The sequence below is a fragment of the Pistacia vera genome, unplaced genomic scaffold (assembly GCF_008641045.1).
Source record: "Pistacia vera cultivar Batoury unplaced genomic scaffold, PisVer_v2 Contig333, whole genome shotgun sequence".
NCBI classification, from domain to species: Eukaryota; Viridiplantae; Streptophyta; class Magnoliopsida; order Sapindales; family Anacardiaceae; genus Pistacia; species Pistacia vera.
In genome coordinates this window covers 118,838-189,642 of record NW_022196150.1, presented here as the reverse complement: position 1 = coordinate 189,642, position 70,805 = coordinate 118,838, and the positions used below count along the sequence as shown (strand labels likewise).

At 36.9% G+C, this 70,805-nt stretch overlaps 6 protein-coding genes and 1 pseudogene across 6 annotated transcripts in view; 4 read left to right on the top strand and 3 right to left on the bottom strand.

Moving 5' to 3' along the window:
• Window positions 1-1,913, top strand: part of LOC116137801 (histone acetyltransferase HAC12-like) — a 7,688-nt gene extending 5,775 nt beyond the window's left edge. Inside the window, exons 10-13 of the mRNA XM_031423505.1 lie at window positions 423-501; window positions 615-1,004; window positions 1,215-1,450; window positions 1,560-1,913. Of these exons, the coding sequence (XP_031279365.1) occupies window positions 423-501; window positions 615-1,004; window positions 1,215-1,450; window positions 1,560-1,671 (817 nt within the window). The 3' untranslated portion in view covers window positions 1,672-1,913. The remainder of the gene's footprint in view (window positions 1-422; window positions 502-614; window positions 1,005-1,214; window positions 1,451-1,559) is intronic.
• Window positions 1,914-2,683: 770 nt separating this feature from the next.
• On the bottom strand, window positions 2,684-10,550 carry LOC116137719 (protein CROWDED NUCLEI 1). Its single transcript, XM_031423404.1, has 8 exons — window positions 9,978-10,550; window positions 9,190-9,399; window positions 7,680-7,933; window positions 7,283-7,553; window positions 7,106-7,189; window positions 3,903-6,001; window positions 3,468-3,639; window positions 2,684-3,298 (listed from the first exon to the last, which is right to left on the bottom strand). The coding sequence occupies exons 1-8, from the start codon at window positions 10,209-10,211 to the stop codon at window positions 3,065-3,067; spliced, it is 3,558 nt and encodes a 1,185-aa protein (XP_031279264.1). The 5' UTR covers window positions 10,212-10,550; the 3' UTR covers window positions 2,684-3,064.
• Window positions 10,551-16,667: 6,117 nt separating this feature from the next.
• On the top strand, window positions 16,668-23,550 carry LOC116137798 (protein decapping 5-like). The gene is made up of 8 exons (XM_031423502.1): window positions 16,668-17,022; window positions 18,662-18,762; window positions 19,794-19,865; window positions 20,104-21,018; window positions 22,012-22,086; window positions 22,496-22,666; window positions 22,790-22,906; window positions 23,142-23,550. The coding sequence occupies exons 1-8, from the start codon at window positions 16,863-16,865 to the stop codon at window positions 23,295-23,297; spliced, it is 1,767 nt and encodes a 588-aa protein (XP_031279362.1). The 5' UTR covers window positions 16,668-16,862; the 3' UTR covers window positions 23,298-23,550.
• A 7,731-nt stretch (window positions 23,551-31,281) lies between these two features.
• Window positions 31,282-33,404, top strand: LOC116137799 (probable transmembrane ascorbate ferrireductase 2). The gene is made up of 4 exons (XM_031423503.1): window positions 31,282-31,594; window positions 31,716-31,764; window positions 32,678-32,877; window positions 32,994-33,404. Exons 1-4 carry the CDS (start codon window positions 31,451-31,453, stop codon window positions 33,294-33,296), a joined length of 696 nt encoding a protein of 231 aa, XP_031279363.1. The 5' UTR covers window positions 31,282-31,450; the 3' UTR covers window positions 33,297-33,404.
• Window positions 33,405-34,829: 1,425 nt separating this feature from the next.
• Window positions 34,830-52,174, top strand: LOC116137740 (annotated as a pseudogene).
• Window positions 52,175-59,927: 7,753 nt separating this feature from the next.
• LOC116137780 (translation initiation factor eIF-2B subunit delta) lies at window positions 59,928-63,535 on the bottom strand. The gene is made up of 7 exons (XM_031423478.1): window positions 63,026-63,535; window positions 62,811-62,945; window positions 61,960-62,315; window positions 61,114-61,858; window positions 60,909-61,005; window positions 60,764-60,818; window positions 59,928-60,382 (listed from the first exon to the last, which is right to left on the bottom strand). Exons 1-7 carry the CDS (start codon window positions 63,498-63,500, stop codon window positions 60,320-60,322), a joined length of 1,926 nt encoding a protein of 641 aa, XP_031279338.1. The 5' UTR covers window positions 63,501-63,535; the 3' UTR covers window positions 59,928-60,319.
• Window positions 63,536-63,851: 316 nt separating this feature from the next.
• On the bottom strand, window positions 63,852-67,730 carry LOC116137783 (cyclin-B1-2-like). Its single transcript, XM_031423485.1, has 4 exons — window positions 67,509-67,730; window positions 67,079-67,179; window positions 66,063-66,160; window positions 63,852-64,163 (listed from the first exon to the last, which is right to left on the bottom strand). The coding sequence occupies exons 1-4, from the start codon at window positions 67,632-67,634 to the stop codon at window positions 64,063-64,065; spliced, it is 426 nt and encodes a 141-aa protein (XP_031279345.1). The 5' UTR covers window positions 67,635-67,730; the 3' UTR covers window positions 63,852-64,062.
• Window positions 67,731-70,805: the final 3,075 nt, after the last annotated feature.

Genomic DNA, 70,805 nt, shown 5'->3' with positions numbered 1-70,805 from the left:
GCATGAAGTCATTTTTATGAGACATGATTCACACAGACTTGCAAACAATGCTATCACTATTTACAGAATGACTTTATGATTGGCTCTGACTTGAAAGAATAAAACATAGGTCCAAATAATTACGAGTTACAAACCTCTAAAACAGCAACTTCACTGCAATCTGAACTAACCTCAGTAAGAGAACACTGAAGATTAACTATGTCTTGTATAAACTATGCTATCTCTATTTACATAATGGCTGTTCATACATTCGAATTCAGCGACATTATATCACTTTTTCTGTTGATTTTTTTTTTTTTTTTTTTAATCTTTCTATGATATATTTTTGCAGTAGTGCTGCTTGCTTTTGGCTATTGACAAAATACTGGATATAAGTTGTTCCAGGAGGATTCATTTTTATTTTTTCTTCTTTCATATTGCAGATGCCATGATGTTGAGCGAAACCTGAATGGGCAAGATGTTCACGTTTTAAATAGCAGGGAAACGCATTTACTTTCTAAGGTGAATTTAAGTCCCAAATCTCAGTTATGCTTCTTTATAATTGTGAATTTGGCATTTCTAATACATATTCCATTTAAGTTATTCCCATTCTTATAACTGTTTTCTCTTTTCAGGTTATCGTTGATAATGTGCCACCTGATACCAATGACAGAGATGTTATTCTAGATAATAGCTTATTTGATAATAGAAGTGATTTCTTGAGCTTCTGTCAAAGAAACTCTTATCAATTTGACTCACTTCGCCGGGCGAAGCATTCTTCAATGATGATCTTATATCATCTCCACAATCCAAATATGCATATTCCTGAGGGCTTCTGCAGCTTTTGCGACAAGGACACTTATATGGACCACTGCTGGTTTTGTGAGATCTGTCCACAGTTTGAAGTTTGTGCTGCATGCTATCAGGAAAAGGGTGCTTCTTTGCATATTCATAAATTGAGGCAGCGTTCTTGTGCAGCTAATTCTGGGACACTGAGTAAAGAGATTTCACAAGGAAAAGAGCCGGTATGGAGAAACTCTTCTCAAATGTTGCATCTTTTAACGTTATCAGCTTAAGTAATTTAATTTATGCTTAAATTTAAACTTCTCTCATGTGTCCGTATCAATCACTTTACATGCCCATGGATTTGGACTTTACCTGCTACCTCTGCTCCTTGCATTTCATGTATAATATTGGATATATGAAGTTACTTACATGTCAATTTATCTCTGCAGACAATACAGTCAACACGACTACTAGATGTTCTCCGGCATGCATCTATATGTAATGCAACCAAAAGCCAGCCTTGCTCTTTCCCAAACTGCCTTGAAATAAAAATGTTGTTCATTCATGCATGTAAGTGTAGAGTTCGAGCCACAGGGGGGTGCTGGTACTGTAAAAAGGCTTGGTTGACACTGAAGCTGCATTCAAGTAATTGTAAAGAATCTAATTGCAGCGTACCACGATGCAAGTGCGTAAATACTTTGATTTTCAAGCTACAAAATGTTGAATCTTATATTAGTTGAAATAGTTGTGAAAACATCAACTTAATATGCTTTTATTCATCTTAAATTTTGCAGGGATCTGAAGAAGCATGTCGAACGGCTCACTCAACAAAATCTTAGATTCTTAACGTCATCAGGAGCTGAAGTTTCAGAACCACTCAAACAGAAAGCAGGTTTAGGTTGCTGAGAACATTTTGACAAATCACAAATGTATAGACAGTCAACAGCAGTAGCAGCATTCAAGTATATAAAATATTCCATAATTACATTATAGAATATTGAGAAATTCATCAAGGGAAGTCATTTACATAATAAGGTTTTGTTTCCTTTGGCAGAGTTGATAATAATATGGTCTGAAGCTTGCTTATTTTAAAGCGTCAGCCTTTGATATTTACCTTTTACCATCAAATATCAATGTTATTGTAAACGAGAAATGTTCTTTAATTTTATTATCATATGGATTCATTCCACTTTTCTGTTGAATGTAATTTCATGGTTTTAGGTTGAAACGCAGGGAGATGCCCATTTAACAAGTTTTCACCAAAGCATAAATTCTTGATTATTTGAATTTAGAAGAAAGAGGAAATAAACTACGATGGTGAAGGTGTATAGAAGAAAAGGTAAGGGAGTTGGCAGCAGATAAAAACGGAGGTGATAGGAAGATTCTTATTGTAGAAAGATGTTAATTGGGCCGGGACAGATGGCATATACTGGTTGGTCAGGACGGGAAATTCGGTTATTGAGAGAGAACAAGATGAGAACAAAAGAAAGGAGAAAGAGAGAACTGTTTTATTGAAGAAGAAGTTGGGATGGGGAGGAACTAGCACTCAGAGTCTAGTATTTAGGGAGGAACTGGCCAAGTCCAGCACTGTCTGTGTTTCTTTTATTTGAGTTTTGGGCGTTATTTGATTGTGTAGTTGGCTGGTTTTTTTGCCGGTTAGTTGTCTATGTATTTTGTTTGCTGGAATATCAATACAAAAGTCTCCTAGTTCCTGGGTTTTGGTTACTGTTACTGCTATTTTCTGGGCTTTTGCTGCTTGTTCTTAATGCGGCTGGTTGAGTTGGGAAAGGTATCTATCAAAGGCTAATAATTGAGTGTCAATAGCATCACTCTTAATTTAATTCATTTATTTTCTTCTTTTGAGTTCTGAGTTTTGAGCAGATGTAGCAGAAATGGCTTCAAGGAAAGAAAAAATAAATAAATTAAAGAGCAAAGCAATCAAACAATCATTCCGGCATCCTTAAAAATACAATTTGGTACAGACAATTTGCTTAGAAAAAGCTGAGTCCAGTGATAAATAAGGCACTGGTCATTGCTACATCCAAACTATCTACGATCGATTCTTAGAAAAAAAAAAAAAAAATACTAAAAACATCCCGAATCCTAACAAAATAAAAATAGAAACAGAGGGCTACTAAATCCCAACCCCTATCTTCAATTAAAGACCTCCGTGGTCATAACTACAGTTTCAATTGTTAATACACACTACTACACATCAAATAACTCCCTAACACCAAACCTAACAAAGTTTTATGCCATCACCAATGAGGTACAGCACAGAAGGTCAGCAACTGCAACATTATGTTGTGAAGAATGTCCAAAGTTTCTTTCCTATCGAGGCTTCGCCCGGATGTTCATATTCCTCGCCATCCTCCTCCTCGCTGTCCAACCCAACTCCTCCACCTTCTCTCTGAGATTCACTCTTGCACTCAATTACATTGCCATACTCCCCCACTTCCTCTGGTGTCCCACTCACCTCTTCACTTAATGCCATATTCTCAACTAAATTTTTTGATGCATCCCCCTCACCACACTGTCACATCAAGTCAGGTTCACATACAATCAAACACACCGTTAACAACTTACTTCAGATGCCATACAAAGATACTTACAATTAATTAATAAGATATCCAAGTCATTCACACCAATCTAACAAACCTTATATAACCACATTTACTAGACAATGATTATAGTGCCCTTACCCGCTCTAAATGCATGCTTTTGCCATATTCACTAACAACTTCCACTGAACGTGCAGGAACAACTCTGCAGCACGAAATCTCATCCTCCTGTGCGCCTCCAACAGCTTCAGACCCTTCCTCCCTTCCTTTCTTTGGCTCAGACGTGGTTCTAGCCGCTGCACCAGTGACTCCACTGAAAATTATTCAACAAAATCCATGTGTCAGAAGCCTGGAGATGAATATTTAAAAAAAAAAAAAAAAAAATTGAATTTGAATTGTACAGAGACAATACAATAGAGCATTTTAAAAATCAATAAAGTTATGCTCACTTGAAAAAGTATGGTAACAAAGTTTTAGTTTTTATGCATTGGAAGGTGCTAGGAAGGATAATGCCCAAAAAAGATTACTCTGGGTAAGTTATTCTACCACATAAGAAACAAAAAATTGAGAACCTACGTTTTGGGACGCCGGAGGTTATATCGAGTCCCAACTGGAGTCTGCACAGCTGAAGAAACTTTTTGGCGCCTCTTCTTGTGCTGGCCAGCCACAACACTTCCAGATTGTCCTTCACTATCACCACCATCATGCTCACTCAACGTAGTTTGAGATGTCTTAGCACGGTTCCGCTTCCGTGCATTTCTTGATGTTCCTTTATCAGCATGAATAGATTCACCCCGGCTTTCAGTAATCTCATGGCCAGAATCCTCAGTATTCCCATTTGGATGCTCAATCTCATCTGAGTTAAAGCCTTCCCCAAGTATAGCCTTAGCATCTTGTACAACTGCCTTTACAGAGCGTGTTCTACTAACTCTGGGCCTGCCTCTCCTCCGAGGCTGTCGACCATGATCAATAGGCTGGGAATCTTCCTCAACTTCTGTTACCTTACCATTGATGTTGCTCTGGTCATCAACCATCTTATCCTGGCCAACCTCACCCCCTCTGGTGCTTGTCTCAGATTGGACCCTAGGAACATCATAAGAATCATTTACAATTGCAAAAGATAGCTCTGGCTCATTTGAAGTGCAACCTAACATATTTGATGGTTCTTCTACACAAAACTGCCCACCAGAAGGAGTTGCATCCTCTGTCAACTCTTGAACAGCAGTATGGTCAATCATCTTAGTTGGAGAAAACTTGAATATCTTTGAAGTGCATTTACGAAGCCAAGACATAGTTCCAGCAGAAACAGGAGATCCTGAACCAACATTCGGACTATTCTCATTATTTTTACTCTCTGTAGCAATTCCATGAACACCTTCATTGACATAATCATTAGCCAAACTTGGAAGAGGAGGGACATCTGCACTCACAATTTCCTGGACTAAATCAGAAAACTTGTACTCGGAAGTTATTTCAGCACAGTTCTTGCAACTCTTGTGTTTCTCAACAAAGGTAAGGAAGTGGTCTCGCTCCTGCACAAGTTGTTCCCGTTGCCCCTTCAATGTTTCCGTTAGGTCAACAAGCATGTCAATGTCTTTACGAATTCCAACTTTTTCCTCATCAAAATGCTTTCTGTGTGCCTCATTTTCTTGCTTTTCTTTTTCTAATTTAACTCTTTCTAGTTTCATTTCTTCCATCTCTTTTCTAGCTACATCCCTCAAATAATTAATATTGCTTAGTTCCCGCTCTTTTTCCTCCTCAAACAATTTCTCCTTCTCTTGCAAATCTTTTTCCAACTCCTCTTGCCTATTCTGCATATTAGTTTCAAGTTCTCTTTTCCGCAGCTCAAAATCACGAAGTAGTTGCCTTCTGTCACTTTCAGCTTTCTCCATTATGACTGACCGCTCATGCTCCATGGAGGCCTTAAATGATTCCTTCGACACTTCAAGAGCTTCCAACTCCCTTTTGATATAATCCTCAGCCACCTGCTTTTCTTTTCTTAACCTTTCTTCTTCAGAATGTCTCTCTTTATCTAGTTTTTCCTTCTGTCCATTAATTTTCTTCAATTCTTCCTCAACCGCAGCTCTTTTCTCATCCAGCTCTTCCCACTCTCTCTCAAAACTCTCCTTCTGCTGCTTTAAATCCTCAGTTTCCTTCAAAAGAAGTTCTTGCCGAAGCCTGCAATTCTCTATTTCCTCTTTTAGTTCTGATTGCAATTGAAGACATTCAGCCCTCTCTTCTTCACTTACCTTGAGTTGATCCCTTGCTTCATGTATCTTTAACAGTTCTTGTTCATTTTCAACTTTTAACCTTTCAAGTTCAGCCTTAAGACTCAGAAAACCCTCTTTATCAGCAAGCAGTTGTTTCTTCTCAGTCTCCAAGTTCTTCTCCTCAGATCGAATAGTCTTCTCCCTATCCTTCAAAGCTTTCACCTTTGATTCAAAGTCCTTCTCTTTCTCCTTAAACTTCTCCAATTTCTTATCCAATGCCAGCTCTCTTTTAGCAATTTTCTCCTCCTTGTGATTGATTTCATTTTCCTTCTTTTCCACTTCAATCACCTTGCTTTTCAAATCATCATCCACAGATTTCCTCTTTTGTTCAATTTCTAAATCAAATTCCCTTTGCTTTGCATCTAAACTGGCTTGGTGTTCTTCAAGCAGTTTCTCAGTTTCAAGCTGCAAAAATTTCACCAAAAAATAAAAGAGTCAAATTCATGATCTTTTATGACAGACTGATCCCAGAGAAAAGAGAAATGAAAAATAAATAAACTAATGACAACTCAATCTTATAATGCTCTGTGCTTTAATTTTAGTGGTTGGTACAGGATTTCTCATTTTAGCATGCAAATGTTTACATACATGAACAGTAACACTTACTTCTAGAAAGAGGCAAAGAAAAGAATATTTACTAGGAATATAATTATGATTCTGAAAGCAAGAAAATCAGGAAACTTTTCACAAAAAAAAAAAAAAGAAAAAAGAAAAAAGAAAAGCTGACACTATCCCTCTGCACAATCGTCCACCACTCTAGTCAGCCCATACCCATAAAAGAAGAGAAAAAATATCTAGAGTTGCTGCCCACCTAGATTTGGAGAACTCTTATTGTTAAATAGACCATTACACTCTCACACTGGCTGCTTTTATTAATCAAAGCCCAGCCGTATGCCAAATTAAGGTCGTATGTGTTGTTACATTTGACTGACCACATTACACCCATAACAAGACTAGTTTCCTTTTAAATTTCTGATAAAATCAAAACATTATCAGTTGACAAAGTGCATTTTTTCCCATCACCATTTCTTATATCACAAAAAAAACCAATTGAAAGCACTGACCATTTCTCTAGCTTTCAGCTTTTCTTCCAGTTTAAGTAGCTCATCCTCTTTCACCTCCAAGTTCTTTCTCGTAGCATCATATTCCTGCATCAATATGAAAAAAGCATATTAAAATAAATTAAATNTCGTCCACCACTCTAGTCAGCCCATACCCATAAAAGAAGAGAAAAAATATCTAGAGTTGCTGCCCACCTAGATTTGGAGAACTCTTATTGTTAAATAGACCATTACACTCTCACACTGGCTGCTTTTATTAATCAAAGCCCAGCCGTATGCCAAATTAAGGTCGTATGTGTTGTTACATTTGACTGACCACATTACACCCATAACAAGACTAGTTTCCTTTTAAATTTCTGATAAAATCAAAACATTATCAGTTGACAAAGTGCATTTTTTCCCATCACCATTTCTTATATCACAAAAAAAACCAATTGAAAGCACTGACCATTTCTCTAGCTTTCAGCTTTTCTTCCAGTTTAAGTAGCTCATCCTCTTTCACCTCCAAGTTCTTTCTCGTAGCATCATATTCCTGCATCAATATGAAAAAAGCATATTAAAATAAATTAAATTTTATTGAGAAATTAACAATAGTAAGCATATGACAGCACAGAAAAGAACTTGCCTTCTCTTTCAAACTAAGATTTGCTAGCCTGCTATTAATATCATCTTCTTTTCTCTTCAAAGCTAAGTTCATTGCATCAATGTTCTTTTGTGCCTCTTCAAGGTCCTTCTCTTTCTGCTTAAATATCGCATCCTTCTCATTTGCCCTTTCTTCTCTTTGGTTAACAATTGTTTGACCTTTGGCAACCCTCTCTTCTCCCTCTTGTAATTTTCTTTCCCATTCTCGTAAGTCCTCCCTCTGCTGGGAAAAAGTAGTCTCATGTGCTTCTCGCCTGATTAATGGAACCAACATGCAATTAGAAAGCAAAATGACATCTGAACTATGTATTCTAGTCGAAATGTGAGAGACAATATATTCAAAATACAAAGTTAGTAATGGTCAAATGACTTGAGCATACTCAGCAATGAAGGATAAACGCTCCATGCGAAGAGCACTTTCCCGAGATTCCACCTCTTTTGACTTCCTTTCAATCTCTGAACTCTTTCTGCTCACCTCAGCAAGCTTGGCATCAGCAGCACGCAACTTTACATCCACCTCCAAAGATTTCTCTTCGATGCTGGTTACCAAAGCGTTTGCTTCAGCCAACTTTGAGTCAGCTGTAAACTTGATTTCTGCAATTTCTGAACGCATATCACGCAAAGCCTTCTCCAGCTGCAGAAACCAACAATCACCAAAAATTAAAAAAGACCAATTGTTACACTCTCTTCAAATAGTATTTTTTTTATTTTTTTTATTTTTGGGTAGGATACAGGAAATATGTATTAAGTAAAAGAAATGACAAAAGTGGGCCAGTTGGCCACAAAAGCAAGAGCAGAACGACCAAAGCAGAGGCAATAGCTATACAAATAAGCACATGTAATCATACAGACAAAGAGCATTATGAACTGGTGAGATTAGTTCATTTTTTTGAGGTCAAAGTGTAATGTTCAATAATGAAGGGTTAGAAATGGTCTCTAAGGGGACTAAAATTAATAGTTCAGTTACATGAATGGATCAAAAAATAAAAAGTTGAAAATTTAAGGATGAAATTATACTTTTATATAAAATTTTCTAAAGCTTTTTGTGGGGCTTGAGTGAATCACCCTACCCCCAGCGTAAGAGGCCCAGAACCAGAGCAGAGCCACCCCATGCAAGTCAACATCAACTAGTGGTTCATTGGTAAATTGATATGGTTATAACAAATTACAGTCCACGCTATACAAAAAGATAAACTAGTTCTCACTAATGCACCCCAAGAAGCAACTACCCACCCCTTGCAGTTGAGCTGTTAAAAAGAAAAGCGAAGAATGATGAAATTTCTCAGAAACCGAGGCTCATGGAGAAGCTAGAAAAAGAATATTGTCCCATAAATTATTGACTTCTTCCCCTCCTTTCCTTCAAAGATGCATGCATTAGTTGTATTAACAACTAATCCCTGAGCTTTAAACTTACAATACAATTAGCTCATAAACAACTCAAGGTCAAGAGATTCAGTGTGGATAATTTTATAGCAGAAAATTCCCACTTACAACTAATCCTTGAGCTTTAAACTTACAATACAATTAACTCATAAACAACTCAAGGTTGATAGATTCAGGGTGGCTAATGTTAGCAGAAAATTCCCACTTACAGACTGCTCCCACTATATCTTAGGTGGATGCATAGTCATGATAAGGACAAGACAACTTGACAAACATCATCCTTGAGACATTCAACTCTTATTTTCAGCAAAAGAGAAGGGACTTTAATAAGAGTTTTTATTTTTTGTTTATGTTTTCCTTTTATTCCACCCATAATATCCCAATTCTTATTCAAAAAATTCATCCAGTTCCGTTATAAAATGAGAAAAAGAATAATAAAATCAAGAAAGAATTCAATAACCTGTTAAAAGAAAAAAAAGATATTAGCACAAGGAAAAGGAATCTTACATCGACCACACACTGCTTCTCAACACCCAAAGCCTTCCTCAAGTTTTCTTCCCGCTTCTCAACATCAGTTATTGCAATTAAATGGGCTGCTTGTTCTCGTTTGAGTGCATCCCTTGCATCTTCAAATACCTGCCTGAGTTCTTCATACTTAGAAGACCACTCCTTTTTCTCAATCAAGAGAAGCCCCATATTGTATTGATATTCAAAGAGCTGGAAAATAGATGAACCACATGAGAGTAAAATACTAAATTTCACATAATTAAATATTAGAAAGTAAACCCAAGATATAGATACTGAATCTACTACATAAAACATTTTCCAGCACCCAGACAACTCTTTTCACAGACATGATACAACATGATATATCAAGAAATGGGAAAGGCAACAAAGAGCAAAAATGTGCTTAGAACCTCCACAATTCAAATAGACAGCAATATAATTACAAGACAAAGGCAAAATTGCCAAGTGTTATGCCAGTAGCTATAAGCATACAAGATAACCTTCAGAAAATTGCAAAATCTAAAGTTTGAATGTGAAAGCACAACTCTTAACATCACTGGGCTTTCATAATTTTATCCTTATCCTTCAGTTAGACAAGTTAAATCACCTCTGTGCTCGATTCACTTCTACAGAAAGTTATTTTTCTTAATAACCTTCTAATAAGCATATAACTATTTCACGTTCCTCCTTAGCAAACTTCAAGTAACCTTTATACTCACTAAAACATGTGGCCAAAAATGTAAAGTATATATATATATATATATAACGGAAATAACAGATTTTTTTACCTCATTTTCGAGCCTTGAAATCTTCTCGGCCAAAGATTCCATTTCTTGGCCTGGCCCGACTCCATTCTGTGGAGTCACTGGTTCTACAAAAGCCACACCCTTTCCCTTCCCAACTGTCCCATCAACTGAACTGGGATTCAGATTCTGACCGTTGGAACCCGACCCAGTGCCGTTCTTCTCGGTCCTGGGAGTGAGCGACCAACCAGACCACACCTTCCTCTGCGGAGTAAACATTATCTGACTAGGCACAATTGCCCCTCAACACACCCGAAAATTACAGATCGTGAACTCATAAGAAACTCTAAAACCTACAGTTTGGAATCCCGTTCACGGACTTGAACGGGAATTCCGAAATTATTGGGGGAATTCAAAGGTGGTTTTCAAATCCGAGAACTTTGTTTTGAAACAAAAAGACTCTGGTTTGTTTCTCTCTCCTGTTTGGTAAGAAATTTGAAAACCCTAAGCACGGACGTGAACGGAACTATTAAATTCCGGCGAGAAAGTGATTTGAAATCCGATAACGTCTCTAAACAGCTTTCTCTCTCTAACTTTCTCTCTCTTTTTCAGCCCACACTTTTGTATGCTTTGCGCGGATCATTCTTGTTCCTTCCTTTTTTATTTCTGGGCCCCCGACAGGACAGCCATCGATTTCTTAAATTACCCTTCTACCCCTCCATTTTTTTATCTTTTAGGAATAACTTTAAAACTTTTTTTCTATTTTGCGGATAATTTTTTAATATTTAAAAGATTATATTGAAAAAAAACATACAATCTTATCAATTAATATAGAATCAAAAAAATTTATAGTTTTTATATTATTTAAATTGAAATTATTCAAAAATTTGAATAATATTTTCAAACATTCAAAATTTTTGATTTATTAACGTGAAAATAGGCATGAATTTAGATGGTGTGATTTGATATTTTTATTTTTATTTTTTTATTGATGGCTTCCTGATTTGTGCAGTCAAAGTAAAGTCTTCAGATGTTGTCCACTGAAGGGTAGTTTGGGAAGATAGTTGGCGGCTTTGAAGTTGAGAACGTGGGTGTTTTGGCTGTACTTTTAGACAAGGACGGAAGTAACCTTGGTTGGTAAAGGAAGTTTGGAGAAGGGCGAAAAGTAAATAAGGAAGAAAGATGAGGGGTTTAATAATAAAGAAAGAAAGTATGAGTTGGGCGTAAATATAAGAAAAGAATATTTTCAGGTATCCACGGTGTTAAGGAGCTGTTTGGGAGATTTAAACTAAAAAGATAAGCTTATTTTTTTTTGTAGGCATGTGGATTACATGGCCATCATCATACCTTGCTTTTCTCTATTATTATTTAAGTATATAATATTCTTAGATGGATGTGATGGCGTGTAACACTTTTACACTCTTTCTACTACATCACGATAAATAATTTTTGTAAGTATCATTTTTTATATTACATAATAATATTTTTAAATTTATGAGCATAGTGGTGACTATTAATAAAGAAAATTATTATATACATGTTTCGAAAAACAATCCAAGGAGTGATCTAGTCTAGCGATCCTGGGTCGAATGGCTTATTCGCCCTGATCAACTGGTCAATTCGTGACGTTATCATGTTGATGTAAACATGCAAAAAAAAAAAAAAAAAAAAAAAAGTCTAGAATGCTTATAAACTATGTGTTGGGCTAAGACAGTTGGGTGAGGCAAATTATCGAGGAGGGTGAGTGTGGGGGAGAAGGAGAACTGGAGGTGGAGGATCTCCAGTGGCCAAAAAACACACAACAAGCAGAAGCAACACACTACTAACACAACAACATAGCCAGAGGTGAAGGAGGGTGAGATTTTTGCGGTGGATTAGGTCGTTGAGGGCAACTGTCATACAGTGTCAAGTGCGGCTCAAGGATGGCAAATGGCGACTAGGGACAGTTGGTGGAAGGGTGGGTTTAGAAGAGGGGAGGATGGGGGCTTGTGTGGTGGTGGGTGGGTGGATTATCAGTGAGATAATCAATCAAAAACAGGCCAAAAAGATGGGGAAAACATGCCAAAGAGTAACTAGTCTTTCGACTAAATTCAATGGCCCAATCTGGGCCCTAAGCCGGTCTGACTAGCGGTTCACTACTATTCTGTGTCTGACCGCGTGTCACTTTGGGTTAAACTGCTCATGTTAAGTCTATCATGGGTCTAGACCAATAGAGTCTTTGGTTCCTGGTCTGACGATTGAATCGGTCGGTCCGAGCCAACTTTCAAAACACTAATTATATGTGTGACATGTTCACTATGATATGATTGTTCGTCTACAATTTTTATGGCAATGAGTAAAGGTTTAAAGTCACCACGTTGGAAGTAATTAAGAATTTGATATTTTTATGAAGAATTCATTGTTATTTTATAAGGGGATTCTTTATATACCACAAAAGTTTCCCACTTTAAACAAACTTTAAATCAACTCCACCACAATTGGTCATTGATAAATCATGATTGAATTATGATTTTACGTGTGGGAAGTAAATTAAATGTTTATGTTTCATTAATAAAAGAAGTTATATATAATTAGAAAGAATTAGCCTTAAGAGAAATTAGATTGGAACAAGGGCAAGTTATGAATAAGGTAAAAGACGAAGACATTTAATACTGGATAGGTGAATCATAAGTTGGCACATGGAATTATGTGTCAAAGGGACCACCTTTGTGAAGTGTACTTTGATAATTGAGATGATGAATTTTAAGTTTTTAACCACGAAAACAATGAGTAAATGCCTTTAGACAATTTCAACCCAAAAAGTTTTAAAATATCATTTTCTCACCCAAAGTTAATATTCTATTACTACCCAAAGTCAATTCTAGCAACAAAATTATATATATTACCACCATTTGAACATCCGGTCTCCTCTATAAAAAACTCCTCTCATTCCGACTCTTGATTTTTTGTTGATTGTCGACCATCATAAAGTTAGGATTTCATATTTTTAGCTAATTTTTGGCTAATTCCGATGACGAATATTCAATCGGTCATCACTATCCGATCCACCAGCCTCCACTCTACAAAAACCCTTTTGACTTGGCTCCTCATAACTCGCTGAACGCTAGTTGAGAAAGTGAAATGTATTTTTGTATTAGGGAATATAAACGTTGGGTGGAAAAGTGGTAATATAAACGTTTGATAATGTTATTTTAAAAAATGAGTTTATTATTGTTAATGCTTGATTTTGATACTAACAACCTTGCACGTGCAAAGTACTAAGAGGGTGCTAGAAATTACATGTAACTGATTATGAGATATGATTAAAGGTCACAATAACATGCAAAGACAAAATAAAAGAGACAATGAGAATTTCAGATACTTAAAATGATTCCTAACTACATCTGTTGTTATCTTTTATAATATAAGTGTTCTTGGTGATTAGTCAAGTTTACAAGAGGTCGCGAACAGCAAACAGAATTATAAGAATTTGGTATTCAGAGAGAATATTAAGCAAATCTCTTTCCCGTAAGTTGTCTTTGATATTTGTTTTTGTGAATTCAGAGAGTCTGATCCCTATTTTGTGAAGGGGAGTATTCTATTTATAGTCGTTGAGTTCAAGGTAATGATTACAAGTTTGCATGTGGGTAAGTGTCATGCAAGTCATTCCTTACGTCCCATTGGTTAATAACTTAGGAAATGTTCTTAACTTATACAGGGCTTAGGTAGGTGAGTAAACCAAATTCATTCACAGACAAAACTTGAATCAATTGGGTTGGTGATAACTATATTTTTTCTGTCTTTGAGCAACGTGGTAGATTTTAAGTGGCACAAAACCTTTCTAAATTCTGATTGGTGCTTACTGATGTAAATTTACGTTAGTCCTGATTGTTTAGGCATAACAATTATATACATATATAATTACAGTTATAATTCTCCTTAATAATTTTGGATCTTAAAACCATGACATATTAAAAGATATAATAAATAAGTTGCCTTATCTGTACATGTCATGAAGATGATGTTATAAACAATATTAACTCATTTATTCTATGTTTAAAACCTAATTAACTGTTAATTAATGACTACTCTTTGAACTGATTTCAAGTTTAATTATTTAAATCCAGCAAGTCTCTATTAAATTAAGATCATGTGAAAGATGGATAAAGATGGGACAAGTTTTTAATTATTCTTGTGTTCATGTTAACATCATCAAAAAATTTCGAATTTATGGAAAAATATCACTAAGACGCTAGAAATATTATAAATAATCAACGAGATCCCTTTACATTTATTGAAATGATTATTTAATTCCCACGCTGGCACGCTCGCACTCTCGAGTAACAATGAAAGTATAAGGAGTAAACAACTTTTCCCCAACCCAAGGTTTGCCTTAATGACACTTTCCCACCCAAAAAGTTTCAAAATACCACTTTCCCACCCAAAGTTAATATTTCATTACTGCCTAAACCCGACTCCAGCAGCGAAAATTCTCTCTGTCCCCACCATTTGAACATTTGGTCTCTTTTATACAAAACTCTCCTCATTTCAACACTTGATTTCTCGATTTCGATCACTGCAAAGCTAGAGTTTCTTGTTCTTAGCTGATTTTCAATAGGAAATATTCAATCGGTCATCACCATTCGATCCACTGGTCTCTATTTTACAAAACTCCTCTAACCTTGGCTCTTACTAACTCGTCAAATGTTGATTGAGAAAGTAAAGTGTATTTTGAGTATTAATGGAATATAAACTTTGGGTGAGAAAATGGTATTTTGAAATTTTTTTAGTAGAAAAATGTCATTAAAGCAAAACTTGGGTGGGAAAAAGTTGTTTAGTCAAGTATAAGTCATAAAAAAATGAAAAAAGAATTATGCACGAAATTGTAAGGGAGTTAAGTTTCTTCAATGACAACTTTGCTTTAGGGCATATTATTGATGAAATAAGGTTGTGTATCCTAGAGGTCCAGAGGATATTAAGAAAAGTCTTGAGGGCAAATGAAATTGTCAGAATCACACCCTTCGATCTGATTAATTTACATGAACTTACAACCGATAAAAAAATTATCAAAAGAGAGTGGAAGAAATAAATGACATAACGATGGTGGCTCAATCGAAGACTCACCAAGAAATGATCAGAATCAATGTGTGATTTTAGTAAATGTGAAGGAAGCTTAATCACTTATAAAAGGTAAGGGTCTTCCTAATCTTTTCAATTTACATTGGATGAATTATATATATATATATATATATTGGTGATTAGAGGTGTTCAAGTCAGCTTGCACGTACCTTGACTAATCTCCCAGAGATCTGAAGTTAAGGATCGGGTATACCCTCTAGTGGCTATCCCTATTAGCAACCGAGGTGATTCAAACTCAGAATCTCTTGAGTAATATACCCAAAAATCTTTATCCAACCACTCGATCACACTAGATTGGAGAAAGGTGAAGTTTACTAATATTTCCTTTTATGTCATATTGACATAGGCATAGTCTTTTATTTACTTGCCATTGAAGTAAAACATTATTGTAAAACAAAAAAAATGGAAAACTTTGTGCTAAAACGATAAGGATGAAGCACCCAATCTATGGGCTAAATATTTATGTAAAGTATCGGAAATTAGAAAAGTTGCCACCTCATTAGTGGGTCCAATATATGCTTTTTTTTTTTATAATAAATTAAAAATGGAATTAACAGTTTTCTTAATATAGTATTCTTTCATCTTCAAAAACTTTAAAATGGAAGGTTGAGATTAGGCATATAAATTTAGTAAAGTTGGATTGGCAGATTAACTTAGCAATAATATTAGCCTCACAAACATCTCTCATTAGCTCACGTGGCAGCTCACAATTGGTTTGGTTAAGTGAGAATCAATGTTGGACAGACGAGACTCATGCAAACTGACAAATTACGAGCTAACACGTCGCATTTGTGAAAGAAAGTTAGTAAGAAGTGTTTGTCAGCATAGTATTACTCATTAAGTTAGAATATAATTCAATTGCAAATTACGTCCAAGACATGATCTTGACCTAACATGATTAAGTGGATTGGCCCATAAAATTGAGCCCACTTTTCAATTTATCCCCCCCAGGGTTTTGGTCTAGTACCCAAATCTTACAGTTTGACTATTTGATAGATTTTTTTATTCTAATAGATGCTAATTCGTGCTTGGATAGAATAGGTAATTCACTCGTGTATACGTAAGGGCAAAACAAATAATTTATTAGCAGTATTTGAAAGGTCAAGGCCTTGAATATTATACTAAAACACCAGGGTGGATTAAGTCTTTGAAAAATACTATGCTTACTCACGAGTTGTATTAACCACCTTATTACATTTGTTAAAATTGCACATGGTACCCGTACTATACTTAGAGTACCCGTACTATACGTTATATTTATAAAAGATAGTAAGATAGTGAGTAAGTATAATATTACTCTAAGTCTTTCACCCTGGTTTGTTTTAGGGATAATTATATAAATAGGAGAGAATGTTATTATCCTAAACCTAAAACACGATATTTATAATATATGTACCATTAAATTTGAATTGTAATTTTATTTAATCAGAACATCTGGATATTAATTTCGTGAAGACAATGCTTGAATACCATTTGATTAATCGTTATATGTATCTAATCGTAATTTAGAAATAATTGAGAATTTGAGAAATTTTTTTTATTTTCTTCTGTTTTTTTATTTTCTTCTATACCTGAATCTGCTTATTGTATAAGAGGGCGTTTGGTTACAAGGAAATATCAAATACTACTGTTCAACAAATCCGGGTTACCAAAACTGGAAAAAAAAGAAAAAGACAAAGGGGTTCAGTTAATCTCGCTAGTCGCTACTCTTGTAAACCCACCTAAATAATCAAATCTTTCTTGCATGCATCGACCTTCATTGTCACTCTACTCTCACTTTTAGCGGAAATTACACATAACCCACATCCCCAAATGGCAGCCGCTGCCACTGAAGCTACCAGATCTTCTTCTACTGGCTCCGCTGATTCTTACATCGGTAGCTTGATCAGCTTGACTTCTAAGTCCGAGATTCGTTACGAGGGTGTTCTTTTCAACATCAACACCGAAGAATCTAGCATCGGTTTGAGAAACGGTGATGGGTTTTTCTTTTTTCTTTTTTGTTTCTTTTTTTCTTTTTCTTTTTGTTCATTTTGGTTGTTATTTTGGCTTATTCTGGGGTTTTGACTTCTGGGTTTGGCTGGAAATTTTGATTCTTGGAAAATTTAATGTGGGTTTTTGTTTTGGCGTTATTTTGATGCAGATTTTGTGATTTTGAAATTTGGGATGTGTATTGTATGACGAATGTGCACTGTTTAAGCATTCTCTTGTTGCTCAACAAGAAAGAAAGCGTTGATGCCTGTTTTATGAATATTTGTTTGTATTTAATGAAAAGATTTAGAAAATATGCAAGTTCGATGGGGTGCGTTGAAGATTAACTTGATATATTGCATTGATAAATAGTGTGACCAGTGAATTATATAATTAGAAGATAATAAAATTGTAAACTAAAATGTACTACTGAAACATTAGCGGTAGATGAGAAATATTTCATGTTAGTTATATGACAGATGAGGCTTCGTTGTTTGAAGGTGGGTGGAGTAAGGCTGTCAAGATTGCGAACTTTGCTGTGACTTTATTGGAGCAGTTAAAAGCTTCGAATGTTAGGAAATCACTGAATGACACATTTATGGAATATGGGTAGTTGTGTATGTTGTTGTCTTTAGCGAAAAGTGAGCTTACGCCAATCTTTTCTGACGATTGTAAGTCATATCGTAAAAGGAAAGCGTCTTACCGCATTCTTGGAGAATGAGCTGTGTATTGGTCCTAATGTTGTGTGACATTTTGCGATATTAGGTTGGTTTGGTCGGTATGGAATGATGTTGATGGATTATAATAAATGATCCGAATATAGAACACTTCCACTAACACAAGTGCAAGCAAAAGTATTTTGAGTGCCTTCCAAGAATTTGTTCAGGTGCATGATTTGCAACTCTGAAGGTTACGGTTGGTTGACCTCTTACTTGAAAATGAAAGGTTACGCTTTTACCATTCCTTGGCTGCTGGGGGTATGGGACAATTGGGTTATAAATATAGACTTAGTAAATAACGATTCAAACAACTACCATTTAATTTGTTTTTGGATCAAACAGGCTTCTTTATTGTTGTGGGTCCATGATTTTTATCTTTTCCATAGATTTTGCTGTCTTTTTCTTTTAGTTTGACAACCTAGAAATCTCCCAACTCCGCTTAGTAATCTTGTGTTTGATACTGGAGCCTCCAGCCACAGAGAGGTAAAATTTTTCTCTGACAAAGCTGCCAAAGCGTTTCTGTTTCTCTCTCTTGTTTCCTGGGGAATTTAGTTTTGATTTGTCTTCCTTGGAAGGCTATTTTTCTATCTATGTTTTTCTTAGTTTTATGATCAATGGAAAATTTTCTGTACAGACCACAATATGCTGTTATAGGGAGGCCAACTCTCTTATAGCTGGTACTAGTATGCTGCTTCTATTATACCAGACCCTGAAAAGTAAACATTTATCATAAGAGAACCTTAGCTAGAATGCAGTGAATTTTTCCCGCATAAGGTGTCCTGTTGCTTGCGGCAGTGAACTGTTCGTCTTTGAAAAATGAAATTTTCTTCTCTTTTTGTAGCTTTTTATTTCTTTTCCCATTTGTTTAAATGGTGTTATAAAGATGTAGATGTTGTTTGCTAAGTTATTTTTTTGACTTTGCAGTGAGATCATTTGGAACTGAAGGACGAAGAAAGGATGGTCCCCATGTTCCGCCAAGCGATAAAATTTATGAGTACATACTCTTCCGAGGGAGTGACATCAAGGTATACCAAACATTCATTATGAGGTTTTCATGCTTTTCAATTGGGTAACAGAATGCTATCTTGTTATAATTTACTAGCTTAGACTTTATTCCAGTAATTATGACTATTAGCTTAAAGTGTGAATTTTAGGTCTTGTAGCGCATAAACTGTATTGGTTGTTAACGAGTGTTATCTCATTGTTTGGCATAGACATAGTTCTGTTATCATCGTTTGTGGTGCTTTTAGTGGTGCACTCCTTTGTCAGCCTTGGGGGCTCAAGACCTTAAGGCTAGCAACTAAAAAACATAATGATGTACAGTTGCAGCTACCCTTTTGCTACCTAATTAGAAGATTTTTTTAATAAGTTTTAGCTTGTATCAGACACTCATCCTGCTTCTTCTATTGTATTACATCTTTGTTCAGAACATTTACTTGTTGATGTTCTTGTATGAGGTTCAATATTTATTATATATATGCTAGCTATTAACTTAATGGATATATAAACAGTTTGGTAATTGTATCATGGTAGTCATTGGTATTTGAAATGCCATCTGTTTGTATGCTGATTCATTAATTTTTGGCTTTACTCTGGCCAATGTGTTAAGCCAAAATGTATGTTTGGTTCAGATTGCTGTACTCAAGCATGACTTGTTTTTATCATGACTTGTTTTTATCAGGATTTATGGTGATATTTCCTTAAATGGCTGGCTGCTCTGCATAGACAGATTTTGCACCACAATGGAATAATCTTCAGTTCTTTTTATTAAATTAATGACTGTTTGTGGGAAGACTAATGATTAAGATGACTGTTTGACGCTTATGCTCAGGATATTAGTAATACTGCTGTTTCTACAAAGTTAAGATAGTAACAGTAGAATCACACTCAACTGATACCTGCAGGCATTATAAATTGAATATTTCTTCTGCTCGTTGTGTTTGTCCTTTAGGGATTAAAAGTCTAATTTATTTTGTCTCTTTTATGATTTGTTATTTAAGCTAATTATGATTGTCGTAACGCTTTAAAAACATTTTCTATTTGCATTTGGTTGCAGGATTTGCAGGTCAAATCTTCCCCACCTGTTCAGACTACAACTTCTATACACAATGATCCAGCTATTATACAGGTAAAGGGAGTCAATGAATCTTGTGTGAATGAATTATTAAATGTGCTGGATATCCACCCAATTTGAATTTGGATTTCTTTTGAACTTTACCTTAGATTTTTAATGATTTGACTATTGTACCCATTCAGCTTGTTTTCTGGTTTGGTTCAACTGGGATTTGATCATCTTTCTTGCTGAAGTGTACCTGGATTAAGAGTCGGGCCAGATTCACTAATATTTACTTCAATTCCTTGTGCAGTCTCACTATCCTCAAGCAGCAATTACATCTACAAACTTGCCTTCTGGTTGTGGATCTGTACCTGATCTGACTTCCCAAACTTCACAGCTAGGACTTACCAGACCAACATTTCAAGGAAGTCCTTCCTTATATCAGCCAGGTGGGAGTTTAGGGGCATGGGGTTCATCACCTCTACCGACAACAAATGGTAGTGGACTTGCCATGCCAATGTATTGGCAAGGATTCTATGGGTCCTCAAATGGGCTTCAGGCCCAGCAGCAACCTTTGCTTCAACCACCTCCTGGATTGTCAATGCTGCCTTCGATGCAGCAATCTATGCAATATCCAGCCATGAATGCATCACTCCCTACAGGAGCTTCCAACTTATCAGCTTCTCAGTTGTCAGAACAACGCCCTCCATTGCTGCCACCTTTTAGCACAGGCACCTTGAATTTGCTCTCTCCAATGCTTCCTGCACAATCTTCTGTCACAGTTTCTGATTCATCAATGAATCTGATTCCTGATAAGGCTTCTACTCAGACTCTTCCTACTGCAGCTCCAAGTAATAGCTTGCCTTTGGTACCTCCATTAATTGCTGGCTTAGATAACACTGCAATTGCACCACCACCAGTTTCTGAACCTAAACCAGTCCCTGGTCCCATTATGCCATTTCAAAGCATGTCGGAATCTGCCTCTTCCATTGTGGGGACATCGAGTTCTATCTTGAATGATGGGATAATGCCTTCTTTGGTAACCCCTGACCAGCTTTTGCAGCCTGGACTGCCCACAGTATCTTCATCCCAGTCTTCCCAAACAGCTCAGAAGGATGTTGAGGTAGTGCATCTATCATCATCAGAAACACCGCCACCAGTGGTAACATCAGTAGCAGAATCTCAGGAACCAATATTGCCTCTACCTTCACCACCTGATCGTAAGGTATTCCACTAGCATCTCACCCTGTTTTTTTCTTTTTCCTAATAATATGGAATTAAGTCTTATGAATTCATTTCTGAAAATGGAAACAAAAAAATATTATTGAATGGGCCCTTATTGTTTCAACATTCTTTCTCCTGTTTCCTTTTCCACTCAGTTGCATAGTCTACGGAGGAGAGTGGGCTGGGTCTTTATTGATGAAATTCTTTTTGGTATTTTTTCCTTCATATGAAATCACTGGTGTCTGATTTGTTTCTGGAAATTGCTACTTGTACTTTGAGAATTTTGGCTGCTGGTTTTGAGATGGGGGGATAGAATTTGGAATAATAAATAATGAACAATCTGCACAGATTACATTACCATGTCATAATATATGAAATCAAACTTCTCTATTGTAACCACTCATGAAACTATTGCTTTCTTTAATCAACTATTTCAACTCCCAAGTATATGGTTAGATGATCATTATTGACTCTATATTGGTGATCATCATTGACTATGTCTTGCATTTATTGGCTATCATGTATTAATCAGGCAGCACAAATGAGAAAAATTATGTATAGATAGCAAATTCTCTGTAATTGAGGGAGAGATGGAAGTTTTCCTACAAGCTAGGATTTATTGTCCTATAATTATACATACGAATGTTGGACATGGGTAGACCTGAGTGCCATGTCCTCACTTTTCTGATGCACCAAATTGTTAATAGAACTGCCAAAAAATGTATGTCTGACTGAATTTTGGGAGGCTGTCAAACAATGTAAAATTGTTGTGGATTGACCTAATTTTGTTACATGTTTCATTTACAAGTCATCGCTTATATTTGGAAGTTTCACTTTCTGACGAAGTGACAAGATTGGGCATTAGTTTGTTTCTTTTTTCCTTCCTGACACTTTGATTGTGCTCTTTAGTTTGGCTAGACTGATAGTGGAGTGAAAATGACTTTTATGCTGACTTAGTTTCTATTGTTGTTGTTGTGTTCATTTTCCAATTTAGCCATGCGGAGCTCCGATGTACCATCAACATGGTTATGGTTATAGGGGAGGACGTGGAAGAGGAAGAGGAAATGAGGTATCTGTTGCTTTTGTGTTGCTGTATTTTGTCAGTGATGCTTACATTAGCCAGTTTAATATTCTGCATCTTACATGAGCTGATTTGTTTTCCCATAATGAAAAACATGCATAATAGGAAGTTTACAAAAGTGCCCTGCAGTTGCACTAGCGTCTGGTATGTTGTCTGTAAGACTGTAGCCTTCTACTATTGCTCTATTATACTCAAAACCTAATTTATCAATATAGAATTTAATGAGGATTTACTCTTTCATAAAACAAATCCATCTTTCTCTAACAAATTAGTTCTGTTTTGTTTTATAGGATCTTCATTATTGTCAGTCAATCTGCTTCTTGATTTTGCATTATTTATGCATCTCATAGGTTACAGTGAACTTGGCATTTGACATTTTGAACATCTGGTATTGCAGATTTCACGCTCTGCAACCAGATTCACCGAGGATTTTGATTTTACAGCAATGAATGAGAAATTTAATAAGGATGAAGTATGGGGCCATCTCGGTAAAAGTAACAAAACTCAAGAAGATGAGGATGATTTACCAGATGAAGACAATATCGGATCTTCAAAATACGAGAACAAGGTAATTGCTCTCCTTATTTCTCTTTCTCTTTCACATACACATAATTTTGTCAAACAAAAAAATAAGAGTAGTTTGTTGTTTGGTTAATGGCTGTTTTTCACTCCTGCTTGTTCTGTTATGCAGCCTGGTTATGTTAAGGATGACTTTTTTGATTCCTTATCATGTGATGCTCTTGATGGTGGGTCGCGTAATGGGAGGCCTAGGCCTAGGTTCTCCGAACAAGTTAGAAGAGATACTGAGGTATTGTCTTCTATTTCCCATATTAATGTTACTGGACTTGTGTAATCTCAGTATGTAACTTTAATATTAGCAAATTTTTGTTCCATGATTTTATGACTAAAATTCCCTAAATCCAATGGTAAACAAATTAAAAAGATTTTTTTTATGCAGTTTCTAGTTTGTTCGTTAGTTCTCATATTGTTTGAATCACTGAATTTCTAATACACATCACGCAAAATCTGTTGCTTTTTGTTAGACATTTGGCGATTTCCATCGGTATCATGGTGGGCGAGGTGGCCATGGACCCTATCGAGGTGGTGGGCGATCACGCGGTTCTTATCACGGAAGGGGCTATGGCTATGCTTCCCGAGGTCGGGGGTATGGGTATGGCATGTCGAACCGCCCCTCCTAGTTAGTTAGCTCTCAGGCGTTTCCAGTCCAATAATAGGGTTTTAATTTGAGATGTGTTAAGTTTGCCCACCAAGATCTGAGATACTTGTGGTAATGGGGCTTGCTATGTTTGTATTTCGTGTTGAGGTTTCCTGGTTTTGGGATTGAGCTCATAATAAACAAAATTCCCCCAAGACAAAGGGATATATGAACATATTATCAATCTTATGATTGAATTGAATAAATATGTTTGTGGATTATTTTAAGACCATTTAGCCCCTGATTGTTTCATTCTTTTGAATCTTTTTTCTGTTATCCCATTTAGATAACAAAAAAAAAGAATATGTATTTGTTTATTTTATTGGGTTATTATCTGAAAATTATTTGAATCAAATAGATTTTTTCTATTAACAATCAAATAAGATTCTTACCTGGAACTACTAATTGAGGAAGGACTCTGTAGATGCAAAAATCTACCGTCATGAAAATAGGGTGTGATCCCGTGAGGTTGAGGTTACTGACAATCCGTTAGACCTGCACACATGAAAGGGCAAGCGTGAAGCTTCCGGAAAACACTGAGGTGGTGTTTGTCGTAGGCACTCCGACCTCAAGTCAGCAAGACTGAAAGAGATTTAATAAAATTAAGGGAAAAATTACCAGGAGTCTTGTCGGAGGCTAGGACTACGGCGGAGCGTCGGGTTCTTGGGAGCAAGAACTTATGAGCAAATAGATGGTTTTGAGTGGTGTAGATTGACTGTGAGAGATTGCCTGCTTAATGAGAGCAGCTCTGTTTTTATAGTGAACCTAAGGGGTTGGAATCCTAGTAGGACATTGAGTCCTCTTTTGGGAGATAATCCCTATCATAAAAGAGATATGATTTCTTAACCTTATCAGATTAAGTTTAATAGTTTAAAAGAGTTGGAATCTTAGTAGGACACTAAGTCATATTTTGGGATATACCCTATCATGAAGAGATATGATTTCTTGACCTTATCATGAATTAAAATAGTTTAAATAAGAGTTGGAATCTTAGTAGGACACTAAGTCCTATTTTGGGAGATATCCCTATCATGAAAGATATGATTTCTTGACCTTATCAGATTAAGTTTAATAGTTAAATAAGATTGGAATCTTAGTAGGACCCTAAGTCCTATTTTGGGAGATAATCCCTATCATGAAAGAGAATGATTTCTTGACCTTATCAGATCAAGTTTAATGTTTGAGTGAGATTTGAATCTTAGTAGAAAAGGAAATAGAATAGATTCTGATTCCTATTTTACTACTGTTGCAGGCTAATGGGCTGAAACCCAGTTTAGCTTAACTTATAGGATAGCCCAACTCATAGAGTGGATGGTCGTAAGGTATTTTAACGTGGGCCCAATCGGGATTGGGTTGAGGCCTTGGTTTGTGACATGTTTATTTCGTTATTGGCCCGGTCAAGCCCAGATGTTTTGGCCCTAACAGTTAGCCACCCACTCTCTAAGTTAAGAGTATTTAGCTAGAGAGGTAGATTAAATCGAATGGTGCAACTGAGCGGATTAGTGATAGCAGCTCGTTAGGTCGATGGATCGTTGTGTGGATTGGGTCAATGACTTGTCGTTTGAGGTGCAAGAACCCTTCAACTAGTCTGGCTGACTGAATGTGTGCTTTATGGACCAGGCAGGGCCATCGAAGGTGCAAATCCGTGGATCGGCAGGGTCGATCCGAAGGTGTAAATCTGTGGATCGAGCAGGTCAATCCGAAGGTGTAAATCCGTTGATCGAGTAGGGTCGATCCGAAGGTTAAATCCGTGGATCGAGCAGGGTCGATCTGAAAGTGTAAATTTGTGGATCGGGCAGGCCGATCTGAAGGTGTACGTACGTTTATCAGGCAGGCTGATTTGAAGGTGTCCGTACGTTTATCGGTGCGCTGATTTGAAGGTGTCCGTACGTTTATCGGGTAGGCCGATTTGAAGGTCCATACTTTTATCGGGCAGGTCGATTTGAAGGTGTCCGTACGTTTATCAGCGTGGCCGATTGAAGGTGTCCGTATGTTTATCGGGCAGGCCGATTTGAAGGTGTCTGTACGTTTATCGGACAGGTCGATTTGAAGGTGTCCGTACGTTTATGGCGTGCCGATTTGAAGGTGTCCGTACGTTTATCGGGCAGCCGATTTGAAGGTGTCCGTACGTTTATCGGCCAGGCCGATTTGAAGGTGTCCGTACGTTTATCGGGTCGGCCGATTTGAAGGTGTCCGTACGTTTATCGAGTCGGCCGATTTGAAGTGGTCCGTACATTTATCGGGCAAGCCATTTGAAGGTGTATGTACTGTTATCGGGCAGGCCGATTTGAAGGTGTCCGTACGTTTATCGGGCAGACCGTTTGAAGGTGTCCATACGTTTATCGGCCCGATTTGAAGTTCCGTACGTTATCGGGCAGGCCGTTTGAAAGTGTATTTACGTTTATCGGCAGGCCGTTTTGAAGGTGTCCGTATGTTTATCAGGCAACCGTTTGAAGGTCCCTACGTTTATGGGCAGACCGATTTAAAGGTGTATGCCAAGTAGAGCTTGTATGGAGCTTGCGGTCAAGTCCGCGTGACCGACTTGTAGTTGAAACCTTTTGATTGAAGCTGGAGCAGTGACTTGCATGGCATGCATGTTTTAACAAAGAGCCAAATTGAGAGTCAATATGCATGATGTGCACGTGTTTGGATTGAATGAAGATTGGCTAAATGGAAAACTAGGCTGCATGTATTTAAGTAATGGGCTGAATAAAGAATATTAACCAAATAGAGTGGTAGTTAAAAGGAGATAATGACACATACCTTTCCCCTTCAAGGGTTGCCACCCATGCTTTCTGAACCGAGTGATATTTTGATTTGACTTTTGAGGAGGTACGAAGTACCATAGTCTATAGGTAGTGGCTCTTTAATGCTCGAATCGTCGTACTCGAGCAAGAGTTGATGAGGGTGAGCTTGGACAGCCCCACTTGCAAAGCTCACACAGCAAGAATGAAGAAATAACCCCAACCCTGAATGAAGATGTTCCAGAGAGAGTAAGTCGTAGTCCCAGCCGAGTCGAGTGACGACTTTTTAATTGTTACTTGGCGTACTTTTGCCACATGGGGTGATTGAGTATGTGTCGAATGAGTTATCTGGACTTGTATAATAATTTGAGGATTATATCCTTGTTCTGAGGTAGCTTAGAATCTACTCGGCTCGGCCCACTATATCGTGTGGGGAAGGCGTGCTGACTGTTGAGTCAAATGAAGTTGACTAGGGGATCACTTTCGATTTTTAATTTCTCCCACTCGTGGTTGAGCCAGTGAGAGAGTTCTTGTTGTAGTGTGATCAAAGTCGCATGGAGACAGAACTGAGTGGGAGTTGCGGGCCAATTGAGACGAATATTAACGTGTTGCCCGCCGGCGGACCGATCTGAGTGAAGCCATTGTGCATTCTGCCAAGCGAATTAGATTTCCAAGAATTCCAAATAAAACTCTGATCAAGCATGTGAGCACAAATATGGAATATGGGCTCATTGTGCAGGCGGCTAAAAATAATGAGAAAGATCACCTTTCCAAAATTTCGCCGCATGCGTTTTTAACCAAGGTGCATTAAATGCCATAATGCTTTGACAATGACATTCATTCAAACCTGTAACTTCTTTTTATTTATTTATTATCTCTTTTTAGTTTTACTCTTTCTAGCTGAAGGTGTGGGCGATTTCTCCAAGATTCCACAATGATTTCTCCTGATTTTGTTTTTCTTTATTCTCTTTGTGTTCTTAAAACCCTCTAGGCTACTCTTGATGAATTTGAGGTGATTTTTGTCGACTTTTGAAGAAGAAAATTTTGGGTTTGTCTTAAAATGGGTTTTGAGTTTGCTGAAGATGGCTTTGACATGCTTTTGAGTAGTTTTTTTTTACGAATGCTGGATAGACACAGGATGAGCAATTTTTGAAGAACCGTAGTATTTGGAGTGTTTGGCTTTTGTGGTTTCGAAGAGGATTTGGAAAGGGAATGGGATTTGGTGATTCTGAAGGGGAGTCAGTATAGTTGGGCATTTCATTCTCGGTTTGACTTTGCTCGAACGAGCTGAGTGGTATCTTGGCATTGACGACAAGAAGTCAAAACTATCAGTGTATATTCTTACCACTGCCATGGACTAAGGGAGTTTGATTCAAGGTTTGTGGGATTTAGTAATTTGACACGAAGGCGACGTTAACTTTCTGAACCATTTTTTTGGTTGAGAATTTGCGAGTCTAGTGAAGGAGAGGAAGATGGGTTTTTAAATGCACAAAACATGCCCATGATGTAAGGGTTTTTAGACCACGGAATACCCTCCAAAAGAAATTAAACACATACGAGAAGTGAGAATATTCCAACTGATGCTGGAACAAATTATGAATATGGGGGATTTTTTTTGATGCTCAAGGTATCATATCACATGCTGAATAGATAAAACAAATGGAGAAAAGTAAAGAAAAATTTTCTTATCGTGATAAAATTTTCTGATTAGCGCTGGCAGTCGAAGGGAGTTACATGCTCCTCTGATGTTGCAAGTTATCGTTAGCAGATGATTATCAGGTCCCCACGTGGGCGCCAAACTGTAGATGCAAAAAATCTACCGTCATGAAAATAGGGTGTGATCCCGTGAGGTTGAGGTCACTGACATCCGTTAGACCTACACACATGAAAGGGCAGCGTGAAGCTTCCGGAAAACACCGAGGTGTGTTGCCGTAGGCACTCCGACGCTCAAGTCAGCAAGGCTGAAAGAGATTTAATAAGAATTAAGGAGAAAAAGAATTACCAGGAGTCTTGTCGAGGCTAGACTGCGGAGGCGTCGGGTTCTTGGAGCAAGAACTTAGGAGCAAATAGATGGTTTTGAGTGGTGTAGATTGACTGTGAGAGATTGCCTGCTTAATGAGAGGGCAAGCCTCTGTTTTTATAGTGACCTAAGGGGTTAATCCTAGTAGGACATTGAGTCCTCTTTTGGAGATAATCCCTATCATAAAAAGATATGATTTCTTAACCTTATCAGATTAAGTTTTTAGTTTAAATAGAGTTGGAATCTTAGTAGGACACTAAGTCCTATTTTGGGAATATCCCTATCATGAAAGAGATATTTTTCTTGACCTTAAGATCAAGTTTATAGTTTGAGTGAGATTTGAAATCTTAGTAAAGAGGAAATAGAATGAGATTCTGATTTCCTATTTATACTCTGTTGCGGCTAATGGGCTAAAACCCAGTTTAGCTTAACTTATAGTAGCCCAACTTATAAGTGGGTAGTTCGCAAGGTGATTTTAAGCGTGGGCCCAATGGGATTGGGTTGAGCCTTGGGCCGTGACATTTTATTTCGTTATTGAGCCCGCCAAGCCCAAGACGATTTTTGGCCCTAACAGACTAGACTCAGAATTTCTTAATAATCACTTAAGAGTTCTTATCGAATGTAGGGTTGAATATTTTTTTCAATTGCTTGAGCAAAAGGTAGATAATTGAGGATGCGTTTGTTTCAAAAAAATTTCCCTATCCTATCTTTATCCTACCCAAAATACATATTTGTTTTCTTATTCAGAAAATATTATTCTATCTTATTCAATTATTTTTAACCCTTTAAGGTTTGTTAATTTAACTAAATATCCTTAAAAAAAGTTTAGAAATTGACAAAAACACAAGGTTCTGAAACCCGGACCGGACCGCGTCGAACGGGTCCAATCGCCACTCGCTTGCATTTCCGGTTTAAAGAAACAAATAACCGGGATTTACGTCAAACCGTTTCAAACCGCGGTTGGACCATTTCACTGTAGCAAACTGACGGTCCAACCGTATTTAACACATTTCCGATCCACACCCCCCATCCGGTTTAACACATGAAATGAGAAAAAAAATTTAAAAAATTAAAACTACAGTTGCTCATGGTCAGTTGCTCACAGCCGCACACACAAACTCACAAAGTCAAAGTGTCAGACTTTAACAAATTAATTTTCATTTTTCATTTGCTTTTTGCTTTTGAGTTTTGAGCTACAGATCAGATACAGAGTCGTCTTGCACTCTTGCGGTCTTGCCCCTTCTTCAGTTTTTCATCTTGGATTGCTACTGCTAGTCTGCCATTCCGATCTCCTCCACTCTCCAGTCTATCACTTTTTCATCTTGGTTTGCAGTAACATTCGCGATCTCCTCCACTCTCCAGTCTATCACTTTTTCTGTTTTTCATCTTGGTTTTGATGGTTTTTAAACTTTAATTAGGTGGAGAATCTGAATTTTTTTTTGCCATTTTTGCGTTTTTGCTTATTTCAGTATACTGATATCAGCATGATATCATGCTGGCGTCACCGGTCGGACCAATCGGTCCGACTGGTCCGACCGTTCGAATCAAAAACCGGCCGTTTGACCGAGTCAGCTTCCGATCCGGTTTTCAAAACATTGCAAAAACACCTTCACCTACCCACATTTATCAGATTCCGACCATCACCGTTGGAAGGTGGCCGGAATCTGGTATAATGGTACACTACCGGTTGGATTTGGCCTATAGTGCGCTGATCTAGCCTTTTTCGGTCAAATCTTTGGCCGTAGTTAGTCGTCAACGATGACCCATATCTTTGGTTGTCATTGACGACCTAATACGGCCAGATTTGGTCGTTAATAGCTAGATCTAGCCGTTAATGGCCAGATATAGCCGTAGATCTGGCCTTTTCTTGCCAGATCCACAATGGATCTGGCCAAAAAAGGCCATATCGACGCACGACCGGCCAGATCCACCAGTCGTGTGCCGATATGACGACTCTAGCCACCCTCTAAATTGTGGATCTGGCCAAAAAAGGCCATATCGACGCATGACCGGTCAGATCCACCAGTCGTGTGCCGATATGACGACTCTAGCCACCCTCCAATGGTGGTGATCGACTGCCAGTATTTAATAGGTGGGTGGTGGTGTTTTTGTTAATTTTCAATGTTTTATTATACGAGTGTTTAGTAAATTAACAAACCTAGGGAGATGTTTTTACTAATTTTCAAATCCTACCTCGAAATAATCACCAAACTTTACTTTTTTTAAAATACTATTTTAAAAGTATCAGAATAATGAACCAAACTTACCCTGAATTGAACACTGAAGAATGATATTCCACACTTTCTCCAAACAACACAAGTTTTTCCTCCCTTCAATGTTATTTTGCAGAAATTGTGCGTTTGGTTCATTATTATTCCGATATTTTTTAGAATAATATTTTGAAAAAAGTAAAATTGAGTGGTTATTATGAGGTAGGATTTAAAAATTAACAAAAACACCCCATAGGTTTGTTAATTTACTAAACACTCATGTAATAAAACATTACAAATTAACAAAAACACCCCCACCCACCCATTAAATACTGGACTAGAGTCGCTGTATTGATGCACGACCTACTGGATCTGGTCGATCGTGTGCCAATATGACCTTTTTCGGTCGAAAAAGGCCAGAGCCGCGTTTGGTTGTTAACGACGACCATATCTTTGGCCGTCGTTGACGATTAGCTACGGCCATATACTTAGCCATAGATCTGGCCTTTTTCGGTCAGATCCACGGTGGATCTGACCGAAAAATGATAGATCGACGTACTACTGACTAGATTTAGCCGGTAGTGTGCCATTATACTAGATTTTGACCACCACCACCTTTAGACGGTGGTGGCCAGAATCTGGAAAATGTGGGTTGGTGAGAGTGTTTTTGTTAATTTCTAAACTTTTTTTTTTTGGGTGACTGTGGTGGTCAGAATCTGGAAAATGTGGGTTGATGGGGGTATTTTTGTTAATTTTTAAACTTTTTTTTTTTGTGTTTAGTTAAATTAACAAATTTAGGAAGTTTAAAAATAATTGAATAAAATAGAATAGTAACAAATGTATATTTTGGATAGGATAAGAATATAATAAGGGAAAAATTGGGAAACAAACGCACCCAGTCCAATTTATTTTAATGTGAAAAATTAAAAAAAAAAGAAATAAAATAAAAAATAATTGTCAACATGACATGAACAATACGTGCACACAGATTAATATTATTCTGATTTAAAACTTGGAAAGATGAAACTTCTTTTCTTTTCTTCACTGCACAAAGATTTCATACTCAGATTCTCACTCTATCTTTCCATTAATCTGTAATAAAATCCCTAATCCTCTTCGCTAAAAGACGCATCGATTTCTCCATTTCTCTGCCTTTTCTCAAATGGCGGTACCTGTGGTTAGGTTTCCGATCTTCCTCGTAATCAGAGCACTCGGAGTCATTGTCGCAGCTCTCGTTCTCTCCTGGAACGTTCACTACCGAGGAGGCCTAGCTCTCGTTTCTGATAACAAGGATCTCATCTTCAATGTAAGTAGTAGTAGTAGTAGTAGTAGTAGTAGTAGTAGTTGTTGTTGTTTTTTTGGCTGTTTTGTTTGTTGAATTTTGTAGTTTGTGAATTTATTGTTTGTTGCTTTGTGGTGTATTGTAGGTTCATCCTGTTCTCATGGTTATTAGTCTTGTGCTCTTGAATGGAGAAGGTAAATATTCGATTCTTTTGCTTTTGAGAGATGCAATTAATATGTGCTTCTTAGTTTTTAGGTACTGTTGAGAATTTGGTTTTGTTCTGATGTGCTTTTTTCACTGAAACATTTCCAACACTATCTTTAGTAATCTCTATGTTGGAAATTTCTTAGCTTTGTAGAAGTACTTTTGCTCTTGGTTCTTTGGTTGGAATTTACATCTGTGCTAGGGAATTAGTTGATATTTTATATTTAGTTTATTTCAGCAGATGGAAAATGTTCCTAAATTTCTTACATAGTTTGCTTTACCTTTCAAATAGGAGAGAAACCTGCTCTTTCTAGATTCTGCTCAATATGTTACATAAATTTGGCCTTTCTACCTCTTATGTGTTTCTGGCTGTTGTCATATCATATAACAAGTTTGTATCATAGTATTGTGATTCTGGTGTATGGAGAAAAAGGAGCTTCCTTCTTACCAGTTTGATCACTGAAATAATAAGATTGTTGCATTGTCACAAGCATCATGGCTGTTGATGCAGCATTACTGGATCTGTGTCCTTGATCTGGGTCTACTTGAAATGGAGATATATTGTCCATCTAAGGCTTGTTATGGAGTTGTATGATTCTCTTATCAATTCATCTCTTACATGCAATTCTATCATAGGCATTCTCTATCTGATATTTTGATTTACTCTTGCAATTGATATAGCAGAAAAATTGGTGCATATTTAAATGTTTATAGACATGAACTAAATAATTATACAATACTCTCCTGGTCGTGTCTTCTGGCCTAGGCCTCTGAGCATGAGCTGTGTAGAGTCATGAACTATTATATGTTTCTTGATGTGATCTTTGTGATTGGATGAAGTCCTATTTTCGAACACTCGGGTACAGGAATCTTGGTTGTAAAGTTTGGTATTGATTAATGCAGCCATGCTAGCTTACAAGACAGTTCCAGGGACAAAAAGCTTAAAAAAATTAGTTCATCTTGCCCTACAATTTCTTGCCTTTCTTTTAAGCTTGATTGGTGTTTGGGCTGCTCTGAAATTCCACAATGATAAGGGCATCGACAATTTCTACAGCCTACATTCATGGTTGGGCCTAGCTTGCCTTTTCTTATTCGGCATCCAGGTCTTCTTCATTCTTCTGTTTCCTTTTCATAACTTTCATACTATTTTCCTCGAGTATTTATCATTTCTCTTACATTTATATCCATGTAACCTATCACTTTGAATTGTTATGAACAGTGGGGTGCTGGATTTGTAACCTTTTGGTACCCAGGTGGCTCAAGAAATAGTAGAGCTACTCTGCTGCCATGGCACGTATTCTTGGGAGTTTACATCTACGCCCTAGCTGTCGCTACTGCCACGACTGGTATCTTAGAGAAAGCAACATTCCTTCAGACCAACCATGTGATAGCTCGTTATTCCACCGAGGCTTTGCTGGTAAACTCTCTGGGTATTTTGATTGTTGTTCTGGGTGGATTTGTTATTCTTGCACTTGTTGCTCCTTCAAATGGCAAAACAGAAATTCTGAGATCATCAGAATAGGCTCAGCAGTGACAGTTTATATATGTACTCAGAAAAGATTTACAGGGTTTTATTGTCTCATGATCGTTGTAGAAAATGAAACTTTCTATTTATTAATTTATAGAGGGAACTTTTTTTGTTTTTTTTGGGGGGGGAAGGAAGGGAATGAAACTTAAAATCCTTTGTGGAATGGAAAAGCTTGTTATTTATCTTGAATTTTCTCTCACCATTTCTTCGCATAAAATAAAAAAAATCTTTAACCTAGTGTAGCCTTGGTGCATGATCACGTTGGCATCTTCAACTACCTCTGGGTGGTCGAGTTGTTTGATAAGAAACTCTTGGGTGTATTATTCAAGAGGTTTTAAATTCAAGTCTCTTCTCGATTGTTAATAGTAATAGTCATTGGAGCTCTTACTTGACTATTAGGTCCAGAGTCTTGGGAGATTAGTTAAGGTGTGCGTAAGCTAATTTGAGTACACCTGGTCATGAACAAAAAAAAAAAAAAAATCTTTGGCATCTTCAAATATGCTATATTCTTGTCCAAAATTTGTATGATGAACTTAGTTCAAACAGCTTTTCTTTTGAATCACAAATCATAACTAAATCTTGTCGAGGGTGAATAATTTTACTCATATATTTGAACTATAAATAATAATATAGATATTTCACAATCAAGAATTTTATCTTATACCCAGATAACATATTCTAATTAAGGGTGTTAAAAAATTGTTAACCGCTTTTTTTAATCGAACTGGTTTTCCGGTTCGGGAAAATTTCCAAACCGAAATCGAACTGGTTTGGAAGGAAAATCGGTTCCCCCCCCTCCCTTTTTTATATAACTTATTTTTTTTAATTTTTTCCTAAATTAAATTGTAAATATAAACAATATATATCCAAATAAGAATTAAACATTCATACATATCCATTGACCACAACTAATAATACATAAAAAATTGATACAAATAAAAGTCTAAAATGAAATAATTTTTTTATTTAATATATATATAAAACTGGTTCAAAAACCGGTTTCGGTTAACCCTTTTTTATTTTTTCCTGAACCGAAAATCCAGTTTTTTGAATTTTTTGAACTGTAACCGAACCGGTTTTTCGGTTTTGTTTTTGCATTTTTTTTAACACCCTTAATTCTAATAAAATCTCACTTACCAACAATATTTTAGTTATGTGGTAATAAAATTACAGAAGTAATAGAACTTATCCTAGTTTGAATTATTTAATGAACACAACTGTTACCTAATTTAATTAGGAATAGGAGATCGTTTAATTAATTAAGCATAAAGACCTCAAATTTCGCAGGTCCAAATCTTGTAACAACACTGTTTCGATATTTTCCAGTACGTAACTACGTATGGTAATAGAGTATTACAGATGGAAACCTGATACTTGTAACTCTATATAACCAGCTTCTATCAATCTACTCTCCATCTATCTTTTAATTATTATTCTCTCCAAATTCCTCCCTATCAACTTTCTTCTCAAAGTAATAGGATGACTTTTTTGATTCTTATCATGTGATGCTGTGATGGTGGGTGCGTAATGGGAGGCCTAGGCCTAGGTTCTCCGAACAAGTTAGAAGAGATACTGAGGTATGTCTTCTATTTCCCATATTAATGTACTGGACTGTGTAATCTCAGTATGTAACTTTAATATTAGCAAAATTTGTTCCATGATTTTATGACTAAAATTCTAAAGCCAATGGTAAACAAATTAAAAAGATTTTTTTTATGCAGTTTTAGTTTGTTCGTTAGTTCTCATATTGTTTGAATCAATGAATTTCTATACACATCACGCAAAATCTGTTGCTTTGTTAGACATTTGGCGATTTCCATAGGTATCATGGTGGGCGAGGTGGCCAGGACCCTATCGAGGTGGTGGGCGATCCACGCGGTTCTTATCACGGAAGGGCTATGGCTATGCTTCCGAGGTCGGGGGTATGGGTATGGCATGTCGAACCGCCCCTCCTAGTTAGTAGCTTCAGGCGTTCCAGTCCCATAATAGGGTTTTAATTGAGATGTGTTAAGTTTGCCCACCAAGATCTGAGATACTTGTGGTAATGGGGCTTGCTATGTTTGTATTTCGTGTTGAGGTTTCCTGGTTTGGGATTGAGCTCATAATAAACAAAATTCCCCAAGACAAAGGGATATATGAACATATTATCTCTCTTATGATTGAATTGAATAATAATAGTTTGTGGATTATTTTAAGACCATTTAGCCCCTGATTGTTCATTCTTTGAATCTTTTTTCTGTTATCCCATTTAGATTAAAAAAAAAAGAATATGTATTTGTTTATTTTATTGGGAGTATTATTCTGAAAATTAATTGAATCAAAAGTTTCTATTAACAATCAAATAAGATTCTTACCTGGAACTACTAATTGAGGAAGGACTCTGTAGATGCAAAAAATCTACCGTCATGAAAATAGGGTGTGATCCCGTGAGGTTGAGGTTACTGACAATTCGTTAGACCTGACACATGAAAGGGCAAGCGTGAAGCTTCCGGAAAACACTGAGGTGGGTTTGTCGTAGGCACTCGACGTCAAGTCAGCAAGACTGAAAGAGATTTAATAAGAATTAAGGAGGAAAAAGAATTACCAGGAGTCTTGTCGGAGGTAGGACTACGGCGGAGGCGTCGGTTCTTGGGAGCAAGAAATTATGAGCAAATAGATGGTTTTGAGTGGTGTAGATTGACTGTGAGAGATTGCTGCTTAATGAGAGGGCAAGCCTCTGTTTTTATAGTGAACCTAAGGGGTGGGATCCTAGTAGGACATTGCGTCCTCTTTTGGGAGATAATCCCTATCGCTATAGAGAATGATTCTTAACTTAAGATTAAGTTTAATAGTTTTAATAAGAGTTGGAATCTTAGTAGGACACTAAGTCATATTTTGGGAGATAATCCTATCATGAAAGAGATATGATTTTCTTGACTTATCAGATTAAGTTTAATGTTTAAATAAGAGTTGGAACTTAGTAGGACACTAAGTCCTATTTTGGGAGATAATCCCTATCATGAAAGAGTATGATTTCTTGACTTATCAGATTAAGTTTAAGTTTAAATAAGAGTTGGAATTTAGTAGGACACAAGTCCATATTTGGGAGATAATCCTATCATGAAAGAGATATGATTCTTGACCTTATCAGATCAGTTTAATAGTTTGAGTGAGATTTGAAATCTTGTAGAAAAGGAAATAGAATGAGATTCTGATTTCTATTTATACTCTGTTGCAGGCTAATGGGCTGAAACCCAGTTTAGCTTAACTTATAGGATAGCCCAACTCATAGAGTGGATAGGTCGTAAGGGGTTTTAAGCGTGGGCCCAATCGGGATTGGGTTGAGGCCTTGGGTTGTGACATGTTTATTTCGTTATGCGCGGTCAAGCCCAAGATGATTTTTGGCCCTAACAGTTAGCCACCCACTCTCTAAGTTAAAGAGTTTTAGCTTAGAGAGTAGATTAAATCGATGAGTGCAGACTGAGCGTTAGTGATAGCAGCTCGTTAGGTCGGATGGATCGTTGTGGATTGGGTCAATGACTTGTCGATTTGAGGTGCAAGAACCCTTCAACTAGTCTGGCTGACTGAATGTGTAGCTTTATGGACCAGGCAGGGCAATCGAAGGTGCAAATCCGTGGATCGAGCAGGGTCGATCCGAAGGTGTAAATCTGTGGATCGAGCAGGGTCAATCCGAAGGTGTAATACGTTGATCGAGTAGGGTCGATCCGAAGGTTAAATGTGGATCGAGCAGGGTCGATCTGAAAGTGTAAATTGTGGATCGGGCAAGGCCGATTGAAGGTGTACGTACGTTTATCAGGCAGGCTGATTTGAAGGTGTCCGTACGTTTATCGGCGTGGCTGATTTGAAGGTGTCCGTACGTTTATGGGTAGGCGATTTGAAGGTGTCCATACGTTTATCGGGCAGGTCGATTTGAAGGTGTCCGTACGTTTATCAGCGTGGCCGATTTGAAGGTGTCCGTATGTTTATCGGGCAGGCCGATTTGAAGGTGTCTGTACGTTTATCGGACAGGTCGATTTGAAGGTGTCCGTACGTTTATTGGCGTGGCCGATTTGAAGGTGTCCGTAGTTTACGGGAGGCCGATTTGAAGTGTGTCCGTACGTTTATCGGCCAGGCCGATTTGAAGGTGTCCGTACGTTTATCGGGTCGGCCGATTTGAAGGTGTCCGTACGTTTATCGAGTCGGCGATTTGAAGGTGTCCGTACATTTATCGGGCAAGCCGATTTGAAGGTGTATGTACGTTTATCGGGCAGGCCGATTTGAAGGTGTCCGTACGTTTACGGGCAGACCGATTTGAAGGTGTCATAGTTTATCGGCCGGCCGATTTGAAGGTGTCCGTACGTTTATCGGGCAGGGCGATTTGAAAGTGTATGTACGTTTATCGGGCAGGCCGATTTGAAGGTGTCCGTTTGTTATCAGGCAGACGATTTGAAGGGTCCTGTTATCGGGCAGACCGATTTAAAGTGTAGCCAAGTAGAGCTTGTATGGAGCTTGCGGTCAAGTCGGTGACGACTTGTAGTTGAAACCTTTTGATGAAGCTGGAGCAGTGACTTGCATGGCATGCATGTTTTAAGCAAAGAGCCAAATTGAGAGTCAATATGCATGATGTGCACGTGTTATGGATTGAAGAAGAGTGAGCTAAATGGAAAAACTAGGCTGCATGTGATTTAGTAATGGGGTGAATAAAGAAATATTTAACCAAATAGAGTGGTAGTTAAAAGGAGATAATGACACATACCTTCCCCTTCAAGTGTTGCCACCCATGCTTTCTGAACCGAGTGGAATATTTGATTTGACTTTGAGGAGGTGATACGAAAGTACATTAGTCTATAGGTGAGTGGGTCTTTAGATGCATCGAATAGTCGTACTCGAGCAAGAGTTGTATGAGGGTGAGTTGGACAGACCCACTTGGCAAGCTCACACAGCAAGAAGAAGAAATAACCCAACCCTGAATGAAGATGTTCCAGAGAGAGGTAGAGTAGTAGTCCCAGCCGGAGGGAGTGACGACTTTTTATAATTGTTACTGGGCGTACTTTTGCACATGGGGTGATTGAGTATGTGCGAATGAGTTATGGACTTGTATAAATAATTTGAGGGATTATATCCTTGTTCTGAGGTAGCTTAGAATCTACTCGGCTGGCCCACTATATCGTGTGGGAAGGCGTGCTGACTGTTGAGTCAAATGAAGTTGATAGGGGAATCACTTTCGATTTTTAATTTCTCCCACTCGGTTGGTGAGCGAGTGGAGAGAGTTCTTGTTGTAGTGTGATCAAAGTCGCATGGAGACAGAACTGAGTGGGAGTGCAGGGCCAATTGAGACGAATATTAACGTGTTGCCCGCTCGGCGGACCGATCTGAGTGAAGCCATTGTGCATTTGCCAAGCGAATTAGATTTCAAAGAATTCCAAATAAAACTCGATCAAAGCATGTGAGCACAAATATGGAATATGGGCTCATTGTGCAGGCGGGAAAAATAATGAGAAAGAATCACCTTTCCAAAATTTCGCCGCATGGCGTTTTTAACAAGGTGCATTAAATGCCATAATGCTTTGACAATGACATTCATTCAAAACCTGTAACTTCTTATTATTTTTTATTATCTCTTTTAAGTTTTACTCTTTCTAGCTGAAGGTGTGGGCGATTTCTCCAGAGATTCCACAATGATTTCTCCTGTTTGTTTTTCTTTATTCTCTTTGTGTTCTTAAAACCCTCTAGGCTACTCTGGATGAATTTGAGGTGATTTTGTCGACTTTTGAAGAAGAAAATTTTGGTTGTCTTAAATAGGGTTTTGAGTTTGCTGAAGATGGCTTTGACATGCTTTTGAGTAGTTTTTTTTTTACGAATGCTGGATAGACAACAGGATGAGCAATTTTTGAAGAACCGTAGTATTTGGAAGTGGTTGGCTTTTGTGGTTTCGAAAGAGGATTTGGAAAGGGAATGGGATTTGGTGATTGAAGGGGAGTCAGTATAGTTGGGCATTTATTCTCGGTTTGACTTGCTTCGAACGAGCTGAGTGTATCTTGGCATTGACGACAAGAAGTCAAAACTAGTCAGTGATATTCTTACCAGCTGCCATGGACTAAGGGAGTTTGATTCAAGGTTTTGGGATTTTAGTAATTTGGCACGAAGGGACGTTAACGTTCTGAACCATTTGTTGTGGTGGAGAATTTCGAGTCTAGTGAAGGAGAGGAAGATGGGTTTTTAAATGCACAAAAACATGCCCATGAGATGTAAGGGTTTTTAGACCACGGAATACCCTCCAAAAAGAAATTAAACACTACGAGAAGTGAGAAATATTCCAACTGATGCATGGAACAAATTAGAATATGGGGGATGTTGTTTGATGCTTCAAGGGATCATATCACATGGTGAATAGATAAAACAAATGGAGAAAAGTAAAGAAAAATTTTCTTATCGTGATATAAAATTTTCTGATTAGCGATGGCAGTCGAAGGGAGTTACATGCCTCCTCTGATGTTGCAAGTTATCGTTAGCAGATGATTATCAGGTCCCCACGGGGGGCGCCAAACTGTAGATGCAAAAAATCTACCGTCATGAAAATAGGGTGTGATCCCGTGAGGTTGAGGTCACTGACAATCCGTTAGACCTACACACATGAAAGGGCAAGCGTGAAGCTTCGGAAAAACACGAGGTGGTGTTTGCCGTAGGCACTCCGACGCTCAAGTCAGCAAGGCTGAAAGAGATTTAATAAGAATTAAGGAGAAAAAGAATTACCAGGAGTCTTTGCGGAGGCTAGGACTACGGCGGAGGCGTCGGGTTTTGGGAGCAAGAACTTAGGAGCAAATAGATGGTTTTGAGTGGTGGAGATGACTGTGAGAGATTGCCTGCTTAATGAGAGGGCACAGCCTCTGTTTTTATAGTGAACCTAAGGGGTTGAAATCCTAGTAGGACATTGAGTCCTCTTTTGGGAGATAATCCCTATCATAAAAGAGATATGATTCTTAACCTTATCAGATTAAGTTTAATAGTTTAATAAGAGTTGGAATCTAGTAGGACACTAAGTCCTATTTTGGGAGATAATCCTATCATGAAAGAGATATGATTTCTTGAACTTATCAGATCAAGTTTAATAGTTTGGTGAGATTTGAAATCTTAGTAGAAGAGGAAATAGAATGAGATTCTGATTTCCTATTTATACTCTGTTGCAGGTAAGGGCTAAAAACCAGTTTAGCTTAACTTATAGGATAGCCCAACTTATAGAGTGGGGAGGTCGCAAGGTGATTTAAGCGTGGGCCCAATCGGGATTGGGTTGAGGCCTTGGGCCGTGACATGTTTATTTGTTATGAGCCCCGTCAAGCCCAAAGACGATTTTTGGCCCTAACAGACTAGAACTCAGAATTTTAAATATACATAAGAGTTCTTACGAATGTAGGGGTGAATATTTTTTTCAATTGCTTGAGCAAAAGGTATTGATAATTGAGGATGCGTTTGTTTCAAAAAAATTTCCCTATCCATCTTTATCCTACCCAAAATACATATTTGTTTTCTTATTCAGAAAATATTATCTATCTTATTCAATTATTTTTAAACTTTAGGTTTGTTAATTTAACTAAATATCCTTAAAAAAAGTTTAGAAATTGACAAAAACACAAGGTTCTGAAAACCGGACCGGACCGGGCGGTCGAACCGGTCCAATGCCACTCGCTTGCATTTCCGGTTTAAAGAAAGCAAATAACCGGGATTTACGGTCAAACCGTTTCAAACCGCGGTTGGACCATTTCACTGTAGCAAACTGACGGTCCAACCGGTATTTAACACATTTCCGATCCACACCCCCCATCGGTTTAACACATGAAATGAGAAAAAAAAATTTAAAAAATAAACTACAGTGCTCAATGGTCAGTTGCTCACAGCCGCACACACAAACTCCACAAAGTCAAAGTGTCAGACTTTAACAAATTTAATTTTCATTTTTCAATTTGCTTTTGCTTTGAGTTTTGAGCTACAGATCAGATACAGAGTCGTCTTGCACTCTTGCGGTCTTGCCCCTTCTCAGTTTTTCATCTTGGATTGCTACTGCTAGTCTGCCATTCGCGATCTCCTCACTCTCAGTCTATCACTTTTTCATCTGGTTTGCAGTAACATTCGCGATCTCCTCCACTCTCCAGTCTATCACTTTTTCTGTTTTTCATCTTGGTTTGATGGTTTTTAAACTTAATTAGGTGGAGAATCTGAATTTTTTTTGCCATTTTTGCGTTTTTGTTATTTCAGTATACTGATATCAGCATGATATCATGCTGGCGTACACGGGCGGACCAATCGGTCCGACTGGTCCGACCGTTCGAATCAAAAACCGGCCGTTTGACCGAGTCAGTTCGATCGGTTTTCAAAACATGCAAAACACCTTCACCTACCCACATTTATCAGATTCCGACCATCAACGTTGGAAGGTGGCGGAATCTGGTATAATGGTACACTACCGGTTGGATTTGGCCTATAGTGCGCTGATCTAGCCTTTTTCGGTCAAATCTTTGGCCGTAGTTAGTCGTCACGATGACCCATATCTTTGGTTGTCATTGACGACCTAATACGGCCAGATTTGGTCGTTAATAGCTAGATCTAGCCGTAATGGCCAGATATAGCGTAGATCTGGCCTTTTCTTGCCAGATCCACAATGGATCTGGCCAAAAAAGGCCATATCGACGCACGACCGGCCAGATCCACCAGTCGTGTGCGATATGAGACTCTAGCCACCTCTAAATTGGGATCTGGCCAAAAAAGGCATATCGACGCATGACCGGTCAGATTCACCAGTGTGTGCCGATATGACGACTCTAGCCACCCTCCCATGGTGGTGACGACTGCCAGTATTTATAGGGGGGTGGTGGTGTTTTTGTTAATTTTCATGTTTATTATACGAGTGTTTAGTAAATTAACAAACCTAGGGAGTGTTTTACTAATTTTCAAACCACCTCGAAATAATCACCAAACTTACTTTTTTTAAAATACTATTTTAAAAGTATCAGAATAATGAACCAAACTTACCCTGAATTGAACACTGAAGAATGATATCACACTTTTCCCAAACAACACATTTTTCCTCCCTTCAATGTTATTTTGCAGAAATTGTGCGTTTGGTTCTTATTATTCCGATATTTTTTAGAATATATTTGAAAAAAGTAAAATTGAGTGGTTATATGAGGGAGGATTTAAAATTACAAAAAAAAACACCCCATAGGTTTGTAATTTACTAAACACTCATGTAATAAACATTACAAATTAACAAAAACACCCCACCCACCATTAAATATGGACTAGAGTCGCTGTATTGATGCCAGACCTACTGGATCTGGTCGATCGTGTGCCAATATGACCTTTTTCGGTCGAAAAAGGCCAGAGCCGCGTTTGGTTGTTAACGACGACCATATCTTTGGCCGTCGTTGACGATTAGCTACGGCCATATATACTTAGCCATAGATCTGGCCTTTTTCGGTCAGTCCACGGTGGATCTGACCGAAAAATGATAGATGACGTACTACTGACTAGATTTAGCGCGTAGTGTGCCATTATAAGATTTTGACCACCACCACCTTTAGACGGTGGTGGCCAGAATCTGGAAAATGTGGGTTGGTGAGAGTGTTTTTGTTAATTTCTAAACTTTTTTTTTGGGTGACTGTGGTGGTCAGAATCTGGAAAATGTGGGTTGATGGGGGTATTTTTGTTAATTTTTAAACTTTTTTTTTGTGTTAGTTAAATTAACAAATTTAGGAAGTTTAAAAATAATGAATAAAATGAAAGTAACAAATGTATATTTTGGATAGGATAGAATATAAGAAGGGAAAAATTGGAAACAACGCACCCAGTCCAATTTATTTTAATGTGAAAAATTAAAAAAAAAGAAATAAAATAAAAATAATGTCAACATGACATGAACAATACGTGCACAGATTAATATTATTCTGATTTTAAACTTGGAAAGATGAAACTTCTTTTCTTTTCTTCACTGCACAAAGATTTCATACTCAGATTCTCACTCTATCTTCATTAATCTGTAATAAAATCCCTAATCCTCTTCGCTAAAAGAGGCATCGATTTCTCCATTCTCTGCCTTTTCTCAAATGGCGGTACTGTGGTTAGGTTTCCGATTTCCTCGTAATCAGAGCACTCGGAGTCATGTCGCAGCTCTCGTTCTCTCCTGGAACGTTCACTACCGAGGAGGCCTAGCTCTCGTTTCTGATAACAAGGATCTCATCTTCAATGTAAGTAGTAGTAGTAGTAGTTGTTGTTTTTTTGGCTGTTTTGTTGTTGAATTTTGTATGTTGTGAATTTATTGTTTGTTGCTTTGTGGTGTATTGTAGGTTCATCCTGTTCTCATGGTTATTAGTCTGTGCTCTTGAATGGAGAAGGTAAATATCGATTCTTTTGCTTTTGAGGATGCAATTAATATGTGCTTCTTAGTTTTAGGTACTGTTGAGAATTTGGTTTGTTCTGATGTGCTTTTTTCACGAAACATTTCCAACATATCTTAGTAATCTCTATGTTGGAAATTTCTTAGCTTTGTAGAAGTACTTTTGCTCTGGTTTTGGTTGGAATTTACATCTGTGTAGGGAATTAGTTGATATTTTATATTTAGTTTATTTCAGCAGATGGAAAATGTTCCTAAATTTCTTACATAGTTTGCTTTGCCTTTAAAAAGGAGGAGAAAAACCGCTCTTTCTAGATTCTGCTCAATAGGTTACATAAATTTGGCCTTCTACCTCATGAGTTATGGTTTCTGGCTGTTGTCATATCATATAACAAGTTTGTATCATAGTATTGTGATTCTGGTCTATGGAGAAAAAGGAGCTTCCTCCTTACCAGTTTGATCACTGAATAATAAGATTGTTGCATTGTCACAAGCATCATGGCCTGTTGATGAAGCTAGGCCATGCCAATGTATTGGCAAGGATTCTATGGGTCCTCAAATGGGCTTCAGGCCCAGCAGCAACCTTTGCTTCAACCACCTCCTGGATTGTCAATGCTGCCTTCGATGCAGCAATCTATGCAATATCCAGCCATGAATGCATCACTCCCTACAGGAGCTTCCAACTTATCAGCTTCTCAGTTGTCAGAACAACGCCCTCCATTGCTGCCACCTTTTAGCACAGGCACCTTGAATTTGCTCTCTCCAATGCTTCCTGCACAATCTTCTGTCACAGTTTCTGACTCATCAATGAATCTGATTCCTGATAAGGCTTCTACTCAGACTCTTCCTACTGCAGCTCCAAGTAATAGCTTGCCTTTGGTACCTCCATTAATTGCTGGCTTAGATAACACTGCAATTGCACCACCACCAGTTTCTGAACCTAAACCAGTCCCTGGTCCCATTATGCCATTTCAAAGCATGTCGGAATCTGCCTCTTCCATTGTGGGGACATCGAGTTCTATCTTGAATGATGGGATAATGCCTTCTTTGGTAACCCCTGACCAGCTTTTGCAGCCTGGACTGCCCACAGTATGTTCATCCCAGTCTTCCCAAACAGCTCAGAAGGATGTTGAGGTAGTGCATCTATCATCATCAGAAACACCGCCACCAGTGGTAACATCAGTAGCAGAATCTCAGGAACCAATATTGCCTCTACCTTCACCACCTGATCGTAAGGTATTCCACTAGCATCTCACCCTTTTTTTTTCTGTTTCCTAATAATATGGAATTAAGTCTTAATGAATTCATTTCTGAAATCAGAAACAAAAAAATATTATTGAATGGGCCCTTATTGTTTCAACATTCTTTCTCCTGTTTCCTTTTCCACTCAGTTGCATAGTCTACGGAGGAGAGTGGGCTGGGTCTTTATTGATGAAATTCTTTTTGGTATTTTTTCCTTCATATGAAATCACTGGTGTCTGATTTGTTTCTGGAAATTGCTACTTGTACTTTGAGAATTTTGGCTGCTGGTTTTGAGATGGGGGGATAGAATTTGGAATAAATAATGAACAATCTGCACAGATTACATTACCATGTCATAATATATGAAATCAAACTTCTCTATTGTAACCACTCATGAAACTATTGCTTTCTTTAATCAACTATTTCAAGTCCCAAGTATATGGTTAGATGATCATTATTGACTCTATATTGGTGATCATCATTGACTATGTCTTGCATTTATTGGCTATCATGTATTAATCAGGCAGCACAAATGAGAAAAATTATGTATAGATAGCAAATTCTCTGTAATTGAGGGAGAGATGGAAGTTTTCCTACAAGCTAGGATTTATTGTCCTATAATTATACATACGAATGTTGGACATGGGTAGACCTGAGTGCCATGTCCTCACTTTTCTGATGCACCAAATTGTTAATAGAACTGCCAAAAAATGTATGTCTGACTGAATTTTGGGAGGCTGTCAAACAATGTAAAATTGTTGTGGATTGACCTAATTTTGTTACATGTTTCATTTACAAGTCATCGCTTATATTTGGAAGTTTCACTTTCTGACGAAGTGACAAGATTGGGCATTAGTTTGTTTCTTTTTTCCTTCCTGACACTTTGATTGTGCGCTTTAGTTTGGCTAGACTGATAGTGGAGTGAAAATGACTTGTATGCTGACTTAGTTTCTATTGTTGTTGCTGTGTTCATTTTCCAATTTAGCCATGCGGAGCTCCGATGTACCATCAACATGGTTATGGTTATAGGGGAGGACGTGGAAGAGGAAGAGGAAATGAGGTATCTGTTGCTTTTGTGTTGCTGTATTTTGTCAGTGATGCTTACATTAGCCAGTTTAATATTCTGCATCTTACATGAGCTGATTTGTTTTCCCATAATGAAAAACATGCATAATAGGAAGTTTACAAAAGTGCCCTGCAGTTGCACTAGCGTCTGGTATGTTGTCTGTAAGACTGTAGCCTTCTACTATTGCTCTATTATACTCAAAACCTAATTTATCAATATAGAATTTAATGAGGATTTACTCTTTCATAAAACAAATCCATCTTTCTCTAACAAATTAGTTCTGTTTTGTTTTATAGGATCTTCATTATTGTCAGTCAATCTGCTTCTTGATTTTGCATTATTTATGCATCTCATAGGTTACAGTGAACTTGGCATTTGACATTTTGAACATCTGGTATTGCAGATTTCACGCTCTGCAACCAGATTCACCGAGGATTTTGATTTTACAGCAATGAATGAGAAATTTAATAAGGATGAAGTATGGGGCCATCTCGGTAAAAGTAACAAAACTCAAGAAGATGAGGATGATTTACCAGATGAAGACAATATCGGATCTTCAAAATACGAGAACAAGGTAATTGCTCTCCTTATTTCTCTTTCTCTTTCACATACACATAATTTTGTCAAACAAAAAAATAAGAGTAGTTTGTTGTTTGGTTAATGGCTGTTTTTCACTCCTGCTTGTTCTGTTATGCAGCCTGGTTATGTTAAGGATGACTTTTTTGATTCCTTATCATGTGATGCTCTTGATGGTGGGTCGCGTAATGGGAGGCCTAGGCCTAGGTTCTCCGAACAAGTTAGAAGAGATACTGAGGTATTGTCTTCTATTTCCCATATTAATGTTACTGGACTTGTGTAATCTCAGTATGTAACTTTAATATTAGCAAATTTTTGTTCCATGATTTTATGACTAAAATTCCCTAAATCCAATGGTAAACAAATTAAAAAGATTTTTTTTATGCAGTTTCTAGTTTGTTCGTTAGTTCTCATATTGTTTGAATCACTGAATTTCTAATACACATCACGCAAAATCTGTTGCTTTTTGTTAGACATTTGGCGATTTCCATAGGTATCATGGTGGGCGAGGTGGCCATGGACCCTATCGAGGTGGTGGGCGATCACGCGGTTCTTATCACGGAAGGGGCTATGGCTATGCTTCCCGAGGTCGGGGGTATGGGTATGGCATGTCGAACCGCCCCTCCTAGTTAGTTAGCTCTCAGGCGTTTCCAGTCCAATAATAGGGTTTTAATTTGAGATGTGTTAAGTTTGCCCACCAAGATCTGAGATACTTGTGGTAATGGGGCTTGCTATGTTTGTATTTCGTGTTGAGGTTTCCTGGTTTTGGGATTGAGCTCATAATAAACAAAATTCCCCCAAGACAAAGGGATATATGAACATATTATCAATCTTATGATTGAATTGAATAAATATGTTTGTGGATTATTTTAAGACCATTTAGCCCCTGATTGTTTTATTCTTTTGAATCTTTTTTCTGTTATCCTATTTAGATTTAAAAAAAAAAGAATATGTATTTGTTTATTTTATTGGGGTTATTATTTTGAAAATTAATCTGAATCAAATAAGATTTTTTCTATTAACAATCAAATAAGATTTTTACCTGGTTTTTCTATTAACAATCAAATAAGATTCTTACCTGGAACTACCAATTGAGGAAGGCTCTCGAACTCAGAATCCTTTAAATAATACACTTAAGAGTTCTTATCGAACGTAGGGTTGAATGTTTTTTCCAATTGCTTGAGCAAAATGTATTGATAATTGAGGATGCGTTTGTTTCAAAAAAATTTCCCTATCCTATCCTTATCCTACTCAAAATACATATTTGTTTTCTTATTCAGAAAATATTATTTTATCTTATTCAATTATTTTTAAACCTTTTAAGTTTGTTAATTTAACTAAATATCTCTAAAAAATGTTTAGAAATTGACAAAAACATTTTCACCTACCCACATTTACCAGACTCCAACCACCACCACTGGAAGGTGGCCGGAATCTGGTATAATGGCACACTACCAGTTGGATTTGGCCTATAGTGCGCTGATTTAGCCTTTTTTGGTCAGATCTTTGGCCGTAGTTACTCGTCAACGATGGCCCATATCTTTGGTTGTCATTGACCACCTAATGCGGTCAAATTTGGTCGTTAATAGCTAGATCTAGTCGTTAATGGTCAGATATAGCCGTAGATTTGGCCTTTTCTGGCCAGATCCACAATGGATCTAGCCAGAAAAGGCCATATCGACGCACGACCGGCCAGATCCACTAGTCGTGCGCCGCTATGGCGACTCTGGCCATCCTTTGACGGTGGTGACCAACTGCCAGTATTTAATGGGTGGGTGATAGTGTTTTTGTTAATTTTCAATGTTTTATTACATGAGTATTTAGTAAATTAACAAACCTAGGGGGTTGTTTTTACTAATTTTCAAATCCTATCTCGAAATAATCACCAAACTTTACTTTTTTCAAAATACTATTCTAAAAGTATCAGAATAATGAACCAAATGCACCCTGAATTAAACATTGAAGAATGATATTCCACACTTTCTCCAAATAGAACAAGTTTTTACCTCCCTTCAATGTTATTTTGCAGAAATCGTGCATTTGGTTCATTATTACTCCGATATTTTTTAGAATAATATTTTAAAAAAAGTAAAATTGGGTGGTTATTATGAGGTAGAATTTAAAAATTAACAAAAACATCCCCTAGGTTTGTTAATTTACTAAACACTCATGTAATAAAACATTAAAAATTAACAAAAACACCCCCACCCACTCATTAAATACTGGGCCAGAGTCGCTGTATTGACGCACGACCTACTGGATTTGGTCGGTCGTGTGCCGATATGACCTTTTCCTGCCGAAAAAGGCCAGATCTACGGCTAGATCTGGCCATTGACTGCTAAATCTGGCCGCGTTTGGTTGTTAACGACGACCATATCTTTGGCCGTCGTTGACGACTAGCTACGGTCAAAGATTTAACCGTCAACGACCAGATACTTAGCCATAGATCTGGCCTTTTCCGATCAGATCCACTGTGGATCTGGCCGAAAAAGGATAGATCTATGCACTATAGACTAGATTTAGCTGGTAGTGTGCCATTATACCAAATTTTGGCCACCACCATCTTTAGGCAGTGGTGGCCAGAATCTGGCAAATGTGGGTTGGTAGGAGTGTTTTTGTTAATTTCTAAATTTTTTTTTGGGTGGCTGTAGTGGTCAGAATCTGGTAAATGTGGGTTGATGGTAGGGGTGTTCGGTTTCGGGTATCCTACACTTTTTGAAGGAATCAGAACCGACAATTCCTTGAAATTTGGAACCAGAACCAGAACCTGTAACAACGGTTCCGGTTTCGGTTCCGATTCTGGGTACCCTATAAAATTACAATGACCCCCCAAAAGTTTTTAAAATGGTAAAAAAACCCTTAAAAACTTACAAATACCCCGCTACCTAGCACTTGTTAACAAAAATAAAATTACAAATTATAAATTATAAATTCAAAATGACAAACTCCATTACTTTGTAAAGGTAGATTCTCAAAAGTCAAACCAACTTACTTTAAATGTTATGAAATATAAATATAAATGTATTCACATTACTTTTTCTACAAAAGTTTTTATTAACCCCCCTAATATTTAATTTTATTTTATATTAGTCTCGGTTCCTGGTTCCTAGTTCCGGTTCGAACTATAGGAACCAGAACGGAACCGTATAATAACGGTTCTAAAAATTTGGAACCGGAACTACCCATTGACGATTGGTTTTGGGTAGGAACCGGAACCAAACCCAGGATACCCGTCGGTTCTGGTTCTAACCGGTTTTTTTGAACAACCACAATTGATGGGGGTGTTTTGTTAATTTTTAAACATTTTTTTCGTGTTTAGTTAAATTAACAAACTTAGGGGATTAAAAATAATTAAATAAAATAGAATAGTAACAAATGTATATTTTGGATATGATAGGAATATAATAGGGGGAAAATTGGGAAACGGTCCAATTTATTTTAATGTGAAAAATTAAAAAAGAAAAAAAAGAAAAAAGAAAAATAATGTCAACATGACAATGAACAATACGTGCACACAGATTAATATATTCTGATTTAAAACTGGAAAGATGAAACTTTTTCTTTCTTCTGCACAAATATTTCATACTCAGATTCTCACTCTATCTTTCCATTAATCAGTAATAAAATCCCTAATCCTCTTCGCTAAAAGACGCATCGATTTCTCCATTTCTCTGCCTTTTCTCAAATGGCGGTACCTGTGGTTAGGTTTCCGATCTTCCTCGTAATCAGAGCACTCGGAGTCATTGTCGCAGCTCTCGTTCTCCCTGGAACGTTCACTACCGAGGAGGCCTAGCTCTCGTTTGATAACAAAGGATCTCATCTTCAAGTAAGTAGTAGTATGTAGTAGTAGTAGTAGTAGTAGTGTGTTGTTTTTTTGGCTGTTTTGTTGTTGAATTTTGTAATTTGTGAATTTAGTGTTTGTTGCTTGTGGTGTATTGTAGGTTCATCCTGTTCTCATGGTTATTAGTCTTGTGCTCTTGAATGGAGAAGGTAAATATCGATTCTTTTGCTTTTGAGAGATGCAATTAATGTGCTTCTTAGTTTTTAGGTACTGTTGAGAATTTGGTTTTGTTCTGATGTGCTTTTTTCACTGAAACATTTCCAACACTATCTTTAGTAATCTCTATGTTGGAAATTTCTTAGCTTTGTAGAAGTACTTTTGCTCTGGTTCTGGTTGGAATTTACATCTGTGCTAGGGAATTAGTTGATATTTTATATTTAGTTTATTTCAGCAGACGGAAAATGTTCCTAAATTTCTTAATAGTTTGCTTACCTTTCAAATAGGAGAGAAACCAGCTCTTTCTAGATTCTGCTCAATATGTTACATAAATTTGGCCTTTCTACCTCTTATGTGTTTCTGGCTGTGTCATATCATATAACAAGTTTGTATCATAGTATTGTGATTCTGGTGTATGGAGAAAAAGGAGCTTCCTTCTTACCAGTTTGATCACTGAAATAATAAGATTGTTGCATTGTCACAAGCATCATGGCTGTTGATGCAGCATTACTGGATCTGTGTCCTTGATTGGGTCTACTTGAAATGGAGATATATTGTCCATCTAAGGCTTGTTATGGAGTTGTATGATTCTCTATCAACTCATCTCTTACATGCAATTCTATCATAGGCATTCTCTATCTGACATTTTGATTTACTCTTGCAACTGATATAGCAGAAAAATTGGTGCATATTTAAATGTTTATGACATGAACTAAATAATTATACAATACTCTCCTGGTCGTGTCTTTGGCCTAGGCCTCTGAGCATGAGCTGTGTAGAGTCATGAACTATTATATGTTTCTGGATGTGATCTTTGTGATTGGATGAAGTCCTATTTTCGAACACTGGGGTACAGGAATCTTGGTTGTAAAGTTTGGTATTGATTAATGCAGCCATGCTAGCTTACAAGACAGTTCCAGGGACAAAAAGCTTAAAAAAATTATCATCTTGCCCTACAATTCTTGCCTTCTTTTAGCTTGATTGGTGTTTGGGCTGCTCTGAAATTCCACAATGATAAGGGCATCGACAATTCTACAGCCTACATTCATGGTTGGGCCTAGCTTGCCTTTCTTATTCGGCATCCAGGTCTTTCATTCTTCTGTTTCCTTTTCATAACTTTCATACTATTTTCCTCGAGTATTTATCATTTCTCTTACATTTATATCCATGTAACCTATCACTTTGAATTGTTATGAACAGTGGGGTGCTGGATTGTAACCTTTGGTACCCAGGTGGCTCAAGAAATAGTAGAGCTACTCTGCTGCCATGGCACGTATTCTTGGGAGTTTACATCTACGCCCTAGCTGTCGTACTGCCACGACTGGTATCTTAGAGAAAGCAACATTCTTCAGACCAACCATGTGATAGCTCGTTATTCCACTGAGGCTTTGCTCGTAAACTCTCTGGGTATTTTGATTGTTGTTCTGGGTGGATTTGTTATTCTGCACTTGTTGCTCCTTAAATGGCAAAACAGAAATTCTGAGATCATCAGAATAGGCTCAGCAGTGATAGTTTATTGTACTCAGAAAAGAATTACAGGGTTTTATTATCTCATGATGGTTGTAGAAAATGAAACTTTCTATTTATTAATTTATAGAGGGAACTTTTGTGGGTGGGGAGGGGAATGAAACTCAAAATCCTTTTGAGGGAAAGCTTGTTATTTATCCTGAATTTTCTCTCACCATTTCTTGCATAAATAAAAAAAATCTTAAACTAGTGTAGCCTTGGTGAATGATAATGTGGCATCTTCAACTACCTCTAGGTGGTCGAGTGTTTGATAGGGAACTCTTGGGTGTATTATTTAAGAGGTTTTAAATTCAAGTTTTTTTTCGGTTGTTAATAGTGATAGTCATTGGAGCTCTTATTTGATTTTTAGTTCCAGGATATTGGGAAATTAGTTAAGGTGCACGTAAACTGATTCGGATAACACCGGTCATGAAAAAAAAAAAAAAAAACCTTTGGCATCTTCAAATATGCTATATTCTTGTCCAAAATTGTTATGATGAACTTAGTTCAAACAACTTTTCTTTGAATTACAAATCATAACTAAATCTTGTCAGAGGGTCAATAATTTTACTGATAAATTTGAACTATAAATAATAATATATGTCACGCACTATGATATTCACAACCAAGTATTTATCTTATAACACATATAACAATATTCTAACAGGGGGGTTAAAAAATAGTTAACAGCTTGTCTGAACCGAACTGGTTTTCCAGCTCGAGAAAATTCCCGAACTGAAACCGAACGGTTTAGAGAGAAAACCGGTTTTTCGGTTAATTGGTTTTCCCCCTTTTTTTTTTTTTTTTTTTTAAATTAAGCTTATTTTTTTAATTTTTCTTTAAATTAAATTATAAATATAAACAATATATATTCAAATAAGAATTAAACATTCATACATATCCATTGACCACAACTAACAATACATAAATTGATACAAATAAAAGTCCAAAATGAAATTATTTTTTTATTTAATATATATATATATATATATATAAAACCGGTTCAAAAAATCAGTTTCGATTAACCCTTTTTTATTTTTTCCCGAACTGAAAATATGGTTTTTTGAATTTTTTGAACCGTAACCGAACCGTTTTTTCAGTTAATTGGTTTTCTAGTTTGGTTCGGTTCAGTTTTTGCATTTTTTTGAACACCCTAATTCTAATGACATCTCACTTCCCAACAATATTTTAGTTATGTGGTAATAAAACTACAGAAGTAATAGAACTTATCCTAGTTTGAATTATTTAATGAACACAACTGTTACCTAATTTAATTAGGAATAGGAGATCGTTTAATTAATTAAGCATAATGACCTCAAATTTCGCATGTCCAAATCTTGTAACAACACTGTTTCCATATTTTCCAGTACGTAGCTACGTATAGTAATAGAGTATTACAGATGGAAAACTGTTACAAGTAACTCTATATAACCAGCTTCTATCAGTCTACTCTCCATCTATCTTTTAATTATTATTCTCTCCAAATTCCTCCCTATCAACTTTCTTCTCAAAGTAATGGGTGGTTTCGGTATCGAAGGCAGTAAGAATGGCCAACTAACCTCAAGGGGTTGGTCTAGCTGTAAAAAATATTTGTTTCCTTCAATGACTTTTTAGATTCAAACCAGTTTAGGGTCATCTATCGCATTTGTGACTTACCTTGGAACATTGGGTTTGTAAAGTGTTCAATAAGTCCCAAAGATTAGTCGAAATATATGCAAACTTACACATACAATCCAATCAATTAAAAAAAAAAAAGGCCAAGCAACCTCTATCATCTCACCCGCTACATGATGATATAACTTGAAAATGCGAGAATGAGAGAATTTGAGATGTGAGAAAATATGAGAGTTTAGGGCCAATTTATAGAAAAAAAAATGACGAAAAAGACTCCTCCAACGATTATAAAACGACTATATTTCAAGGGTAAAAGGGGTATTCGAAAAAAAATTAATTTAATTTTGTTTTTTTTATTATTATTATTTTTCGGCCAACCCGTCGGGTTGGTGGGCCTTTATAAAAAAAAGACAAAATAGCAACCCGCAGGTCTTCGGGTTGCCATATATCAACCCGACCTTCCCAGGGGTTGCATGCAGGTTGGGTTCAACCCAGCCTGTCTTATTGGCGGTCCAGGTTGAACCGTTTTTAATGCGGGCTGGGTTAGGGTTGACCCGCCTAACTCGACCCATTTTTTCCCCCTTTACACCTGCTACGTGATGATATAACTTCAATTCTCGGTGTTTTCCGTGGTTTAATCTTCGGATGTGATATTGGTTATTGGTAATTAATCTTTCAATAAGGTTTTATTATTAGTTTCTTTCTGCATTATTTTAATTAATTACTTGTTTTGTTGATTTGAATGAATGATTAGATGGGGTGACATGAAGTGTCCAGGGGTGTACACGGTCCGAGCAGTTCGCGAACTGCTCGGGATTGGCTCGCAGATGTTCGAGTTTGTCACACTGTCTGATGAGCCGAGCACAGGGTTCTTATACAAACCGAGTACCAAATATGGTGGTACTCGGCTCGTAGGCTCGCCGATCTTTGTCCAGCTCGTTGGTGAACGAGCTGTCGAGCTCGAACCTAATCGCCATCTCACGCTCGAGTCTTCAAGTTCGACTAAATGGCGCTCTCCTGCCTCTGCCGGAGGACCCAGACTCCTAGACTCCCATAGTCCACTTATTCTCCCTCCAAAAACAAACACAAATACCCAAAATCCCTAAGATCTAAACACAATCCCGAGAAACTTTCCCTCCCAAGTCCCAACCCCAACCTCCCAAGTCTGTATTCTATATTCTGTAACCCTAACCCAAACTCGACAACCCCAATCCCAGTCCCCAGAACCAGTCGAAGAGGGAAGACAGATTCCTTTCTCAAGCTTCAACCCTCACATCAAAATGAATCAGTGATTTCCTACAAAGTAAGCCGAAAAATTGATTCTAAAGTTGTTTCTCTCTGTTTATTTATTGCTCATCCATTAATGGTTTTGATTAATTTTGTATGTGAATGATCTATTATTCGTTGATAATGGACTTTGGTTTTTTTTTCTTTTTCTGGGAATGATGAATGATGAATGGTTAATGGTTTTGATTCTTTATTTTATCTGAATTGCATGTGACGGTTATCAAATCATCTCATGTGTTTGATGATGGTTTTGTTTGCAAGTATTGTAGATATCTCTATTGATATAAGAGAATTAAAGAACGAACACTATGTAGTTATTGTACTTGTTTTATGTTTCATATCATGCTTTGTGTTGTAACCATGGCGTGTCCTTATCTTTAGTCTCATATATTTATATTATTGGTTTGTCTTCATCTTCCTAAGAAATTCCATAATTGAAGATATATACTTACACTAGTTCAACATGTAACTATATTGCTAATTGTCAATCTTTGTCTTCCTCTCTTGAACAAGCTTCAATTTCCATTTTGTTTGTCTTTGTTCAATCATATGATTAAACATATGATTTTGTCTTCCTCTCTTGAACAAGCTTCAACATGTAACTATATGGATGGTACTAATCTTGTGTTTTCCTTATTTGCGAATAGATATGGCATCGACTGATTCAACTCCATTGAGTTCCACTCCACAAGGGTCACGGTCTGTAACTAACAGTAATGCAGCAACTGCAGCTACTGTTAATGAAGAAGATATAGAAGCAACTGATGTTAACCCTTTTGCAAGGAAAAAGAGGGCGAAGACATCTGTAGTGTGGAAGGATTTTACAGAAATTAATGTTTCTAGTGGACCGAAGGCTGAATGCATCCATTGCAAAAGCAGGCTTCCCATAACGAGTACTGGGAGCACTACTCACCTCTCAAGGCACTTGAAGACTTGTGTACGGCGAAAGCTCTTTGAAAAGCAACAACAAAGGTTTTTTGAAGCAACAAATCCAGCTGATGCAGGTAATGTTATCCCTGTTCTTACCGGAGGTAAATTTGACATGGCAAAAATGCAGGAATTAGTGGCCACTTGGGTGCTAATGCATGAGCATCCTTTTACTGTTGTGGAGGAAGAAGGATTTAATAACATGCAAAGGTATGCGATCACTGAGTGGGAAAAGATTAGTCGTAGGATGTGTAAAAATGATGCTGTTACTTTGTTTGAAAGGGAGAAGATAAAGCTGAAGAATTTGTTGAAGGATGTTGACAGAATAAGTTTAACGACTGATTTATGGAAGTCAAGTAATCAGAGGATTGAGTACATGGTATTGACAGGGCATTTCGTAGATGGTAATTGGAGGTTGTAGAAATGAATTCTAAACTTCTTGTACATAGCTCCTCCACGCACTGGTTCCCAAATTGCAGATTTAATTTATAAGTGTCTGAAGGAATGGGGTATAGAGAACAAGATGTACACGATATCAGTGGATAATGCATGAAGTAATGACACAACAATCCGGATTTTAAAGGAGAATTTGGCAATTGACAATAGACTGCTTTGTGGAAGGAGATTATTCCACGTTAGGTATTGCGCACACATCTTGAACCTTATTGTTCAAGATAGGCTGTCCCAAATAAGGTCCATTATTGATGATGTTCGTGATACTGTGGCCTATGTGAAACAAACAGAGAGCAGGCTTATTGTTTTTTCAGAGATAGTTCAAATGTTGCTTTTGCCCAACCGGAAGTTGATCCTAGACTGCAAGACGGAATTCCACTTTTGAGATGTTATCAATTGTAGTGAAGTTTAAAAATGTCTTTGAAAGGTATAAAAAGAAAGACCCATATTATAATTGTTGTCCCAGTGTAGAGGAATGGGTAAAGGTGGAGCAAGTTTGTGAAGTGTTGGGTGTGTTTAGTACCATTACTAATGTAATTTCTGGGAGTGAATACCCGACTGTAAATATATATCTCAGTGAGATTTTTCGGGTTAAGGTTATGCTAGATCAGAAGTCGGTGGATGAAAATGATTTTATTCGACATATGGTTACGAAAATGAAACAGAAATTTGACTAATATTGGGGAGAATGCCACTTGTTGATGTGTGTAGCGGCTGTCCTAGATCCTAGGTGTAAAATGGCAGTGTTGGACTATTGTTTACCTAAAATGTATGGTGAGATTGATGCCCAAGTACATAAAAGCAAAGTTAAAGATGTGTTATATCAAATTTACCAAGAGTATGTTGATGATTATCAATCTCAATCCTCAAACATTGAACAACCAACTGCAATGGTTCCTCGGGGCAATGAACAGACAGAACCTAATGTGTCTGGATTTGCAATGTTTGCAGAACATATGAAAACGGTTCAAAGTATTCCACCAGAGAAATCAGAGTTAGATACTTATTTGGGGAGGGGAATTGTATGAAATTTGAAGCATTGGAGTGGTGGAAGGTTAATACAATGAAGTATTGAATCTTGAGTAGGATGGCTCGTGATATCCTAGCAATCCCTATAACCACAGTGGCTTCGGAGGCCTCGTTTAGTGCTGGCAGCAGAGTAATAGAAACGTATCGAGCCTCATTGTCTCCCAAAACAGTACAAGTGCTCCTTTGTGGAGGTGATTGGTGTCGTCATCTCAATGGAGTTCATAGAAAGAACAAAGTGTAAATTGTAATAGGTGATTAGTATTTATGCATTCTCACTTACTAGTTAGTAGTTACTTTCATTTTTGTAACTGAAACTAATATTTTCCCTTGATGTATTTTAGAAGGAGCAAAAATAAGTGGAGATTCAGCTTCCAATCGAGTGAAGCTTACAAAGCTTGAATGCATTTTTTTGGCCAGAATCCTCAGGTATCCATCAACTCTTAATCACTTATGTAGTTATGTTTCATAATAAAACAATTTTTATTCTTCATTTACATGTCATTTACAACTGCCTTTTTGTCTTAATGTTCAGGATTTTTTTGCATATAAAGGTTGGTTTTTGTAAAGATCTACTGGTTGTTTGAGAGGGTAGAGAAGAGATATGTTTCATAATACAAAGGTTGGTTTTTTTTAGTATTGTTGTGAACCTAAGTTGTGATGATGTTATTGTGGTTCTTGTGAAGTGTTTATTAATGTTATGTTATTGTTGAATGTTGAACTTGTGATGTTGTTTGAGAGGATGGACTATGGAGAAAAGATGTGATTGTTGTGAAGTGTTTATTTATGTTATGTTATTGTTGAACTTGTGATGTGTTGTTTGAGAAGATGGACTATGGAGAAAAGATGTGATTCTTGTGAAGTGTTTATTTATGTTATTGTTGAACTTGTGATGTTGTTTGAGAGGATGAACTATGGAGAAAATATGTGATTCCTGTGAAGTGTTTATTTATGTGATGTTATTGTTCAACTTGTGACTCTTGTGCATTGTTTATTTATGTGATGTTATTGTTGAAATTGTGATTCTTGTTAAGTTTTTATTTATATAATGTCCATTGAGTTTTAAACTGGAGATTTTGTTGATTTTACCTTACATGTTTGTCTTGAAATTTAGATATTCTATAATTCTAATTAGAGGTGTTTATTGTTGTTGCATGTTTTTTGAATTTGGAGTTCTAGACTTTGTTGGAAGGTCTTTTGCTCTTTGCTGGGCATAATATGTTTATCCTCATTCCTAACATTTTATAATTCTAATTAGGGTATTTATTGTTGCTGCAACCTACAGGTTTTTTGAATCTGGAATTTTAGACTTGCTGGAAGGTCTTTTGCTCTTTGCTGGGTAGAATATGTTGGCTTGAAATTTTGATATTCTATAATTCTAACTAGGGGTATTTATTGCAGCTACAAGTATTTGAATTAGGGGTGTTTATGGTTGCTGCAGGTTTTTTGAATATGGAGTTCTAGACTTTGCTGTAAGGTCTTTTGCTCTTTGCTAGACAGAATATGTTGGCATGAAATTTAGATATTCTATAATTCTAATCATGTATATTTTGTTGTTGCAGGTTCAAAGGGTAAAAGTCTAGTGAAAGGTAAAATGACTAAGTGACCCGCGACTTGGCTACTCAACTGCTGCAAATTTGGTGTTTCTTTGCCAAATGCCAACAGGTTGTATCATGGCTAGTGGTGGTGGATATTTTGTTTTATGTTAGTTTGGACTTTGGAAGCAGTTGGCTTGGCCATTGTATTATGCATGTGAATGAGATAAATCCAAAGTCCCAAGTCCCAACCTTTAAATGTAATTATGCATTATGTAAAAATGCATTGGCTCCTTATAATAATGTATTATGTAAATATGCACTGGCTCCTTAATCTTGAAAATATTAATTAAGAAGCTTCTCCTCTGGATACTGTATATCATCATTCTCAAGTTGGATTCGGTTGAAAATGTAATTTGGTTGCATGTGTGGTTTCAATTTCAGTTTGTTATACTGTAATAATTTAGAACTGTTATTTCAAGCTTTTAAATCGAGCTCGATTTCGAGCCTGGTAATGAGCACATACTCGAGCTCCATTAATGAGCTTGGCTATAATCGAATTGAGTTCAACACATTCTCGAGCCAATCAAACTGTTCGCGAGCACAAACTAATTGACGATCTAGATCTCGAACTCAGATTTTCCCTACTCGTCGAGCTCGAGCCCATTTCACAGATTGCAAGCCGAGCTCGAGCCGATCACTGTTCGGCTCGGCTCGGTTCGTGTACACCCTATGGCTCCCTTGCCCATCTATTTATCTCAAGGAGGTGTTATATACATCCATCAGCCAGTACTGCAAGTTTGATGATCTTAATTCTACTCTCTTTAGTCTTCACTCAACTCTTTTCTTTTGGCTTCTTCATGGGTCACTAGAGAGTTGGGCAGAAAATATGTCCATACTCTTTGGAGGTTTCATCTTTTTTCTCATCAATGCTTTGGCATATACTGATGGGAAAATTCGATTGACACAAAAACAAAAATTGTTGGATACCAACAGCAGACGGACGATCAGGAACAAGGTAATCCAAAGACCAGGAACAGAAATCAAAATCCCATTGAGATATTCATCTTTCATAATCCTGGAAACAAAATTGTCACGCCTGCTAAAAATTCATTGTTGGATTCTAACAGCAGACGGACGATCAGGAAAAAAAAAAGGGAAGGAGAAAGGAACTCAATAACCAAGATTGCATCACTAAATCTGCCCGGAGAGGCGCAGCATTCGCACTCTTCACTGAGTCAGGTTAAAAGAACAAAAATACAAAATGTTGGGACATCGATGAGGGTAGATATCATTATTCCAGATGAATGAAATGAGACTAAAAAAGCAAAGAAAATGTCTCTATCTTATTCTTCTGATATCGGCAGGTAAGACAGGTTGCAACATGGACAAAATTTTAAGAGGCCTGTATCATCCATTAACGATCTATGTCAACAAGTGTTCTCTACCGTATTCTCGCACAATGACAGGCACGCTTGTTGGTGGAACCTGAAACAACGCAGAAGCACATAAACTTGGCACTCATGATCAACCAAATTAAGAATGTAAACAAAGAACAACCCAGGAGAAATTTTTAAGCATTTAATGTTTCTACTTTCGTTAGGCCACGGACATTGCAGCAACCAGCTTTGCTAGCACGTCGTCAGGTTCCAGGCTCAGCAAAAACCCACAAGTAAATGCATTTGAAAATTCTTTAGAAGGTGAAAATCGCATAAAATTTTAACTGTTGACTTATGTTGCTTCTAAAGAATTTTCAAATGCATTTACTAACACAATGAACTTTTCATATATCAACCAGGCAGTGTGACTGACATGCACTTCTCACAATATCGCATAAAATTTTAACTTTAAAACCAGACTATGACTTACCATGCCATAATCTGTGATTATCATCGAAACATAATCTGACGGAGTCGCATCGTAACTGTAAATGAAATTCAAAACAAGACTGATAAGTGGGGAGAAGCAATAATCAGGTAGTGAACGCTGAATACTAAAATTAAAGTATACTTACGTCAAATTTAAAAGCTGCAGATTTTCCTTATTGGCCCAGCCATCCAAGTAGGCGATATCCTCTCTCGCAGGAACTTTAGAAATGGCATCTGGATCACCTGCAAGAAATGGAACAGCCATCTGAACATTTAAGCAACCATAGTGCATAATTTCAAAAAGAAAAAAAGTGCAAGTGCTCCAATGTTTGTAATTCTAGAGATGCATACCAAGCTCATTGGAGCATATTGAATCAAGCTGCACTCTTTCATGAAATTTGTATGCTTCACAGCATACTAACACTGGTACACGAAATGCATGGGCGACCATAGCAACAGATGCAGTCCCAACTCTTGATAAAACCGTCCCATTAGACAAAACTGATGAAGCACCCAGAAAAACTCGAGTAGCTTCTTGCATGATATATGAAAGAGCATTTATATGAGTGTATGTACAGCTAAGTCCCTTTTCTACCAACCTACGGAGTAATAGTTTCCCTTCCAGCTTTGGACGAGAGTCTACTATCACAACCCGGAACTGTTTGCCAAGCTCGTGGGCATGCAGTAGTATCATTTCAACAGCAGAAGATGACCCATATGTAAGAAGAACATCACCATCTCTGATCTTTATAACAGCATGTCTGACTATCACTTTATCTGCAACTATAATCTTCTCATTTATAAAACGATCAATATCTGACTTAAGAGTTGCCTTTGCTTCTGACTCAGACAGAATTATAGGTAACTTGGCAATTCTACTTTTTAGAAACCTTATTGCATTCCCCATGCTGATCGAAATGGGCCGGCACTCATTAAGAAAAGAAACATAACTACTTATTTTTGCAGTTAAGTCTCTACAAAGTGTTTTTTCAGGTGGTGTTGAGTGATCTTTAATGGCCTCTTTGAAGGCTTCAAGCATCGCAATACACCGAGCATTGCTGCCACAGATGTCCCCAGATAAATATTGTAATCCAACCTGACAACAACACAAGGCCATAATCAAACAAATGTGTTCTCATGTAACCAACTTGACAAAACATCTCAAACAACCCAATATGCATTCCTTAATGTCAATACCTTGTAAACAGTTGGGTGTACTGTGTCAAGTTGGAAAAATTTGGATTCAAGATCAGGAAGCTGGGTTCCATGTTCATACTGAGGCAAATGCCTGAACAATTCAACTCTGTTCCTAGCTTCTGTTAATTTCACCACAGAACGTCTTTTGGCCTTCTCCACTCGGCTTTTATCATCATACTGCATGCGCGGATGAGGAACGTCTTTTTTCCTTTCTTTTTCCACAGGGCGATCGCCGCCTTTCTTCTCTGAGGGCAAAGCAGCCCCAGCACTGTCATTCTTTTGTGGAGCAGGCTTTGTGGCTTTAGCTGGTTTTGCATTTGCCGGTCCCCCCATACCGGATGTCTTACCTCCTTCCGCTGATCAAACATGATTAGCATTATTATAAAACAATGTAGCATAAGAAGGTATCACTCTATTTATCCTGCAACACTTCTTCTTCCGAATAGTCAGATTCTTGGGGATCTATCTGATGATTTCCAACCCAACCCGGAGAGGCTTCAAAATTCATTGATAAATCAATTCAACCTCCTTGTTTGTCAAATACAATATTATACACAAACTCTTCAAGCACATATACATAAATAATGTGTTAAAGAGATAACGTCAATGCTGTGAGATTATCAAATCCTCATATTCGTAATTAACAAATTTACTGCCATGACGACTCTTTCAAAATGAGTAACAAAGGGTTCAAAGCCCACAAAAACTACAACACACAATGGGCAACATCGCAATTCATCTTACTTTGAACAATTTCTACAAACAATTCTTAATTTACATAACGAGCAGTAATCAAACAGATAAATTTATTACTAATTATACAGTTATACATTACTTGAAAAAGATTTTACCTTTAGCAGCAGCCTTTGCAGCACGTTGAGCCTCTTGAAGGGCCCTTCTCTCAGCTTTCGAGGTTTTCTCTTTCAATGGCTTTGAACTAGCTCGCTCATTTTGTACTTCAACTGATACTGCTCCACCACTTGTTTCTACAATCAAAATATATGTAAATAATTACGTAATAAGCAATTTTGGGATTTTTTTTAATAAGATTAAGAATTTCACTCACCGGAAATTCCCGGTGGCAAATTGACAACCGACACGGTGGTTAAACCACTGGCCGGCACACTACTGGCTACTTTATAAGCTCCCGCCATCTCCAAGCCTCCGCCGGGAAGCGACGAAGCGCCGTGTAGTTTTCCAGAGCCGCCTCTGCCACTCACCCTCGCAGTCGGAGACGCCGCCACGTCATCTGAGAAATCGACCTGGGACGGCGCGATGGTGGGAGAAGGCGGAGGGAAGAAATCAGAGTCTTCCGACAAGGAAGAGGGAGGTCGGCGGGTGATGAGAGTATCCGAGGGATGACGCGGCGGCGGGATCATGACGGGGGACAGTGAGTTGCCGGAGGGAGAGATGTTGGAGATAGTTTGAGGAGGAGAAGACGAAGAGGAGCGGATCAGGTCGGGAGGAGGAGGAGCAGTAAAGAAACCGACTTGACGGACTTTTGGATCGATTACGGCGCGTGAGCCTCGCCGTGAATCCATTGGGAGGGAGTGTTTGGTTAGCGAGAAAAATTATTCAAGCGATTATTCAAGCGGACATGAAAATAAGATATACACGTGATGTGGAGAGATTTAGCTGCGATATATTTTTTAAGAAATAAAAAAAAAAAAAAAAAAAAAAAGAGAAATTCCTTTTTGTACTTTTGGATTTATTGCATTTAATTATTCTAAACCAACTTTTATGTGTTTTATTATTATTGGATGGTGCCAATTCTTTTGATTATAATCAAATAATTAATATAATATTAACCTCAAAAAGTGACCAGGATTGAGTTTTATTATAACAAAAATCTCATTGGTTGTGATAAATTAATTCTTGAATATTATGAAATATGGAAAGGCAAAGATGGAATAAATTCCAAATAGCAAGAGTACTGGTAGGTAGAATAGAAGGATCAGATGCAGTAGTACATGACATAAAAACAGGCCTCTAATGACAGACATATTCAAGTATCAAATCCTTTTGGTTTTTTGAGATTGAAGTAACGACTCCAAGTACAGGCACATTCTGAGATTCTTCAAGAACGAATGGCAGCTGCTTAAATCATACGAAGCTTGGGGCAACCGGTCCCTTGGAAAGTCCGAAGCGCACTTCCATCCCGTGATGCATGTCCAGTGGCCGGAAAGTTTCTGATTCACGAGGGTCTGCAAACGAGTTTTACATAAGCACATACCAAAATGTGGAACTATAATTTAATTAGCTACGGTATCATTCATTTGTCAATTCAACCACCATGAAAGAACCCAAATCAAGTTGAAAATTTTAACCACTAGCAAATATTATAACTTGTTTCTCAGCCACACCAAACTCCATAAACTTCATAGTCAAGCTAAGCACAAAGTTTGATTAGAAGTTAGAAGGATCAAACAGCAATAACAAGGTTATGGCAATAAAATTTCATAAATCTAAAAGCAGAAGGTTTTCATGATAACATAAATATCAAAGCCAAAGACAAAGACAAATACAAAACTCTTATCTATCAAATCCTCTACTATTTATTTAGTAGCTGAGAAATCTCAAAACTCATAGAAGAACGTTTGATTCATGGAATTCTGTCATTTGACTTGTTTGATTTACTATTCAAAGTATGGATGCCTTCTTCCACTGCACACTTTTAATTTTTCTTATTCTCTTTCTTCAAACAACTCAGGTCTCAAGTTAATATTCACAGTACTACCTCATAAGAACCATTTATGAAGACTATTTAACTCATTATCCGCCGGAATGATTCATTAACAAGTTTCACCATCAAAATCAAATCCATACCCTAAGTCACTTCTTCTACATACTAAATTCTCAAATTCCTAATTTGTTATGCCATCCCTATATCAAGCAACTATATCATCCAATGATAGGTACAGCAGCCTGAAAATATCTAATTTGGCACTGATATGAGGACACTGAAAAAAGGAAAGCTAGTTTGGATACAAGTGCAAAACAAGTTCAAATTTCTCTGACATGTAGCAAGGATAATGAAGGTCTTGTAACAGGTAAAACAGAAGTTTTGAATACTAAAATTCAAATTTGATCTAAAATAGAAGATGAAGAGCAAAAGGAACAAGCCAATGAGGATTTTAATTGTTATGAAGACGTGATGGAAATAATGATCCTTTTGAGAAAAAAATTCAATAGTAAGAAAGATAAATAAAAGGCAGCAGGCTTTGTTTAAAAAAAAAAAAAAAGGAAATTGAATAATTCACAGAAATTCAAGCACCAAAAAAACCAGAAAAGAAACAATCATCTCAAGTTCTTCTCATGGAACTAGTTGGATAAAGAGGTGAGAGTGACATCTCAATCTCTAATATGGTGATTCATAAGGCGGTTGAGTTGATAGGCAAAAGGCCAATAAATGCAATTACAATTCAAGTCAACAAATTTAATGATGGGTCTCCTACAACAACTGTTCAATTTGATTTATTATTCCAATGGAATTCACTAACATAGACTCTAGACAGACATCCAATAAAACTGGAACAACACAGGGAATATTAGTATAGCCTGTGCACAGATCGAGAAATAGTCCATTTGGACAAGGGAAGAGGGGGAGGTCAGGAAATAGTCCATTTATTGATATAACTCAAATCTTTGATATCCTACTGCAAGCCCAACTACACAGACAAGAAGCAAGAAAAAACATAATCAAAACCCAGGATTTCTTGTTATTAAGGATATAACTCAAATCTTCGATATCCTACTCGATCTGCAGTTTTGTAGTACTGCATGCCCAACTACTACAAAACTGCAGATCGAGTTTTTCCCAACTATGAAGGTAGAAGACAATCCAACAGTTTGAAAAACAAATTTGGCTCATGGCAAGGTTTATTCTTATTAAGGATATTATGATCGAATTTGGCTGAGGAATGCAGGTCACAAAAACTTTGGTGACTTAAAGTAAGAAATTCTTTTATAAAGCCTTCAGTTCAAATCGCTCAATTTCATGATAACCATGAGCATTCTTAATATGCAACAAATGGTATAGTAAGAGTGTTTTCAGAAAATATAAGGGACTACCAAACTCAAAAAGTCAACCAGTAAACAGTTACCATTCAAATAGTCCTCAAAGCCAAAATCATCCAAGCTTCCTGTCAAAGCCTCCAAACCTAGCATTGAAGATGGGACCGCCCCTGGAGGCCTCTGAAATCTGCACATTTTCAAATAAGTATATATTACAGGACTGCCACAGCATATTCATAAATCATACAAAAATTATTAACTTATATTATATAAAATCACTATTACATGCAAAAATGTAAAACTCATAATTCATAACACAATTTGCTACCCACTAGTGCAATATTTTTTCTAAAGAAAAACCTGCAAAAGATTATATATATTGTTTAGAACAATCACAACATTACAGAACCAACATGCAACACATCTATCCTCACCACTTCCATTTTCTTTTCAAAGACAAAACTTTATAATTCTATATAAACGTTCAGATCTTTTCAACAAAAAACCTTACATTCTGCCCACATCATACACACATTGCTACAGGAGCGAAGGTTTCAAAGAAAAAGCGTTGCTTTCTTTGGCGCACAACCCACTAATCTTTTCTGTCAAGAAAAACTTAACACCTACATACTTAATCCCTAGTTCCTTGCACTTCACATTACTAAAGCACCACCAAAAAGAACTAAAAAAAGGACCCATACATCAAACATTATAGCATAAATCAGGTGATGATCCACTACATGATCCAACCAAACAGGCAGCTAATTCTCTCCAAACATCTATGCTGTAAATCATTCTCATCCAAGCAAACAGTATGTCATAAGGAATTACGGACACACTTAGAAGTGGGAGTTACTAGTTGCAGGACAACTGCTTATTATACAAGTATTTGTACTTTACTTAATGGCAACTCCAGGTTCCGGTTGTAATCATAATAACCATATCACTAATACTTATTCAAGGAAACATTGCAGAGTAAAAAACTATGACGAGAAGCATAATAAATATGTTTATCAATCAGAGATTTGAACAAATCATACTGATATATTCGAACAACAAAGGAAATAACCATCAATCAATAAGTTCAATCACTTGAAACTCCTACCGAGAAAGAATTTGCCTATCAAGATCCATCTTCAATGGGAAAGCCGTCCCATATGTATTAGCAAGCATTTTTCTCTTCATGTCCTCTTGCGTCTTCCTTGCCTAAAAACCACAATAAATAAATAATAATCAATTCAATTAGACATAAACCCTAAAAATCTTCTTTCAAATTTCAGGTAATAAATGATTTCATTGCATACAAAATAATCATATACACACAGTCTTTAGTTCCAATTCAAAATAAAGAAAAAAATTATTGAATAAAAAAAAAATGCACCAAAACCAACACTTAAAGTAATTAAATTAATGTCTTGGAGGACAGGTAACGAACAATAGAATATTCTCTAACCTTATCTCACACTTTCTCAGGAATCAAACAGAAAATCAAAATCAGAGAATAGACAGATAGAGAGAACAGAGAAGGAAATTACAGATTGATAGGAGATTTCGAGAGGGTGAGATCCAACGACATCACTTTTGACGCCATGGAGACCGAATCGAAGCGCGTCGTTTTGGATTCCTCCGATTTCGTGCGGAATGTTCTTTTGTGCCTCCATTTCGCTCTCTTCTGTTCACTCCTAGGTGTTCTCTGTGACTGATTGTTGAGAGTAGTTTAGCACAAACTTTGTGAACAAGTTATGAAGGCAAGCTGCTGAGAGACTGGTATATATAAATCGACAGTAGAAGTCCTTTATTAAATACGACATCGTCTAGTGAGCCTTGTGTGTCTAACAATTAACCGGTAAACGGCGTCGTAAAACTCTAGAGAAACTGACTTATAATAAAACTGACCGAATAACTAATTAATTAATAACAGACTCTCTAATTATTATTAAACGGAAATGTTATAATCCTTTTTTACAAATTTAAGAATCATGATCCTAACGTGATAGCTCGTAATTGATTAGCTTACAATAAGTTTCATCTGATCTCATTTAATAAATTACAACTGATTAATTACGAACTGTTACGTTGAAGTTATAAGAAAAAAAATGTAAGAAAAGGTTATGGACATAACATTACTCTTATTAAAAACCATGTTTTAAATCAATAGGTTGTCTCACATCAAACTTAGATTTTTTTTCAATCGGATTTGAATTTGAGACCTTCCACTCTTATCCGTTATTATCTTACTTAAAAGCTTAAATTAGTAAGTGAGAATTCAACATATATTATTAAAAATTAATAATAAAATTATAAAGATTTTTTTAGAATAATCATATATTATAATAAGAACTAGAAAACTAACAATTTCATCTCTAAGGTTTGGTTTAAGTAATGTTTCACTCTTATAGAATTTTTTTTTTTTTAATAACATTTTGGTCTCCATTATTAACAAAACTTGGGATCAAAATGTCACTGACAAGGACCAACGTTACAATTATTAAAGAAATTCTATAAGACTAAAATTTACATAGTGTTTGGGCAAAAAATGGTATTGGACTTCATCAAGCTCAATAATGAAATGCACACTAAATACGGTCTAGTGTCTTAACCCAATCCTGATTAGGTCTACACTTAAATCCATATTACGGATTGACTATCCAATGCGATGGTCTATTTTGTAAGAAAGAACATTCTATGGGTCGACCCATTCTCCGAGTTAGACCACATCACAAGTCAATCCTCTCCACGAGCTTGGCTACTATACAAGCTGGGTCTCTCTACGATCAGGGTCACCATACGAACTTAGTCAACTTATGCTTTGGGTCACTCCATGAGTTGGGTCTTCCTATAAATTAAGCTAAATTGAGCTCCAACCCATTATCCCACATTCGTCACAAAATAGGAATCACAATTCTATCAACTTCTTAATTCATTTAAGATGCAAAACTTACATGAATTAGTACTCTTAAACCGATAAAGGCAAGAAACAATAGTTCCTTCCTATTTCGAACTCCATACTAAGTAGGACTCCGAGTTATACTATGATCAAGCCCCCTTGGCTCACTATATAAATAGGGGTCAAACCTCTCATTAGGGATGAACATACAACTCATAATTTTAGCTCTCAAAGTTCTTGCTCTTAAGAACCATTGTCTCTCTCGTCGTAAAGCTTAATTTCTAACATCTACAAAGCTTCGCCAACTTTGTTATAGTCCTACCCTAGCCACACCATTACGATAAACCCTTTCTCGCTCTCAACCCTCACTAAAATACTTTCAACCATGCTAACTTGAGCGTCGCGTCACCACACTTGTATCTCCCGAGCCTTCACGTTTGTTATTTCTCTTTGTGCAAGTCTAATCAATTGTCAGTGGCTCGCTTGTCATAAGATCCGTCCCTTCCAAATCAACCGTACATTTTATCATCTACACATAGCCAAATTTCATATTTTCGATAGTAATATGACCACAACATTCATCACATTTTTAAAAATGATGACATGGTTTGTATCAATGACAATACTCGTGAAAGGGTGTTTTAACATATATACTTTGATGTTAAAAAAGAACACAATGTTTATAGGGGATTTATTAAATGAGACTTTAAATGATAAAATATAATTTTATTATTATTTCAGTATAATGTATTTATAATTAAGAGAACGAATACACATTTCAGTGTATCAATACCATCATTTAAATTCAGAACTGTTCATGATATTAACATATTACCCTAGAAACAATAATGAAGACACAAAGTTTATATTAATTTTTTAGAAAAACTAAGGAGGTATAATATGAATGAAAGAATTAAAATAAAAAATCTTATGATCAATTGAGTTCAATTTCAATACATGTGTTGTGAAGAACAGGTGAAATTCTCTGACTGAGTTAAGCTTATATAGCAACATGATAAAGATGTTGGAGTTGTCGACCATTTTAATAATAAGAGGTGAGGCAGACGCATACAGGGGTCCCATTGTAGGATTTTAATACAATTCATACCGTAGGATTTCTCTAAGTAATAAAACTCCTAATACTAATAGGGTTTGGGGTTAGAAATAGAGATATTAGTATTATTAGGTTTTATTAAACCTAGTATATAAATATATTATTCTCTTCTACGAGTGGTAGAACAAATCATAGACAAATACATACATTATAACGGGAGGTGAAAAAATATTTTAAAAATATTGACTTTAGTGGATGTAACCTAGATTTTGGATTAATTAGAATAAATTATGCGTATATTTTTTCTTTACTGTTTACATTATTTGTATGTAATTGTTTACTCGTTTGATTTCGAATAATTGTTCCATATGAAAAAAAGGCATTTAGAGCTACAGTTGATTTATTGGGGGGTTTTAACTTTATGTTCTTGAGCAAATGAATCTTCTTTTTTCATTTCACCTACTAAACGTACGATGTTACTGTTAGTGTTTTTGGAGGCTTCGTGTATTGGGATCCGCACTACTTCTGTTTAGCTTCTGCATGAGCTACACCTCTGCAAAGACTTGGTTCAGTTCCCGGCTTCCGACTCCCCCATTCCTTGCTTCTTTGTTTCCCTTTACTAGGCATTTTTCTGATGGATTCTATTGTACTCCCAACTTCTATTAGTTTTTTACTTAATTCCATGAATCATTCTTCATTATTTGGTCAAATTCAAATGTAAAGCTCATATATATAATCACATTTCCTTCTTGCTTTACAAAATACAAACTCAATTTTCTTCTTCGTTCATAACTGAAGCGCTGCATTAGCTAGCTATATATACAGCTAGCCTAGATAAGACTTCTGTCACAATAAGTGGGTCAAACTTTTCTCCATTAAAATTTCAAACAA

What these genes read in the sequence shown, in the direction of transcription:
- LOC116137798 (XM_031423502.1), top strand. Translation starts at nt 16,863, where the DNA reads ATGGCAGCCGCTGCCACTGAAGCTACCAGATCTTCTTCTACTGGCTCC. An exon ending in CTTCACCACCTGATCGTAAG is followed by an intron (nt 21,019 to 22,011) that starts GTATTCCACTAG and finishes TTTCCAATTTAG; the next exon opens with CCATGCGGAGCTCCGATGTA. An exon ending in CTTCAAAATACGAGAACAAG is followed by an intron (nt 22,667 to 22,789) that starts GTAATTGCTCTC and finishes TCTGTTATGCAG; the next exon opens with CCTGGTTATGTTAAGGATGA.
- LOC116137799 (XM_031423503.1), top strand. Translation starts at nt 31,451, where the DNA reads ATGGCGGTACCTGTGGTTAGGTTTCCGATCTTCCTCGTAATCAGAGCA. An exon ending in ACAAGGATCTCATCTTCAAT is followed by an intron (nt 31,595 to 31,715) that starts GTAAGTAGTAGT and finishes GGTGTATTGTAG; the next exon opens with GTTCATCCTGTTCTCATGGT. An exon ending in TTTTCTTATTCGGCATCCAG is followed by an intron (nt 32,878 to 32,993) that starts GTCTTCTTCATT and finishes TGTTATGAACAG; the next exon opens with TGGGGTGCTGGATTTGTAAC.
- LOC116137780 (XM_031423478.1), bottom strand. Translation starts at nt 63,500, where the DNA reads ATGGATTCACGGCGAGGCTCACGCGCCGTAATCGATCCAAAAGTCCGT. An exon ending in TACACCCAACTGTTTACAAG is followed by an intron (nt 61,859 to 61,959) that starts GTATTGACATTA and finishes TGTTGTTGTCAG; the next exon opens with GTTGGATTACAATATTTATC. An exon ending in AATATGCTCCAATGAGCTTG is followed by an intron (nt 61,006 to 61,113) that starts GTATGCATCTCT and finishes CATTTCTTGCAG; the next exon opens with GTGATCCAGATGCCATTTCT.
- LOC116137719 (XM_031423404.1), bottom strand. Translation starts at nt 10,211, where the DNA reads ATGTTTACTCCGCAGAGGAAGGTGTGGTCTGGTTGGTCGCTCACTCCC. An exon ending in CGTTTATCCTTCATTGCTGA is followed by an intron (nt 7,554 to 7,679) that starts GTATGCTCAAGT and finishes TCCATTAATCAG; the next exon opens with GCGAGAAGCACATGAGACTA. An exon ending in AAAGCATGCATTTAGAGCGG is followed by an intron (nt 3,299 to 3,467) that starts GTAAGGGCACTA and finishes TTGATGTGACAG; the next exon opens with TGTGGTGAGGGGGATGCATC.
- LOC116137783 (XM_031423485.1), bottom strand. Translation starts at nt 67,634, where the DNA reads ATGGAGGCACAAAAGAACATTCCGCACGAAATCGGAGGAATCCAAAAC. An exon ending in TCGAAATCTCCTATCAATCT is followed by an intron (nt 67,180 to 67,508) that starts GTAATTTCCTTC and finishes TGTGGTTTTTAG; the next exon opens with GCAAGGAAGACGCAAGAGGA. An exon ending in GATAGGCAAATTCTTTCTCG is followed by an intron (nt 66,161 to 67,078) that starts GTAGGAGTTTCA and finishes GAAAATGTGCAG; the next exon opens with ATTTCAGAGGCCTCCAGGGG.